Source organism: Gopherus flavomarginatus, chromosome 6 (genome assembly GCF_025201925.1).
Source record: "Gopherus flavomarginatus isolate rGopFla2 chromosome 6, rGopFla2.mat.asm, whole genome shotgun sequence".
NCBI classification, from domain to species: domain Eukaryota; kingdom Metazoa; phylum Chordata; order Testudines; family Testudinidae; genus Gopherus; species Gopherus flavomarginatus.
Window position 1 is genome coordinate 23748377 of NC_066622.1, and position 72089 is coordinate 23820465.

Sequence of the window (72089 nt, forward strand, 5' to 3'; positions counted from 1 at the left end):
CACATCTTGTATTATATATTTCATTCTTGTATGCTCAGACCAATTTCATTGACATATGGTCCAGTATATCTGTATTGACTTAGCTCTTTTATATGATAAATTCTTTTCAATCTAAGCTTGCATTAGGTACAGCTCAGGGATAAGGCAATTAACTACAAAGAAAGCTTTATTGAAAACATAGTCTATATATGCCAGCAAATTTTCCCAATTAATGTGTGTTTTTATTAGAGCTAGTCAAAAAATGCTACTTTTTCCCACCATTTTTTCCAGAAATATTTGAGTATTTTAATTTTTCAATGAAAAAAACTAAATGAAAACCAGATTTTTTTTTCAATTTTCAAAAAATTACTTTTAGTTAAAAAATGGTTTTCAAAAACTAAAATTTTAATGAAAATAGAAAATTTCTATTCATTCTGGGGGATTTTTTCTTTTGTAAAAAAAAAAGGATAAGTGAAAATTTTCTATGAAAATATTTGTTTTGCTTGAAACAAAGTTTTATTAACAAATTTCTCCCAGCTCCAGTTATGAAGTAACTGTGTGGGGTGTTGTATAATCATGGCTTACTGTGTGCTTTTTGTATCAATGACATTTGGACTCTCTCTGTGTGACATACCCAGAGTAGTAGTCAGTTACTACAAATGTTCTTTATATAAAATTGGAAAAACATTAAGTTCAATAAAGGATGGTATACTAATTCAAGCACACAAGAGGGCAAAATTAAGGTTGTATGTGTAACTTTCTCATGGTAGAAAGTTACGAGTAATTGAAAACAGGATTAGAATGGAAACTGTTATGCAACCTTTGTTGTAATAATAACATTTCTGTACACCTTTCATCCAAAGTTCTCAAGTGTGTTACAAATGTTAATGCCTCACAGATTCCCTGCGAGATATCATCATACCCCATTTTACAGATGGGGAAACTGATGCACTGAGAAATAAAAGGACTTGTGCAAGGTCACCCAGTAAGTCAGGGAAAAACTGGGCATAGAACGCAGGAGTTGTGGTTCCCAATCCTCTGTAATGAACAAAATTCCCTTTCAAAGTCAGTCCAAGAACTGAAGGGTCAGATCCATTGACTCTAAGGAGTTACTCCAGTTTACACCAGCTGAAGACCTAGCCCCAGGCGACTTGACTGCTGGTCTCTTGCTGCAGTCACTCGACATACCACTTCCTGAGGGAATGCATTTGAAAACAACACAGCTTTTAATGAGGAGTGACATTTGAGTGGAAGTAGATACCTTGCTGAAGACTGAACTTATTTGTGACACAGGCCCTAAGAACCCCAGGACCAAAGCGTGGAAACCAGTTATGAAATTTCATTTTAGCAAACAGAGCAATTCTATTGTTTAATACATTAACAAATTATTCCACCTTTAAGCAATACTGTATGTGATAGCCATTCCACCAATACGGCTCCAGGATGGAAACTTTTCCCTTAATCTCCAACTCGTGGTGCCTCCCGGGTCCAGCGTGTGCCCTTGTTGACCACAAATGAGGTCACTTTTCAGCACAATAGCTCAGAAATTCCAATTGTAATTAAAACCATTCTCGCTGAATACACTTCATAGTTTCTTCAAGATGGGGAATGCTGCTTTCTCACGTCAATGTCCTTCCCAGAGCTGCCACCTGCAAAACCGGGGACACTGTCATCTTAAAGGGTCTAGAGATCAGGGGAGCAACATAAGAGCCTGTTCCATTTTGAGCAGTGGAAACAGGAAATGTACAAGCAGAGTGAAGTCAGTATCCCTCTATATGTTTGAATTTTTCATTCTAATGGAGGGAGATCTAGAAATAAAGCATGCCAGGGCACTATTCCTGGGATTATAGAGGGGAAACTTAAAGAACACAGCAAGCTGGGGGAATTGAGGTGTGACTGACAGAAGTAGCTACTGAAAAGGTCTTGTTCTTAAGAGAGGCACTGTGGTTCAGCAGTTAGCAGAGGAGACTGCAGGGTTGGGCTAATCATCCGTTCTTACTTTAGATGTCTGCAGGCGGGCCCAAAGGATAGAGAGTGAGGAAGAGAGAGCCCTGCCAGGTTCCCATCAATGTGAACAAGCACAAGTTCTACTGTGAGCCTTGGTTAAGGCTCCATGATCGCTTCTAGCCTTGCACCCAAGGCTTATCTTTGGGTGGGCTTATGGTTCAGCATGGATGTTATCTCCAGCTCTGGTCGGGGCTGTTGGTTCTATTCCCAGCTCTGTCACTGATTCAGTGTCTGACCTTCAGTAAAGTACTTAACCCATGTGCTCCTCTCTTTTCCCATGTAAAATGGTGCTAAAAATCCTAACCCACTTCACTGGTTTAGCTCACTGAGATTTGTAAGGTGCTTCCAGGTCTTCATATGGGAGGCTCTACAGAAGTGCATAAGATTATTAATAAAATACCCTGGGCCAAATTCCATTCTGTTTCACCAGCATAAATCCACCGAGTTCACTAAAGTTACTCCAGATTTGCCCCAGTGTAATTGAGAGCACTGAGATGTAAAAGTCAGGATAGCCAATAACTCTGTTAAATAGATTTCTAAGAGGACTGAAGCAGATGTCCGTGGGAGAGGAAGGTGCTGTCTGGCTCAAGGGAGATGCAGCAGCTATAATAGCTTCCCCCCCAAGGGGGACCTGGACAGACCCAAATACTGTGTGAGCCATATTGAGAGCTTAGTTTTTAACCCTTTTTTGGTTACATGAAGTGATGGGGACATGTGCGCGCACACAATCTCTGCAGCCAAATGGCTTCAGATAGGCTGCAAGCTGCTCATGTGTTGTAGGAAAAAGCAACCCTCCTCTGAAATGTAGTTTCCATTTAAGTTTAGGATGACTCCTGGCCCCGGTCTATCCGTGTTTATCTGTACTGAGTGTGAATGGGAATTGGAAAAGAGAGAGTGGCTGCATTTTAAAAAGCTAATTTGAAAGCAGACGCTGTCTTCTGTAAAGATGATTCTGATTGTCCAGAGCTCTTTTAAAGGGACAAGGTTAAATGCATTTGTATTGAGAACATGGAATTAGACACACACACAAAATGAACATCATCTTTATTTCATACTTAAATGGCCAAGAGTGTAAGTCAGTCTGTTCCTGATTGTTTGGGAACACCGAGGGATTTTCTGCGTTGTTTTTTGATTTCACAAAGCTCTTTATCTCCCTTTTTGGTATATTAGCTACAGTATTTCTAAACTGCTGCAAACTTTCTTCTGTCCAGTATCCTAGTGTTGCCTGCAAATGGCATTGTCAAATGGAAGTTACAGGTAAAATACATCAGACTGTATTCCAAAGTTTTGATTTTATGACACAAAACTGACTTGTATGGAAGTGAACATACCAAAACATTGATATTTAAGGAATTGGTTCTTACTGTGTATAATGCCTGTCATTGTAGAATCTGAAATGTGGGTCATATAGGCATTTACGAGACACAATGGGGCAAAATCCTGGCCCCGCTGAAGTCAATGGGAGATTGGCTACTGATTTCACTGGGGCCATGGTCCCTATCCCAAGCAAGTAACATTTTAAAGTGCAGATCCTGCCTCTATTCACAGAAGGTCCAGTAAGCAGCAGCAAGGAGAGGTGGTGGTTCTGTTACATAGGTACTCAGGATATGGGGAGGCCACAGAGAGGGTCTGGACTCCCTGAGTATTGCAGAGCTGTGTTCTCTGGGGCTCTGTGTGTCTGTGTAGAGGAAAGGTTGGGGAAGGGGCATGGCTCAATGTGTCTGAGATTCTACAGATCCAATGGCTGAACACTCTCCCATCCATGAATGGGGGGCGATACAGAAGCAAGGAATCTACTACAGCCCTGAGACCTGAATTCTCTGTATCTTCTGTTCATCCTTTAGGTCCAGGATTATTCTTGCCAACTCTCCCAGTGTTATTGCCTGTCTCAAGATGTTTGGTATTCTTTGAAAAGCCCCAGCTCTTGGAGTCAAGGGACTAGGCAAGAATCTCAGCTTTCACTTTTTTAAAAGGAAGTTTCTAGCCTTCATGATTATGAAGCAAAGTTTGAAAACATGACCAGCGTGCAGCCCACAGGTGTCAAACCAGAACAAAAAAAGCCCAAACATTTATTGTTGGTTTTTTAAATAATGAATTTTAAGCTAGTCAGGTAATTTTGGTGGAGCCTAACTCATGATTTTGTAACTCTTGAGGTTGGCAGTGTTGCAAGTTCAAGTGAGAATTTGTGGTGGTCACTAAAGTTAGTTGTGGGGTTCTTCCTATTAAGGCTCATAGAGCTTAAATTTAACAAAAAAAATTTATCATCATGGTAGAATACAGTCACCAAGCCTGTTGTCTGCAGTACGCTAATGTCCCTGCATTAGCCGACCTTCCAAGTGGAGGATTCTCTTTGATCTGTGCAGCCACACTCACATCCAACAATGATAGCTTCTGTATACATTCTTCCCTTGTTATCAACAAGCCAGTTGTCTGGGTTTGTGAGGGTTCTGGATATGGACACTGCAGGTCTCCACTCTCGGTCCTTGTTTCGCAATCTTAGTTCATCCATCCTCATCCATCTTTAGAGGCACTTGCTTAAATTTTCTTTATAGGGCCCTTAGCACCAATGGTCAGAAAGGGTCCTGGAGGTCTGTATGAATTAAGGCTTTGGAGAATTCTTTAATGGTGAGTATCCCTCCACCTGAAGGTCTTCCTTCTGTAAGGCTTGGCGTCTGCTCCCAACTGTTTGGGCATGATCTCTAGTCCCTTTGTGTCCAATTCCTTCAGGAGCAGTAGGGTTGCATTCAAGATATCCTCCTTCCTTCTGCTACCAGCCATGTTCCTTGGGGAGAAAGAGGAAATTTCCTCTAACAGAAGGGGCTTCATGCCAAATTGCATTTGAATTTTGTTTATTTTCTTCAGGCTAATTTTAAAGGTTCTCCATTGTGGATTCAGTGGCACGGAGTTCAGTGGACACTGGGAAGCCATTGTTGATATTCCACTTAGCTGGCAGGGCACTGGCTGCCGCCTTCTCTACCAGGACCTCTGACCGTTGCTCTGTGAAGTCAATGTTCAAAGCCTCATCACTGACGCTATCAGTGGATTCCTTCCCTGCATTTACACTTTTCTTTTGCCTGCATTGTCTGTCGCAATGGTTGTACAAAAGGCAGACTCGGCTCTTTGGCCTAAATGCTGAACATTGTCTCAAAAGGGCTAGGGCCTAGAAAGAGAGTCATTGTTGGATTCTCAGCACAGATGGGTTCTATTTTCTACCTATCTGCAAAACCCTCAGTGTTCTACAGCATAATCAAGGAAGGGGAACACACTGTGAAATATTCTTGAGTGTTCTACAGCATTGGCCAACCCTTCAAAACTCATGAATAACCTCCACCCCCAAGTCATGAGTTTAGCTTGAAAAGCATGAGATTAAAATGCAGTAGCAATAAATAATGAGGATTCTTTTTGTCTGCCTTCTTGTTTCTGAGCCTTTAGGAGGTACTTGGTTGTCAAGCTCTTCTCCACACCCATGAGGTTTAGAAACTCACTTCAAAAAATAAATGAAATCTGAAATTCTCATCTAATCACTTTCCTTCAAGGGCCGAGGCTTTAAGAAAAATACATCATATCACGAGATTCGTGATAAAATTGCAAGAAGTGGCAACGCTGCAATATTGCCATAAAGTGTGGAGCTGCAGCAATTATAACTTGGGTATGGGGAAGGTGGCATTTGTCTGCAAATATGATTATTCAGTAGAGATGTGTAAATACTGCAAAAATCATTCCCTGAATATGTGTTTAATTTTTAAACAAATCTGCTTTAGCCACATTCTTGTTCCTTTTTGTATTTGCTTTCTGAAAACATCTGTGTCATTGTTTTTCACTGGCATTGATGGTCATAGCAAGTAAATTTTTAAATCTACAAGCATTCATCCCCAAAATCTGAGGATGAGTTCTGCCCATCTAACTGGGGAACAGAAACAATACCACGTTCTTTGTGGCCCATTCACAACTGAGCAATACAACAAGAACTGCAAGCCACAGTGTTCATGAAATTAACAAATAATATAACTAAATAAATCTCAAGCAATCACAACTTGCTCACAGATATTCCACAAACATAAAAGGTGGTCAGAATGGTTGGACACGTTATTTGTTACCTATTACTCAATCAGCTCTGGTGCTTATCCACCAAGATTAACAGTCTTGCTAGTTTCTGATTTTCATATGTTACTCCAGGCTACTAGCTTCTTTCTCTAGTAGACTTGTGTGTACAACAGATGGACCAACTCATGAAGTTTAATCTTGATTTGGACCCAGATTTGAACATCCTCACTGTATGAAGGTGGTGTTTTGGGGACTTGCATTCAGTCCACTATGAAGAAAAGCCTAGGTTATTAAGTCCTGATGCAGAGCCATTCTTCCCCCAAAGAGCAGCCAGAAGGATCTGTCACAGGACTTGAAGTACTAAACTAGGTTACATGTATATAGGGTGATCAGACAGCAAGTGTGAAGAATCAAGACGGGGGTGGAGGGGTAATAGGAGCCTATATAAGAAAAAGACCCAAAAATCAGGACAGTCCGTATAAAATCGGGACATTTGGTGACCCAACATGTATAGTATGATAGTCCTTAAGAGTTTAACTCTTCTATCTGATGCTAATTGAATGGCTCAGGGGGTGAGTAAATGCAATACCTACCTTAGAACGCTAGAGAGAGCACAGGGGAGAAGTCAGAGGACAATAACAAGGTGGGAGAGCGACTACATTTTCATGAGTGCTTGAAAGGACTCTAGTTTATTCCTGCTGCTTGCTTCAGTCACAACACTTATTGCAGGTTTGTCTGAGGCTCTGGCTAATTCAGGTGTTGTGCTTAAAGAGATTTCGAGAATGGATGTTATGAAAAAATCTATGGGCTAAGATCTGCTCATGCCCAAGTTTCAGATGAGTGGGGCCTCCTAATTATTTTTTGACTATTTTGCCCTTCCCAGAAATTAGATACCTCTCAGGGAGTGAATCCGTTTCCCTGACTCATTGCAGTTCTTGAGCACTGGAAGATTCTCTGAGGCCTTTGGTTTCATGGCCCACCAACCACATCCAAGACAGCAGCACGCTAGGTTTCCATTCTAACCATATGCCTTGCTGTGAGTCACTGATTACATGAGAACTGTTGCTTTATTATTATTATTATTATTTAATATTTATATTGCAATAGTGCCCACAGGCTAACCGGGCGAAGGCCCCATTGTGCTAGATGCTGAGCAAGCAAATAACAACTCCCTGTACCACAGATCACCTTGGAACTTGTTTGTTTCCATAGTGCAGGTCTGCGCCCTGGGAAAAGCATGAGAGGCATATTAAGATTGCCATCCTGCAAGGACTGTTCTGAGGGAACCCTCAGATGCATAGAGACCTCCAGAACCTTTGTATAAATAATTCCTTTCCTACTGGACATATTCCAGCTCTTCTAGGTTCCTCTGGAATCCCCCACTTCGGAGACTCCATCCTGGAATCCCATCTGGTTATCTATTTATCTCAGAGTGTGATGAAGAGTCACTCTCAGGAACAACTGAAGTTCTAGGATTGGACATTCTTTTGCCCTTCTGATATGGGAACTGCTTCATTACCAACCCTGCCTGTCACTCTGTGCCATATTACAGTATCTCATCTTACTGAATTTAATTCACCCATGGAACAAGACATACGATCACATTGTGTACCATGCATCAAAATCCAGTCAGGGATTGCCTGTATCCATTTTCCACTCTGATACGAGCGTTCCTCAGAGCGGTAAGAGATGAGTCCCTACAAGTGAGTAAAGAATCATTTCACACTTTAGGTGCCAGATGCACAGGGCAGCCCGGTGCACTGCATTCCTAGTCCATGCTGTGCCCTGCTTTTTGCTTGAACACAGGCAACAGTCTAACCCCACTTTATGCCAATATGGTTTAGCTAATCTATCCTCTTGTTTCAAAGAAATGCTGTCCAGGTAAAAATCATGTGTGAATCAGGGAGCATGGTTGAGTGAATAGGGAATTAGCAAACCTGGAATCTATTCTCATCACTACCACTGCCACCAGACCCACGCACCCCTGAATCTTGAGAAACTTTAGATCTTTCTCCAAACTTCTTCCTGATGCCACTTTTATTTGAGGGGAGTCTTTTTCCCCTTCAAACTATAAAATTAAGGTCTAAATTCACTTTCACAGTGTCACTTGTTAATTATTTACATGGTGGTGGCACCCAAAGGCTCCATTGTGCTGGATGCTGTCCAAACACAAAGGAAGACATGACCTTTATCCCCGGAGCTTCTAAGGCTCCATCCTGTAAAGACTGACACATGCTTAACTTTAAGCACCTGTCTGAGTCTTTGCAGAATCAGGGTCTAGATTAGTGCCCCCAGGATGATGATTGTCTTCTGGATTCTAAAGTAAAGGATGGGAGAAAATATCATTGTTTGTCCTGAGTACGGATAAAAACATAATGAATGATTTAGTCAATGAGTTATATCTTGTTTTGTGTATAGTCACAGAATGTGCATGAGTAGATTGGGATTTCCTCTGGTTTATTTATTCAAATGCACTCAGTTAATGTTTTGGTTTTTTAAAACTCCATAGCTTGATCTTGGACAGTTCATTGTGAGTGTTCAGTACACACTAGTCAACATTCAACCTTTGCTGGTTTGTTGTTGTTAATACTAATGTTGTTAACTCATTATCAGATAAGTCACATGATATTGTTTGTGTTTCCTAATTGGATGAGTGGAACTCTTCTAGTCAGGAGGAGAGTTTGAAGAAGCCATGGGGCTTTGAAGCTCTTCGAGAGAGGAAGCAGATATGCAGGATTATGAAATTTAGGAAGTGTTAGATCTTTTCCTGTCCAAGCCTCACTGGCTTCTCTGAAACATCCTTCTTAAAAAATCAGGCTATGTAAGATGTATTGTCTAGGACAGAGTTGGGCAAACTTTTTAGCCTGAGAGACACATCTGGGTATGGAAATGGTATGGCAGGCCATGAATGCTCACAAAATTGGGGGTTGGGACATGGGAGGGAGTGAGGGCTCTGGCTGGGGGTGCAGTCTCTGGGGTGGAGCTGGAGATGAGGTTTTTGGGGTGCAGGAGGGTGCTCCAGGCTGGGACCAATGGGTTTGGAGGTTGGAAGGGAGATCAGGGCTGGGGCAGGGGGTTGGGGCTTGGGAGGAGGTCACAGGTGCAGGCTCAAGGCAGCACTTACCTCAAGCAGCTACCAGAAGCAGCAGCATGTCTCCCCTCTGGTCAAGGTGTGTCTAGGCAGCTCTGCACACCACCCCATCTGCAGGTACCACCCCTGCAGTTCCCATTAGCAGCAGTTCCCAGCTAATGGGAGCTGCGGGGGTGGCGCTTGGGGTGGGGGCAGCATGCGGAGCCCTCTGGCTGCCCCTACATAGAAGCCAGAGTGGGGACATGCTGCTGCTTCCAGGAACTGCGTGGTGCCACAACATGTTTGGATGGGGCAAGCTGGAGCACTGGAGCAGGGCAAGCCCCGACCCTGTTCCCCTGCGAGAGCTTGATGGCCAGATGCGGCCCCATGGGCCTTTGTTTTCCTACCCCTGGTCTAGGCACAGAGTTCACACTGAGTTTTCTCCCAGCACATTCAGGTACAAGCCAAATCTGACTCCTCCATGTGCCTGGCCTGTGCTGAGCGGTTTAAGGACCCCTGTTTTGCTGCTGTGCCAAGCAGTGTCATATCCTGCATATAATATACCAGCTCCACTGTGAATACTAGAGCGTGTAAGCTTACATGTGATACAGCTTATGAGTGATCACAGAAGGGATGCAGGAACCAATGAAGCAAGTTCATTTCCAGCTTGAAAGCCATGAGCCAGGTCAAGAAGGGGAGAGCATTGACTAACACTGGGGAGTCAGGAAAGTGGAGTTCTGTCCTCAGCTCTGCTTCTGACTTACAATAATATCTGACCTTGGACAAGTCACTCTTCTTGGCAGGTACTGTCATTTTCTTCATCTGTAATATGGGGATAATTCATGTGCATAATCCTAAGGAGGAGGAATGGATTCTGACTCTTGATTCTGTTGCATTCTGAACGTTGGAGGGCTCACTAGAGGGCCTGACCAGAACTGGGGGAAGCCTATTTCTGCCCTCTTGGGCTTACGTTTCCCAGCGGAGAGAGAACAGCCCACATTGGCACTGACCAACAGCGTTTAAGGGATTTGAAAGGGAAGACTTTGCATGCTAGTTTTGGTGAGGAACTTGTGTTCAGGGCTCCCACACTTCTCACTGTGTGAAAAGAAGAAAGTGGGGAGACAGCATGGATTCAAAGATAAGGGGACCCATGTGACACCAGGAAGGAGGGAGTCTTAGTGCAGTGGGATCCCTGATGCTGTGAATAGCTGGGCATGGCTGCCGTGACCCCCCCCATCCATGTGCCCACCCACACCCCCTCTTTGCTTTGAAGCGACATTTTATGCGGAGCCTTTTCTATGGTGCTTGTTTGTAGAAGATCCCTAAATTAAGAAATGCAAATTTAGTCATAACCTATTCCTTTCCAAAGGCAACTTGCCTCACTTGCTAATTCCCCACGTGGCTCCATAAAGACCCCCTTGCAAACACCTGCAGCTCCCCTCCCCCCTCTTTAGGGGTTTATTGAAAATCTTTTTTTCCCCGGTGGGATGAAACTCGCTTTGCTCTTTTACCTCCTTTTCTTTCCCCTTTTCACAGAATAAATACAGCTGATCCATCTCCAGGCCCTGCACACGTGCCAGAAGAATAAATCGCACGCCTCATCCCCCCCTTTAATTCTTTCCCCTGCTACTGTGTTTGCTTATTCTCACTACAGCTGGAGTGCTGGTAGCAGGAGAGAGTTGACCTATTGCTGCCTTGTTTAGCAGTGGCTCTGCAGAGCCATTCCTCACCTTCCTCCCCTCCATCACCTCCCCACCCCCCCAAAAAAGAGACTTTGAAATCAACTGTTGTAGCCCTTGCTGGCTTTTTTTTTTTTTTTTTTTTTTTTTTGTTAAAGCGTTTGCCTTTGTTGCCAGTGCAAACAAACACACACACACACAGAGGAAACAGGAGGGGAGCACAGCCCCTGAAATATTGCACTGTCCAAAGCCCACGGGTTAAAACAAACATCAACACTGCGTCAAATAGTTTGCCCGTAAGAGTCTTTTGTTATGAAGATAAGCTTGTTATCTCTTTCATTCAGATTTTAATCTGACAGGTCATTTGCATACTGCCAGCTGACTTCAGGGTGTGCATTAGATCCACTTTGCATTTAAATCCTCTGTCACTCAGCAAAATTAAAACAAAAAACCAAAAAAACCGAGGGGGTATGTTAAGGGAAAAAAATAAAGAACCACTTTCTGTTCCTGCATATTATGACCACTACTTTTTTGTTGTAACTGATGAAAAATGTCTTTCCAACTCTTGGGTGTCTGTTGACTGTCCTTATAACATGAAGACTCACATGGAGTTAGCTGCATGTCCAAGTTGAAACTCAATTTGATTAGAGAGTATGCTGGCCCTCTATGCCTGAAACGTCCTCCTGGATCCTGTTTCTCATTCAAATCCCTCTTCAAGACCCACTCATTTAGTGTCTTCTCCCCCAAACCAGCCCTCCGACTCCAAATCCCACGCCCACTTAAGGCTTGATCATGACGTACTGCAGTTCAAAGCTCCCATTGTTATGAATGGTGCAAGATCAAGCCTTCAGCAACATGAAATAAGAAACAACAGATGGGTGATGTGATGGGTGCACTGCAAAAACATGTAGCCTCATTACCTGCTACTGTGTAAACATACCCTACTCTCTCCCTTGTCTGATATGGCCTTTCCACATGTTCCATCATGTCTTGTCTAGCTAGAGCCTGATCTTGCAATCCTTTCTTTCATGAGTCACCTTAGGCTTTAACTATTTGTGTTTTTCCATTGAGGTCAATAGGACGGGACTAGATATTAGAGTAAAGGTTGAGGGTTTCTAAACTATAAGCTCCCCAAGGGCAGGGGCTGTGGGCCAACTCTTGTTCTCAATTAGACCAGTGTAACTCCAGAGTAGCTGCATGGACTTACACTTCTATAACTGAGAGCAGAAGGTGGCTCACATGTCTTTTATGCCCATATAGCACCGTGCAAACCTATGGCACTGTATAAATAACAGCAATGAAATAGTTATTAAAATCAGCAGCTACTGTGGTTCATGGATCCTGTTGGTGTTACTGGACTTCAGTCTGAAACCTGCTCTTTCCCACAGGGAGTACAATGCATGGTAAATGCTGATGACCCATGCATAGTTGATGGCACAGTAGGGTCCCATATCAATGCAGCTGATGTATCAGTACAGGAGCACTGTTAATTGTCTCACTGTGATTCTCTGTGTCCCATCCCAGGTAAGTCCTTAAGGGACCGTTCTGTGTCCCCCTACTCTGGGTAAAGAACAGAACTGTAAGATGTTTGTTTCCTTCATCTCAAAAGGGGTTATGGGGTGGAGCTAGCGGAATGGGGTCTCCTAGAGGATAGCACTGAATAGAGCTGAATGAAGACTAAAGAGCAAATAATTGGACAGGTTTCATTTCTTCTTTTGTTCACAGCCTGTGATTTTCACAAATATATCCATTATTGAAGTTGTTTACCAAATGTCTCTAAATAATCCTGGCTATTTAGCGTGATTATGAAATCTAAGTTGTGCTGGTGACTTTGGCTTCGGTGCATTCCCAGGGCAGGTAAATACTTGCATTGGGTCTGCTTGAGCTAGCATGCTAAAAAACAGCAGTCTGGATATTGCAGCCTGGGCGGTAGTTAAACATCCTGAGTCCGAGCTCAGGTGGCTCCCCAAGCCACTACAACATCCATGCTGCTTGTTTTTAGCACGCTCGCTCACCTGGTGCTAGTGCAAGTCTGTCTATCTACACATCCCAGCTGCACTGTAGACATACCCACTGTTGCGAATGCTCACAAGTAGTTGCTGAAGTATTCATTATAATACATCTATTACGAATGTATTTATTGTAGGGTTACTGAACATTCCATCAGAAATCACAGTACATAGGATAAATAATATAATGTGATATCAGCAAGTTTGCCTCCCAGTGGACATTGGCATCATGTGTTCTGTAATAGTGAACAGGGACAGGTCTATTGAGATGTCCAGTATGTTTTAGTGTTCTGCTGCTCAGAGTAGCACTTCAGTGCACTTTCAGCTACTTACTATCCATTGCTAGTGTTATCACAAGGGCAGAATAATGTGGCACGGCACAGAACAGAGTCCAGTGTTAGTTGGCAGAGTGAGAGAAGCAAGCATGTGACTTCATGATGTTCACTTACAAAGAGGGAGTGAAATAATTGCCAAAAGCAGTAATCAGTGGCCAATCACTGCGGGTATAACTGAACTCCCAATTCGGAGCCAGATGAGTAGAGTCTAGTGGGATTGTATTTCCTGCACAAACCAGCTAGACTCATCTTTTTAGGGGTGAAGAGATCTGGCTTTTTGGGAAGGACTTATCTCCAACTTCTGGTTTTTTTGGACTGGGATGAACTGAAAGGAAAGTTTAGTGAGGCTTAGATGCAAGTAGGGAAATTCAGATTGGTTTTTATTTTTCGCCCCCCTACCCCCTCCAGTTTTTCACTCATGCCCGAAGACAGACAACATTTAATGCTGGATTAAGTAAGGGCAATGAATGCAAAATGAGAGCTTTTCAAAATCCTTTTTGGTTTCAGGCCAGTTCTTTCTCTGTATCCCTGTTCTCTAGCATCATTCTTTCAGCCAAGTGAGCAAATCAATGGCTAGCTTTATTGCCAAAACTTCTCCTAGTTATTTCCTGCATCATTAATAGGGATACACATATACTGGTTATCCATGCTTCTTTACCACCTTTGCTAGCTTCTCACTGTATAAGGTACTTATATTGCCCCCATTACCTTATTATCTGAGCACCTCACAATCTTTAACGTATTTATCCCCATTTTACAGATGGGGAAGTCAGAGGCTAAGCAATTTGCCCAAGATCACTCAGGAAAGTAGATCCAAAACAGGGACTTGAACCTGTGTCTCAGGCTAGTGCCCTCATTATTGGACCATCGTTTCTCTCGCTTGCCTTGTAGGACTATGAGCTGGTCAGTTGACCATCTTGTTGCCTCAGTTAGACTCCACTGGGAAACGAGGCCAGAAGCAGGACTTTCTCTATAACACAGATGCCACATTGAACTTAAGTATTCTCTTGAAAATAGATTTCAAATACCTTCCACTCAACATTGCTCGTGACATTGAGCGAAATGATACAGCCTGGGTTAATGGAAGGTCTCTCTGCACAGCAATACACTATGCTATTCCACTCTTGATCTGTGGCACCACCATTGCTCTTCCAAAAAACCCTCTGCCCACATTTGCAGAACCCAGTGGCAGCAGTCCAGGACCCTTCCACAGCTGTGCAAGAGTAAACAACTGTTCTGCCCTTCATTGTGCCCTGATATTGCAGTCCTGAGGCTTTCTTGATCAAAATATACAGTGACAGCCCTGGTTGAGCCCCCAGCCCCTCACCTGCCCCACCCAGTCCCCAGCAGATGTCACCAGACTGTTGTTATCAGACCCAATCTTTGGATCCCATTTGGTTTCCAGCCAGCTAGGTCTATGTGGAGTCCAGTCACTATCTCTAATCTGGGTTTTTAGGGCACACATCCAGGGTACAGACTTCCTATCTGGCCTCCTTCTTTGGGATGTGAGACCCCACAGTTCAACTGCCCTGGGCCCTGAGATCAGAGCTGAACCTCGCCAGCCTTTTCAGTAGCTTATGCATCCTCTCCTAGAGTTCACCACCACCATGGGGACTCTGGATTGTAGTTTAACTCTTCAAAGCAAGGATCATTCACAGACTTTGCAAAGGAACTTCTTAAACACACATGCACACTTTACTTATAGACAGCACAAGAGTTACAGGTCTAGCAAAACAACAAACTCCTAAATGCAATTCTCCTTTGTCTGCTTTTGCCTTCTGTTGTAAGTCTGGTTCAGGCCATTAAAGGACCTGAACCTAGGGTGACCAGACAGAAAATGTGAAAAATCGAGATGGGGTTGGGGGAAATAGGAGCCTACATAAGAAAAAGCCCCCAAAATCAGGACTGTCCCTATAAAATCGGGACATCTGGTCACCCTACCTGAACCTCCTGCCTTCACTTCTCCTGCTGAGTCTTCTGGGTCTGGCAATGAAATGGCTGCCTGTGCTTAGCATGTCATGTTTATAAGCAGTCTGCAACACCTTTTCTTTGTTCCTATCCTTCCGCTGGAATTTTCCATGCTGCAGCCCCAGAGTTGCTGCCAGAGTCATTAAAAGTCAGTGACTTTGCCTATAGCTACCCCATTGTTCTAGCGGGGTAGAGCTATTCAGTACTGATGACTCTTTGATGGCCCTGTTTCAGTTCCCCAGACACAGCCTGTTTTCTGCTACAAAACGGAAGCTCTAATCCATACTGAAGGTTACAATCATAAACGCTATTCATAAAACAAAGAGGAATTAATAACTGGGCATAGACATATTCCCCGAATTGTCATATGCAACAGCAGCACCAGACTTTGCAATGGTTTTATGCCATGGACTAGGGAGGCTGTGACTCACTGTTCTCATTTTTTTTTTTTGCTTGTTAACCCAAAGCAGTGATGCTGGAGTAAGCTAACGGGTCACTGGTTTGAAAGAGACGGTTGACATTAAATTCAAAGTGGAAAGCAAGGAACTGTAGTGAACATGCTTTTGGAGGAGCCATTTACAGGAAAATACAGTGTATAATTCATGGGAATAAAAAGTGTTAGCCTACATCTTTGAAAAGTAATGTGGTCATCTAAGCTGCTTTCCAATCATTAATGACCCCCAGGCCTTGGGAACGTGTTGCAGTGACCAGACATTAATAGACACTGGGTGGCATCAGGCCTCTCTTTGAATGCATAGGTGATGTCCATACTGATGTGAGCACAGCTCTGGGCATCATTCATTAGTTGACCACAAAGGTTTCAGGTCCTTTAACTGTAACATCAAGTTGATGGTATTCTCTGTGTTCTCGCTGTGAATCCTGCCAAACTTTGTGCGTGTGTTGGAGGGATAGAGGGAAAGGGAAGGGTGAGGTGCACCCATTCTGTTATGGCTCATTACAGCCATAACGTTATTGCATGATGCACAGCAGTGTTCCATGAGGTGGTTTTGCTTTGGCACAACTGCAAGCACAAGCCATGTGTGGATGCGAGTGAGATTAAGTGCTTGGTATAGTCTTCTGCACTGAACACTCTCAAGCCTCCTGCATGTTGGTGTCCTTATTCACTGTGGGCATGGCAGAAAGGGGAGAGGGTTGGCGGAGAATGGGCATGTCTGAGAAGATGTGGCCCTAAGCGTGATCCTCCTCAGGTCAATGAGGCACTCAGCTATGCGTTCTTCCTTCCTCCATCTCCCCAGGCCTCATTCTTGCTACTAGGCAGGAGGAGTTTGGTGACTAGCCAGCAGCAATATTAGGGTCTTCTGCACCTCCTGCCGTGCTCGTTTCTTTATACCTTATGTTATACCTTTAACACTCTGCACCTATGCTGGGTGGGCGTGAACCTTTCCTGCTAATAACAACAACATTGGATACTTCCACTTTATAGGAGCTAGACTCTACTATATGAACCTATGATCCTAGGGATAGAGTCCCTGGAGAGAAAGTGGACTGGTTCCAGTTTTGTATGGCAGCAATACAATCTTATTGGTGATTTCAAGATTGGTTATTGTTTAATTGAGCAATTCAATAAGTTTTCCTATCCCTTAAATGATAAGTTTTCTGCTGCAATACAAAGACAGGCAGCAGGTAAATTCCAAAATGCTTGATTCATGACCCACAGAATGTTGTTTCAGATTAAGAAAATGTCAGAATGTTAAATCCTATAATTACAATGTGCCTGATACAATACAGAAAATAGGAGCTATGGAAAAGTTCGCAGCTCTGCTTTGAGAGTCCCAAGACCATGCTAATGTGAATTGAGCATTAGCCAGTTAGTAACTTCCAACATTTGAGAAACAAAGACAAATAATTGTGACTCCAAGACAAAACTCCACTATCCTATATCTGGAAAGTTTTCACACTCATCTGCGTACTGAATATGCCTAAAAAAGCAGCAAAGAATCCTGTGGCACCTTATAGACTAACAGACGTTTTGGAGCATGAGCTTTCGTGGGTGAATACCCACTTCCTCAGATGCATGTGAGGAAGTGAGTATTCACCCACGAAAGCTCATGCTCCAAAACGTCTGTTAGTCTATAAGGTGCCACAGGATTCTTTGCTGCTTTTACAGATCCAGACTAACACGGCTACCCTCTGATACTTGAATATGCCTAGTTATACAAGTATAAACATTTTAGATCAAATATTCTCCTAGGCATAAAGACTCCACCAATTACTTGTGCACCTCTGTGTATAACGATATGGTACCAAATACTTTTGTGTAACAATGCTGTCCCAATGGCATGTATAGTCTTACTGAACTGTACACAGAACAATGCTATGTGAAAGTAGCTGTATATAATATGGCATACTTGCTTGCCTCCCTTTATGTTTTACATGCATCCTAACCTGTAAATATGCCTGTAAGCCACAAACGGTATATAGAAAATTGAGGCAACAGCAATGCAGAATCACATGACATCATGGACCCTGTGTTGATGTGCTGGCCATCTTGCGCCAAATCGATGTCTGTTTTGTAGCACGAGGTAAGTGACGGGGCAAATTTAGAGATTAAGTGTAAATTGGTATTAATTAAGCTTTGGCTGGTCTGGGGTTCTGGTCACCAGTGTAACTACAGTGGTGCAAAGCCCTACTGTAGACATAGTGTTCCAGGATAGGCTCTAACTTGCATGCTCTGAGGTCAGGAAGTCAGAGTTTATGCTAGTGCATTGCCTCTACACTAATTGGCATTAGGTCAGCATTGCTACAATGCTGTAACTATACTGGGGACTTAAACCAACTATAAGGGGTGAAATCCTGGTCCCACTGATGTCATTGGCAAAATCCCATTGACTTCAGTGGAGTGAGGATTTCACCCAAGGTCTTAGATTCCCTTTAGTCTGGTTGATACACAAAGTTGTGCTGTTTGACTAAAGGCAGGATTTTTAAATCGATCTAGCTAAATTGATACAAGTTTATGTATGAATGTTTCAAAACTGATTTTAAATTGACATATCCATTTATTTTGTAACTGTAAACTTACAGACTAAACCAATAGTACCAGTTTTAAATTGATATAAGTGTGTCCACCCAGCGGGGTTTAAATAAATCTGTTTTAAAATCAGTTCAAGTTAACCAGTACAGCTCCTGCTTGTAGAAAAGCCTTTACTCTCCAGTTCCTTTAGATCTGCTTATACACACTTAGGGCTTGGCTACACTTACAAGTTAGAACACGTTAAACCAGCCCCGGTGCCCTAACTCCTGAGGTGTCCACACTGGCAAGGCACATAGAGCACCTGGACTCTGCAGCTGGAGCGCTCCTGGTAATCCACCTCCATGAAAAGCATAAAGCTTGCTGTGCCCTGGCTGAAATGACCAGGTGTCAGTGTGGACGATGTGTTGCATTACTGCTCTGTGATTGGCCAGAAATGTCCCATAATCCCTGAAATCAAGTGGCCACTCTTCTCATTGTTTTGAGCTTGGCTGCAGAGCTCCATTTCTGACAGCCAGCATGCTTATCTACTCTGGGACAAAGCAAACCATTATTGTGGAATGCTGCTGGTGTGTGTGTGTGTGTGTGTGTGTGAGAGAGAGAGAGAGGTGGGGGGAAGGGGGTCTGCTGCTGTCTGAACTTACAAGACAGCATGCTGACACTCCCAGCTCCCCAAAACACACTTTATCTCCCCCCACATACACACAAAACACCCCCTGTCACATTCCACCCCACTCTTTGAAAAGCACGCTGCAGCTACTTGCACATTGGGTTAGCTACCACAATGCACTGCTTTTTGTGGCATTGGAAGAGCTGCTAATGTGGCCATGCCAGTGCACTTGCAGCTGACAGTATAAACACATGGCAGCATTTTCTCTGTTGTGGTCTCCGATGGCTGGTTTAACTCCCAGTGCTCTACATCTGCAAGTCTAGCCATGCCCTTAGTGAAGTACAGGGGAATCGATGTTGGTGTAATTTACACACTCAGGAGTCAGACGAAGATGTAAATTACAACGCAGTGTGGCTTAGTTTAGTTTATATTTTCTTACAAGCCCTGTCAGACACTTTTCTGGCGATGCTCCTCCCTTGTGGCCCTTAAGTGCATGAGTGAGTTATGCCACCTTAAACTCCTTTACACATCAACAGAGCAGCTTTAAGGCAAACGGCAGTTCTAAATTTACACCACCTTATGCATCACTGGCATTATAAGCCTGGCCAGTCTTGAAACTGGTTTTCAAAGCTTCTCTCATGCGCACCACACCCTCCTGTACTCTGCTAACCACCCTGGTGTCTGGCTGCATATAATCAATGGCCAGAAGATTTGACTCAACCTCCCACCCCGCCATCAACATCTCCCCCTTACTCTCACAGATATTGTGGAGTGCACAGCAAGCGGTAATAACAATGGGAATATTGGTTTCGCTGAGATCTATCCAAGTCAGTAAACTGCGCCAGCTCACTTTTAAACATCCAAATGCACATTCTGCACTTGCTCAGCCTATAGTTGAACAGCTCCTGACTACTGTCCAGGCTGCCTGTGTATGGCTTCATAAGCCATAGCATTAAGGGGTAGGCTGGGTCCCCAAGGATAACTATAGGCATTTCAACATTCCCAATGGTTATTTTCTGGTCTGGGAAGAAAGTCCCTTGCTGCAGATTTTGAAACAGACCAGAGTTCCTGAAGATGTGAGCATCATGTACATTTCCCGGCTATCCCACGTTGATGTTAGTGAAATGTCCCTTGTGATCCAGCAGTGCTTGCAGCACCATTGAAAAGTACCACTTTCAGTTTATGTACTCACTGGCTTGGTGCTCTGGTGCCAAGATAGGGATATGGGTTCCGTCTATCGCTCCATCACAGTTAGGGAATCCCATTGCAGCAAAGCCATTCACTCTGACCTGCACATTTCCCAGAGTCACTACCCTTGATAGCAGCAGCTCTTTGATTGTGTTGGCTACTGGATCACAGCAGCCCCACAGTAGATTTGCCCACTCCAAACTGATGCCTGACTGACAGGTAGCTGCCTGGTGTTGCAAGCTTCCACGGGGCTATTGCCACTCACTTCTCAGCTGTGAGGGCTGCTCTCATCTTGGCATTCTTGTGCTTCAGGGCAGGGGAAAGCAAGTCACAATATTCCATGAAAGTGCCCTTACGCATGTGACAGTTTTGCAGTCATTGGGAATCATCCCAGACCTGCAACACTATGCGGTCCCACCAGTCTGTGCTTGTTTTCCAGGCCCAGAATCAGCATTCCATGGCATGAACCTGCCCATTAACACCATGATGTCCACATTGCTGGGGCCTGTACTTTGTGAGAAGTCTGTGTCCATGTCCTCAAAACTCTCATCACTGCACTGTCGTTGCCTCCTTACCTGGTCTTGCTTTTGCAGGTTCTGGTTCTGCATATACTGCAGGATAATGCGTGTGGTGTTTACATGCTCATAATTGTGGCAGTGACCTGAGAGGGCTCCATGCTTGCCGTGCTATGGCATCTGTGCTGAAAAAAAGTACAGAACGATTGTCTGCTGTTGCTCTGGCGGAGGGAGGGGTGACTGACGACATGGCTTACAGGGTTGTCACATAGAATGGCCCCCTCAAGGATTGAGCGCAAAACCTTGGGTTTAGCAGGCCAATGCTCAAACCACTGAGCTATCCCTCCCCCTCACTATTCATGAAGGGAAGGAGGGTGGGGTGGGTGCAAATGAATACAAAACAAATCTGGTGTCTTTATTGTTTTGATCCACTCCATCTTTCTTATACATCTTAGGCTGGCAGTAGACAGTGCAGTACGACTGCTGGCTATCATCGTCTCCTGGCTGCTCGCCAGAAGACAGTGTAGTATGACTGCTGGCCATCATCATCTCCCGTTATGTCCAGGTGCCCCCGACCGACCTCACCAAGGCCAGTCAGGAGCACACATGTCTGCCCAGGTGCCCCCAACCAATCTCACCCAGGAGACAATGACGACGGCTACCAGTCGTAATGCACCATCTGCTGCCAAAAGGCATTGCGCTGCTGCTATGTAGCAATGCAGTACCATGTCTACCAGCACCCAGGAGATGTACGGTGACAGTGAGCTGAGTGGGCTCCATGCTTGCCATGGTATGACGTCTGCTCAGTAACCCAGGAAAAAAGATGAGAAACGATTGATTGCCGTTGCTTTCACGGAGGGCCTGACAACATTTACCCAGAACCACCCACAACAATCAGGCATTGGGAGCTCAGCCCAGAATTCCAATGGGCAGCGGAGACTGTGGGTACTGTGGGATAGCTACCCACAGTGCAATGCTCCAAAAATCGACGCTACCCTCGATACTGCGGACGCACTCTGCTGACTTAATGGTCTTAAGTGGGGACACACACAATCGATTATATAAAATCAATTTCTAAAAAATCGACATATAAATTCGGCCTAATTTCATAGTATAGACATACCCATAGTCTTGGAGTCACAAATAGCATAGTTCTCATCTGGTTTATCTCTTTGATAGCCCATTACCAAAATTTACTGTCCATATCACAGTAGATTTTGTTTCCCATCTATAGCATTTAATCCTATGTCTTTTCTTTCCTATTCTGACAAAATAGATCAGGGGAATACAAACATGTCCATCCATTTAGTTGTTGTCAGAAGTCCCCCTTTACCAGTTGTATCTTGTTTTGCCTGCTGATCGTCTTGCTGCAATATTTCAGGTTGGTTGATTTATGATGGTTTGAAAATAGTGATTAGTGTCCAACTCTAGCTTCTAATGTTGGGAATTTTGTGCTGGATATCATTATACAGTGTGTGTGGAAACACAATGAGCTCCCCAGTATGGAGGCTGTGGTTTCAATGGGCAAAAGATCTTACATCACAAATAGAATATCCAAACTGACAAATATAATTATTTTTTTCAATTGTTATTTTGGCACAAAGCATGTAATGAGCACTAAAGTTTGCTGAGCAGAATGTGGGTGTTGCCATTGCACAAGTAAATTCAGTGGTATGGTTAAGCAAATGTAGTAGCAATATAGGAGACAAATACAGTCCTGTAGTATACACGGTATATACCCACCAACATAAGGTTTGTGCCCCTACACAGAACTACCCCGAGAGGAGTGAAGTTTGCTTGCTTTGTTTGGTTTCCTCCAGATTCTTCAGTGAAGGGACTCAGATATGCCCTCTCCCTTGCAAAAGAAGTAGCAGGTGTTTGTTCCTCACATCCCATGCATCCCTTGAGATCCACATGGACCTTGGGAGTTCTGCTTGGAATCAGAGCCATTGGTGCACAGATCCTTGGCGTTCACTCTGTCACTGGGGGTATGTCAGAAACAGAAGCAAAAACCTGTGGCAGTGAGTCTCAAAGCCTAGATCTACATGACCGGGCTCATGGGCTCATGCTAGGGTGCTAAAAGTAGCGGTGTATACATTTGGGCTCAGGGAGGAGCTTGGGCTTTGAAGCCCACCCTCATTTCCTAGGCTTCACAGCCTTTCCAGCCTGAGCCCAAATGTCCACATGGCTATTTTTAGTGCCATAGTGTGAGCCTGAGTCTGCAGACCCAGACTAACTGCCGTGGGCTGCTGCTTGCTATGTAGCCATACCCTAAGTGACTCTGCCGTCTCCCTCTGGCTCATGGCTTTGCAGCTGCATTTGGGCTGCATTGCTACTGACTCTTTTCTTGGCCACTGGCCACAGTGGTGGGGTTGTACAGCACAAAGCGGATCAGAAGGAAAGTTAAACCAGCTTTAGGCTTCCCATAGAGGGATTTTAAACGATGGTGCCCAGTCCTGCTCCCCTATCTCATACAAGCAGGCCATACTAAAGCTATGCACCCGCATTAATTTGACTAAAACCAGTGAGTTCACCTGAGGACACATGACCCTTTCAGTTTGCTTCCTGTGATCATTCGTCCCAGTGAGTTTTCATGTGTAAGAATATTAGTGGAAATGTAAGTCTCAAGCATAGGTCCATCCATGTGAAGTTGGAAATGGATGTGGTTTGCTCAAGCCATTCTCCTGCGCTGTGAACAGTTCGATCACCCAGGCAAGGAACAGAAACTGCACCATGAGGCTGATATTCAGAGCAACCAACACATCAGTTGCCTTCTGTAGAAGCTAAGAGTGCTCAGTATCTCTGAAAATCAGGCCAGCCACCTGTGGCTAAAGTAACAATCTCACAGCAAGAGTAAAAAGTATTTGAATGGATCACCTCAGCAAACAATTTGTGAGCTATATAGAAGTCAAAGTTCACATAAAACATTCATTAATTTAGCCCCATTGACTTCACTACAGTAAAGAATATTGGTGTGTCTGAAGGCTGCAGGATCAAACCCATGGAAGGCAAGTTTCCACTGGACCCTGAATCAACCAGGGAATTGGTGGAGTTGTGTGAAGAAGCAGGGGAGGTATGGTGGTCATACTTTGCACTTGTGAGGGAATGGGCCTTCTGGATGTGCTGGTGTGAGGAGAGCTGGGACTTGAGGAATTCCCATAGAGGAGAGAACTGCAATAGAAGAGACTAGAAGCAGAATGGCAGAAGCAGCCTCTGAAGCACTCAGTGCCCTGGAACTCCACAAGGTTTTAGCTGAGTGGAAGAAAAAGGCCAGCTGAGCTCCCAACAAGGAGGTTAAAGTTTGTTTTAGCCGCCTTATCTAATCTCTCTCCTAACTTTCGCTGGGGGAAAGCGTTTATTGCTTGTATCATGTTACTTCATGAGCACTTGTTGGCTGTGGTTGTTTGCGTGTGTATGTAGATGTGAAGTTAGATAACTACAGGCCTTGCATTTTTATGGATCATTCAATCCAAACTTCTCCCACTGGCAGATGTGGTGATGTGCTGTGTTCGTTACCTGTGGGCCTTCTGTTATCAGGGTGTAAATCAGCAGAGCAGGACTCTGTTTATATACATAAATTGCCCCAATCTGACAGTTTAATACCCTCTTGACTTTTTACCCTCTGCGGGGGAGAGCCTGAAATTTCTTACAGTGCTAGTCACCCAAGCAATGACGGCAGTGCTGGGTGACTATAAAAGGACCAAGCATTCTTTTGTCCTCTACTTATGAAGTGATCTGACTCTTCTTCAGGGTTGGCCGCCTACCCATTTGTACCCTGGAGGAGAAAGGCCGTTGAAATATACCAGTCAAACAGGAAATTATCTGCTCTCTCCTTGCTAAAATTACTACCTGGAGAGTCAGTCACTAAGCCCCAAACAAGAGAATTCCATCCGTTCCCCAACAGACATGATTCCTAAGCACGCAAGACTCTGCACTGATGATTTGGTCAAGACAAGGACAGATCCACCAGCTGCTTCTCCACTGCAGGGAATTGTGCAATTTTGTATTTCATCATTTTCAGGGAGTGTCTAAACTTTGCCTGGCTGAAGACAAAGGCTGGTGACTTTTCCTGAACAGCCACAGAGTAAAATTCTCCAGGCATCCCTTTGGCCTCCTTTGAGGTATTTCGCCACTAGTGCTCCTTCAGGAAATATGAGAAAAATGAACAATCTCATCAGATAAACCCAACAGACTAGAGGTGTTGCCCATGAGATGGGGTCACCAAGGAGGGTCAGTGCTGGCAGCAGGGAATGATTATAGGGCCTGTGACTGTCCCAGAGATGGGGATGGGCTGCCTTTGTGGAGCCTGAGTTTTTGTGAACCTCACAAACCACAATGTGTGTTATGCACACACTTGGGTTTTTTGTTGGGGGGTGGGGGAGGTGGGAGAGAGAGATTCCTGGGTTTATGGGATCCCCTTTTGAAAATATCCTAAATCCTTCCTAGCCTTCCCCCTCTATTGCTGGTCCCTCTTGGTGAGAGAACGCGTCACTCTGCTTTTTCATCCCCAAGCCCCTTGCTCAATTTCCTTTTCTTTTTTATTTATACTAGAGGATTCACATACCTCATCACACATCCATCTGTAGTCTGTCAGAAAGAGAGATTCTCCTGCAGAAAGATCTCTACCAGGAAGTTCTCTTCATGCTGGGTACGCTCATGAGGTGACAACTTACCACCACCAAACTGCTGCCCTCGTGGCCCTGACTGTGTGCCCTGCAACTGGAGCTTGTGGTAATGTGGGGAAAGCTAGCCTCAGGGCTTTGATCTCTGATAGGAGACAGTTTCTCTACTTTCTTGCTCTGAAGGTAGCTTTAACCTGGGAGCGTCCACGTTGCCACCAGCCCCAGTTTCAGAGCACACAATTCTTACTACAACATGCCTTTCAGGTTTGCTTTTAAAATGCAATTCTAGGTTGAAAATTGACTCTGTAAGAAATTGACCTTGTGGAATACTTCTGTCTCGCTGATCCCAGGTCAAATGTTCTCAGTTTACAAGTCAAAAGATGCTGGTGCCACAGACTTCCCCTGCAGCTGGGTTCTTTCTGTCTCCGATATCATCACCCTCATGGTAATAAAGATTCTGCAGTTGGAACTTTGCTGTGACTCTGTCAATGATGCACCAGAGAGTAGAATTTAGCTCACCCTCCTGCTGTTGCCTGCTCCTGTAGGGTTATCCTGGGTAAATATTTGCTAGGCAGCAGAGTATAGTGGGGAGTAGGGTGCTAGACTGGGAAGCAGGAGACTAGTTAGAGAGAAAGTGATTAAGCTACATGAAGGTGCCATGAAAGTGCTAGAAAAACTTTCACCTGCAATGGTTAGACACACACAAGGTAAACGAGCCCCATTCTAGGGTTCACAGGCTAGCACAGGGAGCTCTCCACAAAAATATTGCTGCAGTATTTTTCAGTAATGGTCCAAAGCATTAGAGCTTCCACTAGTAACCGTGCAGCGATGATGGCCAATACTGTAGAATAATAGGCTAATTTCATAAGGTTATGGAGTGGGGCCCAATTTAGGCCTGTTGCTGTGTCCTTTCTCTCTGCCCCAGGAGATGATCATGCTTGTTTTTTTAGAATGAAGTTTACCCTATCCTTGCTTTGTGTGAGGAACTAGGCTGGAGAGTTGGGTGGAGGGAGAAGTGGAATTCCAATTAAACTTTATGGAGACAGGCTGCAGGGTTTTGACACAGCCTGTCCATGCCTGCTTTTCCAGTCAAGGGCTGGAATAACAGCCACTGCCTCTGTGTGAGAGTGTTTAGACACTCATTCCATATAAGAGTGAATCCTATGCTGTCTTCCCTAGTGAGCTCCCAACAGCTCCTTCTGTGCTACTGTTGAGCATAGAGATGCAGAAGTCCCCCTTGTGGCTACCCTGCCTGGTTCTCTCCCCTACACCCTGGTAGAGACTTACCATGGGGTACAAATGGTGCGGGGGTCACTGCACGGACCCATTCCTCACTGTGGGTTCAATTTCACAAGGGACCTTCAAACATTTGCTTTTTAAACTCTCAAGGGTGACAGGCTCCTTAGCCCCTTTTGTTTTGGTTACATTTTAATCTTATTAATGTTGATATTAAAACAGAACTCCACATGACACCATGCCGGCCACAGGAGCAGCTTCCCCCATATAATAGTGTGGGAGTAGCCTGAAAGCCAGATGAAGTCTGAGAAAAGGTCCAGGCTGCCCTCCTGCCATAGCAACAGGGCCAAAACTGATCCATTGTGGGGTTTCTGTCAGTTGCCGGAAGCTTCCAGTAACAGGCAATTTCTCTTCATCTAGATGACCTAGTGTAACACACAGCTGAGAGGATACCGTCGCGGGCTGTCACAAAGTCTGGGCATCTCCTCCTAGGAGCAAAGGAAACACAACCACCCGCTGACTTTGATGGGACTGGTGGGTGTCCACCACCCCTGAGGATTGGAGCCTTTAAAATTATTTCTCTGTTTTAGATCAGAGGTTCCTCATAGCACAGACAGAAGCCTGGGGACCAAATTCAGCCCATGGTATAAATGGGCAGAACCTCTGTTGAAAGCACCTGCTTACATCAAGGCTGAATTTGCCCCCTCATTTCTACCTGTTTGTACTGATTTCACAAGTACACAATGGATGCATTGGTAGCTGGGAGTGGAGGCCTTTTTATTTGGAATAACAGAAACCTAAACTTGCCTAATTTTCCACTGTTTTGTGTCTGTGTGGCACATGTGTGTGGTGTGTACATGTGTGTGTCTCCATTTCACATATTCCTCACTCCAGGAAATCAGGCCAGTTTAAATAAAACCCACGTCAGAACACAAAGTGGGTAGATGGAAAATATTTCTTAAAAAAATATTAAAGATCATTCTAATTAGAATTGAAAAATCTACAGCAGGGTTGACAGGGCTGCTGACAGGGCTCCCTTTCCTGAAATGCCCTGCCTGGGCTTTTTCATCTTGTGAGCAGAATATTTTGACGTTTGTGCTTGCTTGGCTCTGTTTTTGGAGCTCAGTGGAACCTGCAAGCTAATTAAATGTAACAATTCCTGAAAATGAGGGTTATTTTTTTCCTAAGCACAATAATAGAGTTTAAAAAAGCAAAAGACAGAATTAATCTATTTACTCTAGGCTGCCTGCTTCCTGACCTGGCCTCAGCACCTGAGGGGACAGGAGCAGAACAAATTAGACAGGGATTTAGTCACTGGAAAACATGAGGGGGTCGGAGTGGGGGTGCACATGCACCCCCACTCTCCACTTAAAGAACCTAATGATGCAAGGTTAGGTGGCCATAATTTTTCCTTGCAATTGAATTTTTTGTAGCTCAGCGCTATGAGTTTTAAGCTGGTGTCACACACAGCTGGTTTTAAAGAGGCCTGAAAGCAATGCTGCAGGGCTACATGGTCCATTCTCTGGCTTTCCCACCTCAATTCACCAGTCCTTCCATTGGACCATGGCTTTTTGAATCCTGGGGCTTGCAAGCTGATCAGTAATTATAAGACCATTGTAACAGGAGTTATATCAAACAAGGAAGCAGAGAAGAAATAAAATGCAGGTCAGAATTACAGAATATTAGATAAGCCCAACTGTTCATTAATAATCCTGAACACTTACTGCATAGAGTTCTTTTCCTTCCAGAGCTTTTACTAGTATTTTATTTTCACACTGATGCAGCACACAGTCCCCAAGATGAGCTCCTTCCTTTCTGTAACATGTGAAGAAACACAGCCAAAGTTTACTGGAGAATATACTCACCTGTATGTGTAAGGCCAACAGAACCTGATCGTCAGCAGGCACGATCAAACTGGGGACCTTTGGGGCTTAGTGCATGAGCCTCTACCGCAGTGGTCCCCAACGCGGTGCCCGCAGGAGCAGTGGCACCCTTGGGGGCATCTTAATGTGCCTGCTTCCTGGCCCCCAGGAGAGCATCCGCCGAAATGCTGCCGAATTTAAGCGGCATTTCGGCGGGGACGCCTCTTGATGATGATGCTTGTCGCTGACAAGTGATGTCATCGAGAGGCATCGCCCCCGAATTTCAGCGGGGGCACTTCTTGATGACGCCGCTTGCTGTCGACAAGTGACGTCATCGAGAGGCGTCACTCCCGAATTTCCACCATCACAGTGGTCCTTCGTCTGGCGCCTGCCAGACAAAAAGGTTGGGGACCACTGCTCTACCGCATGAGCTAGGAGTCAGCTTGCTGTTAGCTAAGGTTGTAGAGCAGACTCATTAATCTCTTCCTCTCTCTCGCTCTCTCAGTGCCACTAGATGGGACAGAGCACCACACCCAGAAGATGTGTGGGTTACATATGGAGTCTGTATTTCCTGCACTTGCCTTTCACGCCAGGTCACTGATTCCAGTGCGGGTCAGAGGGCTAGATAACCCAGGAGACTGGGGATAGGCTAGAGACTTTTCACACTGAGTTCACCAGCTCCAATTTGGGATGGGTCAACATTGGTGACTGGAAATTGTGTCTGTTCGATAGCCCATTTGAGATCAATGACCAGAGTCTACTCTCCAGTGGGTGGGTGTAGACATTAAAAAACCCACCATCCATCACAACTGGCAGCGGAGCAGTCAGCTGTTGCTTGGACCAGGGAGACTGAGCTCTTCTCTCACCCTTCCAGAAGCGTCGTCTCCTTGGGTCTGGGTTGATGCACATTGTGTGTGTGTATGTGTGTGAGAGAGAGAGAGAGAGAGACTTGCACAGCTGCTGCCTGTGGTATATCCAGTCTATGGGCAGAAGATGGTGTCCCTGGGACTATCAGCTCTGGTATGACTGATCAAAATCCTCTCAAAACCTTGAAGCCATCTGATATTGCCCATTACTCAACTGAAGTAACTGTGGGATTGATCCGAAGAAGACTTTCTGGGTGCGCGAAACTTCTGCTGAGTTTAGCTTGGCCACAGACACTCTCTCCCTGCCTTGTTTCTCCTGCCAGTTTCCCATTTCTGTGGCCCTATTCTCCCACATGACTTCAGTGGGCGTTATGCATATGCTGCAGTGGGAGAATTGGGTTTTGCAAGCTTCACATGCCCGGACCCTCCCACCCTAAGTAACAGAGCTCAGCCTGAGATCCCAAAAGTTTAGGTCCCCTTTTGGCATGCTGGTCTTGTTTGCCCTCATCCAACTATGACTGTGCCTGCAAATGGGTGCCTGATATCTTTTCAAAACGGCAGCCTGATGGCAGCAATGAACCAGCAGCCAGTGGACTTGTCAAAGGCATTCCTTCACTTTAATCCTATTGACAGGGGCTGCTGCTTGGAACAGGAACTGCGGGGTGAGCCATGTCAACAGCAGATTCTTATTACAGATAATATTGATGGGGCCTTTACTTGAATAATGAAGGGAAGAGCCCTCTGCTTTGACGTTTGTCTCCAAAACCTAGAATTACTAAGAGTTTAAACATCGGAGGGGAGCTTAAGATAGTTACATCTTAAAGGATCTGCTTTCTTGTCGCCTTCAAAGCTAGGGAAAGGAGTTTAGCCCGTATGCCAGGAGCTCTGCACTGACCTTTTCACTCCTCTTAATAAATGTTACAGTTAAATAAAGTCGGATGGATTTTTCTATCTACTGTAATATGTTATCCAGAAAAAAAAGGGAGGGGGAAAAGCTCAAATCCCTGTTTAATATCAGTGTTACTCATTATCTTTGCTAGCTGCAGGGCGAAAGGCAAGCAAGAAGGGCAGGGACAGGACAATTCAGTCTGTATTATCAGGGTAATTCCTATCACTGCACATGACTATGTGTGTGTCTCTGTATATACTAGCAAAGGGTGAACCAGGTTTCCATGAATTAAACCCCATTCATTGTGGACTTCCGGCTAAAACACAGATCAGAACCCAAACCTTTGGAAATGTTTAACTTTTCACCCATTCTTTTTCATTTTTCTACTGTATCTGTATTGCCTGGTTCTGGCTGGGAACAGAGATGCCAAAATTCCAGGGGAGAGGCTGTTTGGTTTGCTATTTGGGATCCAGATGAAGGTAGTAAGTATCAGAACTGTCACAAAAGAGCCTGTCCTTGCAAGGTTTGCAAGCCCATTGTGTTTGGGCTTAGATATCCCAGTTACAGGTACCATACTCAAAACATCATTGAAACAGAGCTGGGGCTGGTTAGTGTGATAGCATGTCTCTACTGGGGATTCCAAATGCGATTGGGAGTTCAGAAATACCACGAAGAGTTCTCTCTGAGAGTGCTGGAGCACTAGGTAAATGGGTTGGATCTTCCTGCTCATGCCTAGCGCAGCTGAGAAGGGCAGGAGGCAAAATTAGCCCTAAGCCATCTTTCTGCCACCCTGGTCTTGAGGCTGGCTATGGCCCAAACCAGCACCCAGTGTCTGTTACAGCAGCCAGAGGGCTGCTCTGACTTAAGCTAGTTAGGGACTTTTCTGACTTCTAGGGACTGGAGGATTGCTGGAGTATAGCATGACCCCATAGTGCCTCCAGCCCACCTTAGAACAACCCAAAGACAGAGGGCAGGGAACAGATGTGTTGGGGGAATTCCTAGTTGCCCCTTTAGGGCAGCTTTAACTCTCATTTACTGTGCTGGGAGTCAATTTGACCAGAGCTTAGGATCTAGCCCAAGAAGTCTGTGATGTCTTACAAGGGAATCTGTTCTCATGAAGTTCCCAGTCAGATTTTTGCAGTCAAGAGTTTTGGATTGTTCCCAAGCATCTGAGTTTTGGGTTCTTTTTCTGCAATGACCTGTTAGATATTTTCCATACACAAAGAGCAGCCAGAGACTGTTGGTATGAATTACTTCTGTTATAGATGAAGGGAAATGACAATACAAAAGTAAAGTTTCCAAGTGTGCTCTTGCATTCTGTTTGTATTTCCCCTCTGCAACACGCTACTGCCCCATGGAGAACAAAATGGCTGCTTTCTCTATAAACAGGCAGAGTTCTTAAGGTAAAGGTGTGATACACATGAAAACAAAGGGCTCGATCCAGTACCCATTGCAGTTAATGGAAAAAGTCCCATTGACTTCAGTTGGCATTGGATCGGGCCCAAAGGGCATCAGAGTTTTGTTAGCTGAGTACACCCTGTGAACGTCTGAATCTTTTGGGCTTGGTTCGGTGTCGGCATCTCCCGACTGGGGTTTAGTCTCCACAAATCTCTGTCCATTTAATACATCAAACTGTGTGGCTCAACTGGGCACTAATTTTTATAGGCTAAATAAGTGAAAGCTCTTGAGGGCTGTCTCCTGGAGCAGTTTTACAAACCTATTGAACTGCAGACTGCTTTCCCTTCCAGCAGAGATTTATGCAGTCTAACTTCCTGAAAGCTGAGGTGTGGCATATAAACTCAGCCCTTCTCATAATAATGGGGGACAATTGAACTGGGCCTGCTCTGACGTCACCAAGTCTAGCTACACGAGGAGCCTTTCCCAGGAGGAACAGACGTGTGGCGCATGCAGCTAGGGAGCGTTCCTGAAAACACCAGACTGCTCTGTGCCAGCCAGTGCCAGGCAGGAAGCAAACCAGACGTCTCTCTGCTGCTATGGCTCTTTTTTTGAGGGGGAAAGTAGTTGGCATCCAAAGAGCAGCATGGTAGGGAGAGGACGCTGGCCACAAAAAAAGTCAGCTGATGAATACACAAGGAGCCAAAAATGAAGGCAAAAATATCACTGTATATGTGACACACTTGTGTCTGCAGTGTGGAGGTCCTGTGTTAATACAGTGAGAATACAGGCCTGGTGGTGAAAATGGCAGGTACAGGGTTGGAGCAGGAAAGGGCCAAAGTGGAATGAATCCCCAAAAGATGGATCTGAGTTTCCCGCCCCCAAAGCATTGCATTGTGTAGGCACTACTATAGCAAGGCTTGAAATTTAGCTGTTTAAGATAGTTCCAGCCTGTGGTGGGCTCTTCTCTCTGTTGGTTTGTTCCAAACGATTGCAATCTTTGAGGAGGTGGGATTTCACCCAGGAATTGCTCCAGTGCACAGATCTATCCCAGTACTTTTACTAGAATGTAAATGCCATTGAAAAAAATAGTCAGTCAATGGAAATACAACATAAAATCCCACATGTCTAAAAGGATTTCTGCCTCCCTCAGTCTTGACTGCCCTCCAGCCTCAGTTCTGGATTAAGACAACTTCCCTTTGGGCAGTTCTTCCATGCACTGCAGGGTCTAATTTGGGCAGCTCTGTGGGCCTGTACCCCAGCCCTGTGCTCAGGTTCCATTTGGGCCTGCTGTGTCCCTGCAGTCTGCCCAATTCCTTCTCCAACAGGAGCCTAATCCCCCAGAGGAGAGCTAGCAGTAGAGGCAGGATCTCCTGATAGCTCTCTAGCCAGCCAGGGTTGGGGAAGGTGGTGGAAAGTAGGGCTGGCCTAGCTAGGAATCCAGAGCTGGCTGAAAATTGGAATTTCCAGCCCATGAGAAATTCCAAAGTTTCTAAATTTGTTTTTGTCTTAAACTGGGAGGAGAAAAAAAGTCAAAATCTTGAAATTTTTCATGGAACTGAAAGATCTGAACATTTTTTATTTGGAAATATTGACCCAAAATGTTTTTATTTGAGTCAACATGGCTTAAAAAGAAATATCCATTTAGATTTTTCCAATGGAAAATAATAATAAAAAAATCATCAAAAATGAAATTTTCCAATAGAAAATTCAAATTTTGTGACTAGTGCATTTTTCATTGAAAAAATATTTTGATGGAAAATTTCTGACTAGCGTTACTTTTTAGAGTTATACAATTGTGGATGCAAAACCCACTCTTCCTATATGTACTCTATAAAACTTTTGTTTTTGCAAGCTCCAATTACAGCTAAACTAGACTCTTCATTGCTGAGGACAGAAAAACAATTCAGTTTTTAAAGGAAATCACTTTGGCAGTCTTAAAGCTGTGGAAGTTTAAAATGGGTATCTTTGCAAACACATATTACATTCTCAACTTTTCTTTTTCCCTGCTTATTTCTAAGGATGCTATATTTAAGGACATATTTGTTATGCATAGTCCAGTTAAAGCCAAATGGTTAAGGATGTCTCTGGTAAGGAGGTAATTGTTGCAAGCATCTAAGTCAAGGATTGCTTGAATAAAGAGGAATCTGTTTAGGACTGCTGAGGTAAAAGGTACCTGGTGGAATTTAGGGTTCCTCAATTAAAGATGCGTGAATTAAAGTGATTTCAGTTTAGAATTATCATTTGCATTTGTAAACTGTGGTTTAATGACACTTTTCCCTTTTGTTTTTAAACTTTATTTTTGTATTTACTTACATCTCGTTTTTATTAAGAAAACTAAGGAAATTAAATTCAAAATCTAGTGTTAGTGCAATATCAAGGCTAAGTAATCAAGTGTTGAAAAGTGAAAAAATTCCAGAAGCTAAGATTCCTAGCACAACTTCATTGCACACATGTAGCATTTTCTCCTTCTGTTTTCGTTGCTAAGTGCATCCCCAATTCTGCAAATAACTCTATAATTGTTTTAATAAGATATTTGCAAATATTTTTAGTGACGCTGTCCTGCAAATGTAAACATTGTAAATTCCAATTCAGTCCATCCCTACACATGCACACACGCACACACAAATAAAGCTGTAGTCCATGTACCGAACATGTACCAAATAAAGTTAATTGAAAGTACAATGTATTCAGAATTTCTCATTTGCATAATGCCCAGAATGCAATTCAGTAGAGGACTTGATTTGAAGCATTAAAATAGATTATAAGAAAGTCATGCTATAGAATCATTTATATATATTTCAAAAAACCACCACTTTAAAAAAAAACCAAAACTTTAATTAGCACAACAGATAAGAGCAACCGTGACACTCTCCATAAATTAGATGTGTTTGATTTTGAAGTGTGGGGTAAGATTGTGTAGATGTGTTCAAAAGAACATGTGGTAAGTGTTTAACATGGGGAAATACTATAGATCTTAAAAAAAAATGAGTCAAAACCCCCACAGAACTACGCCACTCCTAATTGACTCCAAAATAGAATCTTGTAGAAAATGGGACATATAATAATTAAAAGAATGCTGACAAAAGGGAATCTTGATAGGAAAGTTTTATCTAGACCATGTTAACTGTATGTGTCTGATTCCATACTAGTAATAATACAGGGGAGATGTGTCCTAAGATAAAATAACTTCAAAAACTCTCTGAAGTAATACTGTCTCCTTACATTTTTAGAAATAGGGTGTAAGGATATAGAAGACACTGGAATTAAATGTAATAAATTCAAAAGTAATTATTTAGACTGTTGGACAAAAATGGAGACCTGGTGACCTGTGCAATTCTAAGACTTAGTTACCTGGCTTATGATGTGTAATTCCAGGTCTTGGTTTAGACCAAGCTTTCATGGAGCGGGAAATGCTACAAATCTTGGCCTTCTCAGAGACGTCCTGTAACGGGACTAGAAACAGACAATACTGCTGTATAAGGGGAAAGGGAAACTTCCAGACAGTGGGAGATTCCTTTCTGTGGTGACCAGTGATGGAGAGTTTTAATGAATGAAAAATTAGTACCAAATAATAAAACTTGGCCAACTCCTAGGGTGCTTTGTTATGTCCTCCTTGTTATTCAGGCAAAACTCTCATTAATTCAGTAAGTGTTTGAGGACTGATAGATTTTTGGCCTCTTATATTTCTGATTTCTTTCTTCCTAAAAGATTCCAGAGTATTTCACAGAAAGCAAATATAAAAGTGACTCACCTACCGCTGAAGAGCATCAGCCTCTGGAGTGGAATGTAGCTGCTGTTTAACAGTGCATAGCAACACATCGCAACAGGTTTGGACAGGTGGTGAAGAAACTTCAAGAGGAATATAGGTTGGTAGAATGTAATAAACCAGGGTATGATTTGGATAGGACACCCTTAGGCTTTGGTACAGAACTAACTCAGTGCACCTACTGAAATACCACATTGCTTCCTACAGCACATTGGGATTTTCCTTGGAGGTCTCCCATCTGACCCAGTTCTACTCATGAGATTTGACAAGATAACAGCCTGAAGTAGCTGGATAATCACTATAAAAAGTTTAATTTAAATGAATGGAAATAATCTTTGTAAATGCCCAGACGCTCAAAGAGTCAGACATACTCTGGTCATGTAACCAGAGTATAAACACGACACTGTCTTAGAATATTATTGACCATATTCATTCCCTCATGCATATAAGGATGAACATAAACTCAAACAACTATCATTTATTTCCTCCCTAGCCTCTGGGTCATCCCCCTCCTCTGATTGGAGTTGGGTAAAAAATTCAATCATGGTGCAAATATCTACAATGTGTCTTTTTGTGTGTGTGTGTATGTATATATATATATGTATTTTCAAGCCTCAAACTTTCCAGGAAGATGAAAGGCAGGTGGAAGTTTTTCTTTATAAAGCTTTGCAAAATAATAAGAGTAATTATATTCAAGGACATTAGAATGTAATAATAGGTGGTGGGGGAGGAGTTTCCAGCCAAGTTGGTTATACATGGTGGCAATGAAAAAAAAAAATAGCCAAAATCTCCCGCTGAGTCACACAGGCCCCTGAGGTGGTTACATTTATTTCAGTGTTGGAGCACTCATCAATCCTTTTCATCCTTGGTTCCCCCTTCTTCCTTACGTCCCTCCGTTTCTGCTTTCTCATCACTGTGCTCACAAACTTTTCTCTGTTCCCTAAAAGACTCTCTTTTATTGTATCTCTCCATTCCCCTCACCTCCTCACTGAACCCTCTCTCTATCCTTGGCTCTTTGTCCTCAGGCCTCTATCTCTCTTCTTCTCTCTTTGGCTACATCAACACTAGCAAACTTTTTATCCCCACTAGGATGATGAAGGTAGAAGCTGTAGAGTAGACAAAGTTCACATGTTTTTAGCACACACGCCAACTACTTTTACTTAAGGACCTGTTTCATGATCACTTAGGATTCAACAACATGGTAAAAATTTGCCTGTCCATGACACAACCTCCACCACTGCTGTGGAGCAGCCTCAGAGTTGGATTTTGGCTACAAAGTTGGCTAGTGTAGAAAAGGCTCCTCTCGCTGTCAGCCTCCCACCTCGTCTGCCAGATGCTTCCTTTTGCACTTTTTCTGCCTTGGCCCTGCTGCCTTCTCATGTTGACTTTGCTCACCTGATTTGCAGCAAAGAACAGAGATGGGTCTGTCCGGTCATTTTTTTGCTGGAAGGTTTTTTTGTCTCATTTATTCACTAAAATTCAGCTCAGATCTAATATCTCATTTCCTTTTTCTTTATTACATTTTCAGGGTGGTGTTGGAGATTGGCATGCTCCATCCTGAGTCAGCACTGAAGCAATCCACCATCATTGGCTTGTGTCAAGAAAGGCACTGTGATTCACATGATACTCTCTTCAGGGTGTGACCACTTGTAGACATTAAAGACCTCATGGCATTCATTTTTTCCCATCATTAGAGCAGTTAATCCCAGCATTCTGTCTGAAATACAGTGCGGGTGTTTGCATTCTGTCACCCTCCATGCAGTTTCAATGCAGTATCCTTGTTCGCTTCTTGTTCTAAACTGCATTGTTAAACACGCTGCTACCTACTACCCCAGCAACATTGCATTTCAGTGGTGGGTGAAGTGATTCCTGGACATAGTTTACAGTGCACTGGGAGCTTTGGGGATGAAAGGAGGTACAGAAATATTATATCAAGATGGTGAAAGGTGCTGGTCTAACAGAGCTAGACTAAAATTTTCTGTTTATCTCCAGGACAGTTACCCTGTGATATTCCCCTGCATTCCACTCTCCAAAACCTCTGCTAGTGCATCAGTTTTTAGTGGTGTTTCTGCTTTCTATCCAATTTTCCAGCTGGGCTGAATGGCAAACTGTGAGGAGCAGGTTACCTTCCATTGACTCAGCTGGGATGAAGGACCCAAGAAGCTGTTGGCTCCTGGCCTTTTTGTTCCCACTTCTCCATCCTGCCCCCTACCCCTGTGTGCCCTCTCGACTCTTCTGCTGGTCAGATCTGGTGGCTTGTTCTTCATTCCCAGGCCGATAAGTGGGTTCCAGTTGTACAGTTCTCTGTCTGCAATTTTTCCTGTGGTAAATCAGAGCCCCCTGGGATCTGTTATTGTGCTTTCTTTTTTTCCAGGTATTTTTGTCTGTGAACCACAGAGAACTGAATAGCAGGAAATGAAGTGCAGATTGAGAGCATGGTTCAGTGCACTTGCTAAAATAAAACATGGGGGAAAGGGATTCTTTTATAAATAGAAAATGAAGAGTGTTTATTTTTTTATTGATGAAGTATTTAATTGCACTGAGAACTTGAGGGCTGTTGATAGAGGCAATTCAGGCGGCGCAATCACTAGAAATGCCAATAGGTCTCTTATGCAAATGTCTTGCTAACTCTAAATCAACAGACTCAGCAGCTGTCTGTCTGTTTTATGACTGAGGGGTGTGACAGGATTTTTATGGTGATCCGTGACATTCCAGGCCCTCACCAACTAGGGGAAGAGAAATCTACTGGAATCATTTAAAACTGGACTAGAAAAAGTAGAAGAAGAACACACTGCTGGGAATAAGCTTTGATCTGGCTCAGGGAGGAATGAATTAGATGAGACCTCAGATGTGTCTTTCAGCTCTAAAGGTGTGTCTACATTGCTGCTGGGAAGTGTGATTTCCAGTGCAAGTAGACAGACTCACACTGGCTCAGAATGAGCTAGCGAACTGAAAATAGCTCAGGCTAGCTGCCAAGCCTGCCTGATACTCTGGGTCTGAGCTCGGGAGGCTCTCCTGAGCCACCACCATCCACACTGCTATACTTGGTGTGCTAGCTTGAGCGAGTCTGTCTACCTGGGCTGGGAATTGCATCTCCCAGCTGCAATGTGAACATACCTTAATTTCCTTGTGCGTAGGTGTAAGAATTCAATGCTGGTGAGAGGTGCCAGACTGACAGCCCTGGAGACCGCAGTTCTGTTGAACCATCTGCCTTTGGCTATAGAGGTGCCTACCTTCCTACGTTGCCCCTGGCCAATGTGCTTAAGCCTAGCCAGGACTGGTCACTGTTGGGAGTAAGAGGTGACTTTGGTTTCAATGGCCCATTCAGCTTTTGGCTTCTCTGCTGAGACTGCCACCAGAGCAAGCCGATGATTACAGACTCTTTGGGTATGTACACTGCGATAAATAGCTTGTGGCACTGACTCTCAGAGCCCGGGCCAGCTCATTTGGGCTCATGGGGCTCAGCTGCAGGGCTAAAAATAGGAGTCTAGAGGCTTGGGCTCAGATTGGAGCCCCCTTATGGGGTTTCAGAACCCTGGATCTCTGTCAGAGTCGAGGCTCCAGACACAACCTGAACATCTACACTGCAATTTTATAGCCTCACAGCCTGAGCTCAGGTCAGCTGACCTGGGCCAGCTCAGCTGTGCCCCATGTCTTTTATTGCAGCATATACATACCCTTTGGGCAGTCAGCCTCCCAGCCCTGGTAGACAGAGTAGCACTATCTCAGCTCGAGTAGCCTGCTAAAAATAAGTGTGGACATTACAGCTCAGGCAGCAACTTGGGTTCTCATGCCCACCTAACTCCCTGGGTCTGAGCTTGGGTGGCTAACCCGAGTCTTTGCCACAGCCACAATGCCCACCTGGCTATTTTTAGCATGTTAGCTCAAGCCCAGATGCTGTCAGTCTATCTACACAGGCTGGCTCGGAGGCTTGCTCCCAGTGTAGACTTCCCCTTTGAAGTGCAGTTCTGTTCTGTTACACCTATGTAACTCGATTAAAGTCGAGTTTGTAAGGCGATGACTTTTAGGTCGTCCAGCCCATCTCCAAACAAACGCAGGATTGTTCCAGTTAGGGTGGTGGTTTTCAGGAAATAGACACATGTCCACTGGGGACGGGAGCAACTTATATCACAGCCATCAAACGGGGGTAGCTTCCAGTCACTGCCATCCTGGGCTGCCTGGTGACCTACGAGTGAGTGTCTATGTCTCACATTCAGGCTCCTGGCCATTCTCTTCTCCTCCCATGGGTGTAGTTTGGGAGGCAAGGGAGGGCTATGCCTCCACCCAGCACATGTACACACATTGCTATCTGTCTTGGAGAGTCCTCTCACTCCTCCCAAACTATAAGGCAGCTTTATTTAATCCAGTGAATGTGAGGCTGCCCTGTACACAGGCAGGGAAACCCAGAATGTGTGGAGCCAATTGTCCCCTGCAGGAAACAGTGCATGGAACAGAGATGTATACAGCAAATGATCGTACTTACTTCTTTCATTATATAAAAAGTCCCTGATTCAGGAAGGCACTTAAGCATGGGGTCAGTTAAAAGCACATGCTTAAGTCTTATTGAAGTCAATAGTAATTAGCCATATGCTTAAGTGATTTCCTGAATTTGATCCTAAATGCACGTACAATAATACAGCATATAAATTACATCACAAAAGACAAATCCTGATAGACCCAGACACTGTTAATCAAAGGTCCCAAGCAAAATGATAATTAAGGAACTTTGTACAAATTTCCCTTTCTCCAAAGGACTTCTCCTTTCCACTCGCTCTCTAGGTAAAATATTAATTCCCTCCATTCACGTAGGAATCCCTAGACCCCTGGCTGCAGGGCCATGCATTTCAGCTGCTGCCATTTTATGTCCTCCCGGAGCACTGGGCAGACTATGGTTGTAAAAGCTGCAAAGAACGGCTTCCCAGTCAGATGGAAGCTGTAGAGAAAATGTTCAGGGAGACCTTTGTCAAAAGGGTAAAGACTGAAAGGTGCAGGTTGGTCTTTATTTGATCTGAACCAGTCCTGTCCCTATCCGTTACTCCTGGTCCTGAAGACTGGTGGTTGAGTGATATAGTATGTCCATGGGGCTGGACTTGTCTGTATCATCTGTCTAATCTAAACTATTATTTCTAGTGTGTGTGTCACCATACAATTTAGGTGGGGTATTATCTATAGCTGTTAGGGTTTGAATTTTCGGCTAATATAGTAAGCAGGCCGCCACACAGACACTCTTATTACCCAACCTTTTAACCATTCCTCCCATTCTTGCAGGGCTGTGAAGACGGGTATAGAACCCTGGAGCAGAACTGCATCTTGTGCTGAGCTCCCAAGCGAGAAGTTGAATGCTCTCAGATGGGAGAGGGGGCTGCCACGTCTGCACGTACCCCAGCAGCCAGTGACAAGTTTAAGAGGGGAGCTCGGACAGCGGAGAAACAGAAGAAAGAATGGTCGATGCAAGAAATTCCCTGGAATGTTTCAGAAATCAAACTCTTCCCTCTCAGCCAACCCACCTAAACAATGCCCTTTGTGGGCTATTTTGGAAAGGAGTCCATGCCTGGGGAATTTTTGGCTGATGCTTATGACTTCTGGAGGTTTCTGGGAGATCAGACAAATGGAAACAGGAACCAGATGGGAGTCCTAGTGACTGGAAAGAAAGAGAGAAAGAAAATCCATCCCTTGTTGAAAATATGAAGGACACTTGTTCACCGAGGGGATTTTTTCCCCTTTGGTTTGTCACTTTTAAGCCTTTTGCCCCATTTGGAAAGAGAGAACTTTCCTGACAATGCCACATGCAAACAAGAAATTCCTGTGCAGTTCCACCAAAGTCACAAACTGGGTTTATTTTAGATTTTTGTTATTTATTTGTTTTTGTTTACATTACAACCCCTCCTTATTCACCCCTCCCCCCAAAAAAAACCCTGATGACAGTGATTGGCTATGCTGTTCTGCAGCAGCCTCTGCCTACACTGGCCTCTCAGCCACTGAGTTTATCTCACCTCCTGTGCTCTGGAGATTCAGTGGGGGAAAGAACACAGGGATGGGTGAATGTAGGGAAAAATCAGGGATGGTTTGAGTCTGGATCCCATTTTATCCAAACTCCCGAAGTCTGGGAGTGGAGGAGAGCTATGGATAATTGGTTTCAGCATTGGCCCATCTCTTTTTCAAGAATGCACTGATGGAATTGGGCACAGAGTTGGATTTGTGACATCCTGATGGTTGAGTTTTTGCTTTGTAGATCCCCAAAATGAGTGGTTTAAATCCAAGTGCCATTTTAACTGACCCCCAGCCCCCTAACAAAAAAAGTTTGGGGGAGGGGATGCAGATAAATACTTTTGGATCTGGCCCATCTCTAAGAGAGATCTCATGGAATTAGTGTCATTCCTCACCTGCAAGTAAGAAGACAGAGCAGACACCACCAGAGAGGTGGGGTAACTGAGTATTAACATATATCCATGTTGTGGCATCACTTTCCCTCTATGGAGTTCAACCATCACACTTTTATATTGGCAAGCTGTGACTGTGATTCCCTTTACGCATGTTTGCATTTCTCTCTTCCTAGATATAAGCCAAACCCTCTGATCTTCTAATAATTTTCACTGCTTCTCTCTGAATCTCCTTCAGTCTATCTATATCTTTCTGGTAACACGATGCTCAGATCTGAATGCAGTAGTGCAAGTATCAAGTATCAGAAGGGTAGCCATGTTAGTCTGGATCTGTAAAAGCAGCAAAGAGTCCTGTGGCACTTTATAGACTAAGGGACGTATTGGAGCATGAGCTTTTTTGGGTGAATACCCACTTCGTCGGATGCACGTGACATGCATATGACATGCATCCGACGAATTGAGTATTCACCCACAAACGCTCATGCTCCAATACGTCCCTTAGTCTATAAGGTGCCACAGGACTCTTTGCTGCTAGTACAAGTATGATTGCCCTCGAACAGTGGGTCTCAACCTTTCCAGACTACTGTACCTATTTCAGGAGTCTGATTTATCTTGCGTACCCCCAAGTTACATCTTACTTAAAACCTGTTTAAAAATACAAAAGTGTCACAGCACACTATTACTGAAACATTGCTTATGCTCTCATTTTTAGCATATAATTATAAAATAAATCAGTTGGAATACAAATATTGTACTTACATTTCAGTGTATAGTATATAGAGCAGTCTAAACAAGTCAGTGTCTGTATGACATTGTAGTTTGTACTGACTTCACTAATGCTTTTTATGTTGTCCGTTGTAAAACTAGGCAAATATCCAGATGAGTTGATGTACCCCCTAGAAGACCTCTGAGTAGCCCAGGGGTACGGGTACCCCTGGTTGAGAACCACTGCCCTAGAGGTATACAGAGAAGGACTATTCCCCTCCTTGCCTCCTGACATCATGCCGTAATGCATGCAAAATTTCACTGGCATTTTTTCCCAGGCATATCCCACTGCAAACTCATATCTTGTCTAATAAACTATTTGCTATCCCTCTTTGCTCCCATCAGCCATGACTACTTCCAGGTTGCTCCTTCTCACTGGATTTTTTTTTTTCTGGATTATTTTTTCTCCAGAAATATTAGCTGTACATTTTTCCAAGTCATACTTCATTTTGTTGTTTTATGCCATGCCCCGTGTTTCTTACATTACGAGGATCCTTTGTACTATTTCGCTCTGGTATTCATAACTCTTCCCAATTTACTATCATCTGGATCAACTAGCGATCCTTGACTAACTTCCTGCCCAGTTTCAATATGGTCACCACAGTGAAGATCTATTGGTGAAATCTATTAGGCTGTGAAACAGTCTATGAAGGATAGGTGTAGCTGTGTACACCCCAGGATATTAGAAAGACAAGGTGGGTGAGGTCAGAGATGACCCTTGGGTAGGACAAATAGAGGTGACCGCCCCAGGCCCTATGCTTTGATAAAATTGGGACTGTCCCAATTTAGCCCTTTGCCCCGCAGCCTGACTGATATACTATTGGGATGTCATTTGTCCAGATATTCAGGTGAGGAGGCGGGCAGGGAAGTGAGGCGGGAGGGTAAGCGGGGTGAGGAGGCGAACAGAGAGGTGAGAAGGCAGGCAGGCAGATGGTGAGGAGGAGAGCAGCAGACAGGCGGATGTGGGGGGCACACTGGATGGACGGCGAGGAGACCAGTGGAGAGGCAAGCAGTGGGCAGGAGGGTGAGGAGGCAAGAGGCAGGCCGGGAGGCAGGTGAGTGGGCAGACGGCGAGGAGGAAAGCAGCGGTCAGGTGGATGGGGGAGGAGGGGCCACCGAACAGAGGGCGAGGAGACTAGCAGTGGGGTGAGTGGCAGGCAGACAGGTGGACGGGGAGGAGGAGAGCGGCAGATGGGCGGGCAAGCCTGGTGGACGGCAAGGAGACTAGCAGAGAGGCTGATTTGTCCCAGGCCCTGCACACCTCTTTTACTGGGCCAAGCTTAAATTCATTACTCTGCTAGACACCCAAAATCATGGACTGAACAGAGACACTGGATTTATGGTTTATTACAACATTCTGTAACCCACTAACCCACTCTTTTTGTCCTAGGCCTGCAGAGGCATTAACGGGCCACTCTACCTTGAATGGTCCCTTACAATATGTGCTAGCTACTTATGCTAAACAATCTGCTGTAGCTTGCATTTTGCTGTGAGGCTGAGTTCCTTTCCCAGACCAGAAGAAGAGCTCTATGTGGCTGGAAAGTTTGTCTCTCTCACCCATCAAAGTTGATCCAATAAAAGACATATCCTCACCCACCTTGTCTCAGTGAAACAGTATGTCAGATGAAGTGACTGGATTTGGAAGCATCATTTTGAGGTAATTTAAGACTGGAGAAAGCACTGTGGAATATATAGGCTTCAATACTATATTGGGCTGGGGCAGGAGAGAAATTGATGGACAACATCATTTAATTAGAGATGTTTTTGAGATGCAATATTTGGATCAGGATTTGAATTTCAAACCCTCAAAGTTCATGATTGTTTGGACCAGGGTATTGGCTACAGCACATGGCCTTATTATATTGGAGGCCTGTATTATATTGACTGGCTGATTAGATTAGGTGCAGATTTTGAATGCCCTAAAATACAGGTTTATTTGGAACCAGGATTTTGGTTTAAACTCCTAATTCCCACTCTGATTGTTATGGTTCTATGCTCCTGTATGATGTATTGTAGTAGATTGGGTGCTAATAATTATTTTTTGATCTGTACCCAGAGCACGGTATGGGTGACAATAGGTATATTTTAGAAATATGAAGACAGAAGAAAGCAATTCAGTGGGTTTGGCTCACAGTGTTTGCACAAGTGTTTTTAGTTTTGTTTTTGTTTGTTTTGGGATTTTTTTTTTTTCTGTAGTGTGAGTCTCATGCACACAGTTCTGGCAAGAGTAACAAACTTTATTTCCTGGCCCCAGTAACATGACCTGCGGTAAGGCTCCAAAGCCAAGTACCCTGTCCTGTGACCCCATTGGCTACTGTCATAATGAGGTTTGTGTCATCCTTAGAGTTTCACTTGAATTAGGTTCAGACAAAAGTTAGACAAATGAGGCAAGTTTCATCTGATTTTGCTTTGGCTTCCCATGTCATTTTGAGTCAACCCAAGTTTGCTTCAAAAAGCTCCAGTTCTCCAGAAATTTGGTTCTCAGTTTGCTGAAATATTCATTAGCCCTAGTTACAGATGCTGGATTTTTTTATTACAGAATTTTTAAACAGATCTATTATAGACTGAAGTAGAGGCACTGACTTTCTGAGTTCCTGGGGGGTGCTTGACCCCCATTCCACCCCAGGTCCTGCCTCCACTCTGCCCTTTCCCCAAAACTCCTATCCCTGCCTTGCCTCTTCCCATCCCCACTCCACGTCTTCCCATCCCATTTCGCCCCTACACCTCTTCCTGCTCCCACTTCTCCGTCTCCCCCTCAGCATCTCCAAAATGCTGCTGAATAGCTGATTGTAGGCAGGTGGTGTTGTGGGGGAGGGGAGAAGCTGGTGGGTGGGAGGTGCCAGAAAGGACAGAGAGAGGCTGATTGGTGGGGGCCGTAAGGGGGTGGGAGGCACTGGGAGGGAGGGAGAGAAGCTGATCAGCAGGACCCATTGCTGAGTGGGAGACACTACGGGGAGGAGGAGAAGCTGATCAATGTGGCTGCTGGTGGGTGCTCAGCACCCACTATTTTTTTCCATGGATGCTTCAGCCCCAGAACATTCATAGAGTCAGTAACTATGGACTGAAGGGCCCATTTATTCGGGAGAAGTAAATGCTTTGGTTGCTGCCCTTGTGTTACAGGTTATAAGTTATTGCATCTACAGTGAGCTACACCAAGCAAGGGACATAAAAGGCAGTAAGAAGAGGTTCTATAACTGCATTAGGAAAAAGAGAAAGACAAAGGAATGTGTAGGTCCAGGACTTAGTGGGGAAAGGAAAGCTAAAAACAGATGACATCAAGAAAGCTGAGGTGTTTAATGCCTGTTTTGCTTAAATCTTCATTAAACAGGTTAATTGTGACCAGATACTTAACACAATTAATATTAACAAGAGGAAGGAACAGAAGCCAGAACAGAGAAACAAAAGACTAAATAATATTTAGATAAATTAGATGTATTCAAATTGCCAGTGACTGATAAAATTCATTCAAGGGAATTTAAGGAACTAGCTGAAGCAATCTCAGAACTGTTAGCAATTATCTTTGAGTATTCATAGAGGATGGGTCAGGTCCCAGAAGACTGGAGAAGGGCAAACAAAAGGGAACAAAAAGGAGATGAGGAATTATAGACCAGTCAGCCTAATTTTGTTATCTGGAAAGATACTGGAAGAAATGATTAAATAATCCAGCATAAATCATGCCAAGCCAACCTATTTTTCCTTCTTTGACAGGGTTACTTGCCTAGTGAATGGGGGAAGCTGTAGACATGATATATCTTGAATTTAGTAAGGCTTTTGAGATGATCCCATGTAACAGTCTCATTAGCAAACTAGGGAAATATGGTCTAGATAAAATTACTGTTGGGTGGGTACATAGCTGGTTGAAAGAACATATTCAAAGGCTATGTCTACCCTTAGAGCTGGGAGTGTGATTGCCAGCTCATGTAGACAGACCCACACTAGCTCTGCTCAAGATAGCACACTAAAAATAGTAGTGTAGCAGGGCAGCAAGAAGTGGTGTCAAAGGCTAGTCACCTCAAGTATATACCCCCGGGATCCAGGAAGGTTTGTACTTGGCAGGGGGGGGAGGGCTAGCCCATACCACCACATGCTGCTGCATGTTACTGCAGCTATGCTACTATTTTTAGCATGACAACTCGAGCAGAGCTAGCACAGGTACACCTATGAAAGTTGGGAAACTCACCTCCAGCTCCAAGTGTAGATGTACCCAAAGCATGGTTGTAAATGGTTTGTGATCAGACTGGGAGGATGTATGTAATGAAATTCCACAGGAGTCTATCCTGGGATAGTACTCTTCAATATTTTCAGTAATGACTTGGATAATGCAATGGAGAGTATGTTTATAAAATTTACAGATGACACCAAGTTGGAAGGGGTTGCGAGAACTTTGGAGGACAGGATTAGAATTCAAAATAACTGTAACATATTGGAGAATCGGTCTGAAATCAACATGATTAAATTAAATAAAAACAAGTGCAAAGTACGTCACTTAGAAAGGAAGAATCAAGTGCATCATTACAAAATGGGGGATAATTGGCTAGGGCAGTAGTACTTCTGAAAAGGATATGGGGTTGTAGTGTATCATAAGTTGAATATGAGCCAACAATATGATTCAGTTGCGAAAAAGGCTAATATGTTGAGGTGTAATAAAAGAAGCATCATACATAAAACGTGAGATAATTGTCCCACTCTATTCAGCACTAGTGAGGCCACAGCTGGAGTACTGTGTCCAGTTCTGAGTGTCACACTTTGGGAAGGATATGGACAAATTGGGGACAGTCCAGAAGAGAGTTGCAAAAACGATAGTAGTTTTAGAAAGCTGACTGATGAGAAAAGGTTAAGAAAACTGGGCATATTTAGTCTTGAGAAAAGAAGACTGAGAGGGGACTTGATAACAGTCTCCAGATATGTTAATGGCTGTTATAAAGAGGACTGTGATCAATTGTTCTCCATGTCCACTAAAGGTAGGACAAGAAATAATCAGATTAATCTGCAGCAAGAGAGATTTAGGTAGGATATTAGGTAACATTTTCCAACTGTAAGCATAGCTAAGCGTTGGAATAGGCTTCCAATGGAAGTTGTGGAATCCTCATCATTGGAAGTTTTTAAGGGCAGGTTAGACGACCATTTGTTGGATAGTCTAGTTATACTTGATTCTGCTCAGCAGAGGAGGCTGGAGTAGATGACCTGTTGAGGTCCCATCCAGTCCGATATTTTATGCTCAGATGTGTGATGTGCAAATGAACAATACTTCCCTCTGTTTCATAAATTTTTTTCTTTATTTTCTGTTAGATCACTCTTTTGTTTCTCTTTTTAAAAAATTCCATGTGCCACACATTGAGGACCAAAATGTCAAAAGGCTGAGGGACAGACTTTTTACTCAAATAATAGATATTGGATGCTGAACTGCATATCAGAAAATGCAGTGTCTTCAAAAGAAGTTAAATAGGTGGAAGCAGGCAGTGAAAATTCATCAGATTTGCATGACCGATTAGCTTATCTACTAGTTAGTATCTGTGTGTTTATTTGTAATGAGAATCTTCAAAGAGCGCTCTATATTAAACATCTGGCTAATTTTTGTTTATATAATTCTGTTCCCAAATACGACAGTGAGGAGTGCCATACCTAGACAGATAGAGTTATTATTCTATACAGGACCACACACTAATAGTTCTTCTTTAGGCAATCATTCTGAATTGGTAAGAATGAATTTGATGACCTATGGACTAGACAAACAAAAGATCTTTTCCACCTCCACCTTCAAGGATTGGGGCTAATTTTCAGATATGGTAGGCAGCCACAACTTCAGCTGAATTTAATGGGAGCTTCAGGTTCTCAGCATGTCTGACAGCCAGGCTCTAGATTTAAAGTGGGAAGTTTGAGTTTTGCGTTCTCTCAGCCTTTAGGGCATGTCTACACTTACCGTGAATCGACACTGCTGCGATTGATCCACCGGGGTGTGTGTGTGTGTCAATTTGGCAGATCTAGTGACTCTGATACTCCACCAGAATGAGAAGCATAAGGTAAGGAGCCAGCTTGGTGTAGACACTGCAATAAGCTGACCTAAGCTACCTCTAGCCCATAGTGTAGACCTGCCTTTAAACACACACATGTTCTTTCCCTAGAGGTCATTAACATATGTAAGAATTTTTGTATATAGTTATAGTTTCTTCACTGTAATATGGGGCTTTATAAGGTAAATAACCCCAGTCATAATTTTTTAAAACTTTCAGGTCTGCCTTACACATCTTAAAGAATCTGAAAAGGGCACATGCCCAATTTAAAACAAAAAGTTCTTTGAAGGTCACCTTTAATAGTACCACTATATTGCATGTCACATAAATATTTACAATAATCCAGTTTTTTGTGACTGATGGACAGGGGGCTTAAAACTCATATGCCCAAAGCAGCATATCCAAAAGTGCATCATCTTCTTGTCCTGAAAGGGACATGACTGGCTTAAAAATGAGACATTTTTAAAGTCTTTATTACTGTTATTCCCTTAGATTAAGAAGACAGAGAGACTGTTTCGGTCTGGTCCATTTTTGACTAATTATGCTGTTTGTTTACTTTTTGGTATTTTACTCTGCCTAGATAGTGGAACCAGATAGGTCAGTTTCACTTCCTGTTTAGTTTTCTAGTTCTAGTATTCTGACATTTTCATAGTATATGAACATGAGTTCACATAATGGTAGGCAAAAGTTTAAATTTAGGGGTGAAAAAAAGTCACTAATTTTTTTTTAAATAAATCATGAAAACTTTTTTAACCTTGTGAGATTTTTCTCTTTAAAATACATAAATAAAATCTACAGCTGAGGCCTAAATTACTGGCAGTGTCCCTCTATTCAAGCCTGACATCATTGTTAGGCTGAGCCTGTTGGTTCAATTCAATGATATTTCATTGGTATGACGAGTGTTGTCAAAGTTTGAGAGGCAGAACCCTCTGGGTATGTGTCAGAGATAGGTACATTCTGCCTAGAATCAGGTTTCCCAATATATTAGTGATTTTATCTATTGTGTCACATTGTCATTGTTGTCCATTTCTTATTTGGGGCAAGCTATATATGGTGTGGTAACTGCTGTATCTTTTCGTTTCTCTAAGGATACGTTTATACTACCCACTGGATTGGCGGGCAGCGATCGATCCAGAGAGGGTCAATTTATCGTGTCTAATCTAGATGTGATAAATCGACCCCCAAACACTCTCCTGTCAACTCTGTACTCAACCACCGCGAGAGGCACAGGCAGAGTCGACGGGGGAGCAGCAGCAGTCGACTCACCACGGTGAAGACACCACGGTAAGCTGATCTAAGTATGTCGACTTCACCTACATTATTCACGGAGCTGAAGTTGCGTAACTTAGATTGATCCCCCTCCCCCATCCCCAGTGTAGACCAGGCCTAAGTGTCTGTCTGTCCTTTGCATGAGTTTGCTGTATGGTTTATAGAACTGATAGAATATTATTCAGGTGTCTGAAATATATGCAAGGCTTTCTGTTATAGCTGTCTGTTGAATGGACAGCAAAGCCTGTGACAGAATCTCCCTGAAATAGTGTTCAAATTTATGCTGCATTCAATATATGGCTTGCCTCAAAGGTTTCCCAGAGCTGGAAATGAGGAAATTTTGGTGGGTGGGTCTAGGTGATCTTTAATAAGTCAGAGTCAAGAGAACTTGAGTGACCGTGTCATAATTCCCAAGGAAATAGAGAGGAGATAGATTCTAGTCCTACTGTACACGTACAGAGAGATTGGGGGCAGGGAAAGGAAGGAGAGAGAGAGAGGAATAATAAGAGGAGGCCAGGTTTCAGCTCTGCTCTGACAAGTTCGCAAGGGCCCTGATTCAGCAAAACACATAGGCACATGCTTCACTCTAAGCAGAAGAGTCGCCCCGCTGACTTCACTGGAACTATGCTGAAAGCGGCATCTGTGCTTATGGGTTTGGGTGAATTAGGACTGAGGCCCTGAGCCCAGCCACAGGGACGTGCTCCCTTCGACTCGCTCTTTTTAGCACCACACTGTACAATTGGCTCTTCTCTCCACAGTGGAGGACATTACGAAATCCTGACCCTGACAGAGTGCAGATGCATTATTGGGATGCCCTCGGGTCAGGGGAGGGCTAATAGTCACATTCCTGGCTGTGATGGCGAAAGATTTACGCTGGGTGCTCGCTCGCCTCGCCCTGCACCAGGCTGGCTCCCTGTCTCACCGGCCCCCTCGGCTTTAATTGTTGTGTTAATGGCCCTTTTATTTGAAGCAGATCCCCTGGCTTACAGAGGAGAATGTCATTATGTCGTATTTTAGATGTATTTACATTCTCCTTGCCACAGGGATAACATTCTAATTATTTTCTATAGCTGACAGCACTAGCGTCTGCTGGTATTATGGACCCCCTTAGACCTGATTACATGGTCTGTTTTTCTTCAAGTCACCCACAAATGACACTGTGGAGCAGGTTTATTATCAATTGGCGTACCTTTGCTTAGCGCAACCCGCTCCTGAAACAAATGTACTGAAAAGATAATACATGTTTAGAGCTTGCGTCTTTGCCTGCACGAAGGCAGATGGGCTTAGAAAGGTTAAGCCAACAGTTAACCTCCTCTGACTCTTAAACCTTCACCACACACCCCTACGGAGACAGGCACACACAGGCAGTAGAGGACCATTCTGCCTAACATTTCTCATGCAAAGAGTATTCCAGTTGATGGGGCTGCTGTAAATCAGATGGGTACAGAGTTAAGGAATAAATAACAGCGGAGGGATGAAACAAGTTAAGATGTTTAAGGGAAGGGGGAAAGAGCATGATTTCAGTCCTGTTTTTCAGTGAGATGGAGGGATGTATGGGGCAAGTCTTAGATTGCAGGAGCTTCAAGGTGGGAAGGATCTTCCATCTAATGGGCAAGTCATGTGGAAGGGCAGAAGGAAGTGGGAATGGAGTACTGAGAAGAGATCGAATAAGTCCCTGGACAGTTAGAAGTGTAATTTTGTACCAAATTCTGAAATGAATGGGGAGCTAGTTTAGTTATTAGAGGACAAACATGATGATTTCACTTCTGTGTCCATGGGAGAAGGTGAATAGTGGCATTGTGCATGGCTGGTAGCTGGAAAGCAGGGACTCCACAGAGAAAAGAGTTACAACTATTGAAGTGATGAGAGCAGGGGCCTGGCTACACAGATCAACAGAGGGGGTGGTGCTGAGACTGTGGAAGGGTATAGGAGTAGGTAGATTTCTGAACATCGGGGAGAAGATTGCTTCAGAGTCAAGGACAATGCCTAAGTTATGGTCAGTGGGGGCAAATGGACAATCTGGTTGAGGAGGGTAATCGAAAAGAATGATTTATTCAGCAAATTTCACTTTTTTCTGCTTATGGAATGTTCCTGACCAGATTGAGACAGGCTCAGAATTGATCAACAAAATGTTTGTTGCTGCTGCAGTGTCTTTCGTTTTTACTCTGTGACCTGGTTTACCAAATTGGAGTTTTGTTGCTGAGTTGTGATGGGTCAAGTAAGTCAGTGCTTCTGTTCTGTGACTGGATTATTACAATTCTTAGGCTATACGTCTACATTGCAGTTTATGTCAGCAGAATTTATGTCACTGGGGGTGGGGAGGGGAATAAGCCACCCCCTGAGTGACATAAGTTATACCTACCTAAGCACCAGTGTGGACAGCACTATGTTGGCAGGAGAGCTTCTCCTGCCGACATAGCTTTTGCCACTATAGCTTTTGCCACTCATGGGGGCTGGAGTAGTTAAAATGTCGGGAGAGTTCTCTCCCATCTACTTAGTGTGGCTACATTAGAGAGTTTATAGCAGCACAGCTGCACCAGTGAAGCTACACCACTGTGAACTCTCTACTGTAGCCGTGTCCTTACAAACAGGTTTCTGATGTGAATGTTTCCCCAAGGTCAGTCTTAAATTTGTTTTCCATGTGTATTCAAAGTGCAAAGTGCACATTCCATGAGCATTCATGCTAGTAAAACCCAATCACGTAAATTCTTGCGCACACTGAACACTTGGGGCCCAAACATTGCTGAGGCAAATTCATTCAAGAATTCAACTGTATATTTATGAGAATTTTTTCTCATAGCTCTAGAGATTGAGTATTTTATATTTATGGCATAATAGGCATGCATGGCATTTTACAGTCAATTAAAAAGGCAAGGTCACTAGCCCAAGGAAAATCTAAATTAGACCAAAGCGCAATGAAAGTGATGGCAGACCATGGGTGTGAGGAGAGAAGAAGTAACCTTAAACAACAGGAGGGTCGCTACACTCTCTGAGAAGCCTGGTTTCCTAGGGGGTTGGATCAGATAAATTCTTTTTTCACATGTTTTTTGTGTCAATTGTTCATGTATAATTTAACTGCATGTCTTTGGGAGCCTTGGGTTTGGGGATGCTGCTCTTGCCCCAAAGAGGCATGTGTAGGTACACAGATACATAGCATCTCCCAGCTTGTGCAGGTAATGCACTTTTTTGAGGGGGGGGCGGGGGGAAGCCATCATCTCACTCAGGCTGTTGATGTGATGAACAGAGGAGCAAGGCAATATTTCAGTGGGAGAGGAAGAGAAAGGGTGTAGAATCACCTTAATAATAACTTTTTGTATTTAGACTGGGTAAGAAGCTCAGGATTAGGAATATCTGCTACCCAAACTAGCCTTGATTAAGTCAGACAAGCCGGGTGAGGTAATATCTTTTATTGGACCAAGCTTTCAAGCTACACAGGGGTGCATACCCATGATCTCTCAGGATTGAAGGAGGCCTACTACTTTCAAGCTACACAGGGCCTGAAGAAAAGCTCTGGGTCCCTTGAAAACTTTTCTCTGTCACCCACAGTTGGTCCAATGAAAGATATTACCTCACCCACTTGTCTCTCTAATATCCTGGGACCGACAATGCAAGCAACAGTTGATTAAATCAGTCAGTCCCAATGTTGCAGACAGTGCTGAGTTGAGTGGAAAGAATTTTCAACCAATTTTCATTTGCCTCTGAAAATGACATTCCATTTTACCATATTCATGACCCTTCCCCATCCACTGGTGGGGCTGTGATACTGAGATGCAAACATTATTATCTTGTGTCACTGGCCTAGAATGCTTGATCCCTAGAGCTTTATTAGAGTGTACACTAGGGAAAAGTGAATATTTGACTCCAACACTTGAATATTGGCCTAAAGTGAATTTCAAATTGTATATTCAGTGAGTAATTGAAAATTCATGCTACCTTTGCTAGTTACAGAAGTCATGTGATTGTGTTTCTATTCTCTGATTGGATGACTTACAGTGTCTAACCAACAGAGAACACATTGCAAATAATTGCAAGGCACTGTTCACAAACCCTCTGCAAAGGTCAACTTATTCAAGGAAGAAATTTGTGAATCATTTTGAATAATAAATAAACTCCAGGATGTTGTGATCTGTTTATAGACAATCAGCAAACAGATGATTTAAAAAAGAAAAATCCATTCACTTGTTTGCTAAAAACTATTTGCTCACCTCTAATTGCAAATTGTGTGTGACAGACAGTGTTATTGCCAGTGATAAGAGAATCTCAAAAAAATTCTAGGGTCGGTTCATTTTAAAAACTCGGACATTTACATGCCGATCAGATCAGCAGATAGATTGATAATAAGAATAATACTATACATTTCTGTAGTGCTTTTCACTGAGGAGTGATTCACAAGCCATGTATACACAGCACCATTAAGCTGCAGCCAGCTCTGGAACAACAGTGTGGGGAGGGAAATTTTTGCCAAAGAGAATGGCAGCAAAGAGCTCCATGGGATCCTTAATGTGTGCACAGAGCAGTCAGTCTCATCTGAAAGACCCCCCACCCAATAAGGTTTTTTCTACTCTAGGAAAATTAGGGTCCATAAATCACCACAGCTGCAGCTCCATTAGTGACACAGTAGAGGCTGTAGCATAGACAGCACTCAGGGGGACTTTACCAGCCTGTCATCTAGCTGAATTCAGTCTCTACTACAGTGTCCACCATTGGTGCCTCCAAGGGGTGAAGGCGTGCACTGTTGGAGAATTACATGTGACCATATTCCTAATGTAGATGCAGCTTAAGTTGCATTGAGCTCACTTTATCTATGTTGAAAGGCTGAGTCAACCCTGCTGGGATTTGAACCTGTGGTTCCAGGGAGTCTGGGTATTTCAAACCTAAGGCTGAGTCCACTAATCATCCCCTTATCTAAACTGCCTAACAGCTGAGTCTGCCAAATTGGGCTGGAAAACTCACACAAACATGCTTCCCCTATTCCCAGCATTTGTACTCCAGGTGCCAAGAGAGCCCAGAAGTGCAGAGGGGCTCAAAGATTAAACAGTCATAGTTTTGAAAAGTTGTTATAATGGTTTGGAACCAATCTGAGTTTTGGTTGAAAGTTTAGCCATTTGATCCAGACTGGTTCTCCCGGTCCTAATTGACATCTTTTAGAAGTGTGTGTGGTGGGGCTGTGATACTGAGATGCAAACATTATTATCTTGTGTCACTGGCCTAGAAAAGCCCAGTCCCCAGAAGTCCATTGCTGGATCACATGGAGCAGAAAGGGTCTGCTTGGATCCCTGCCACTTATCAAGAAATTCTTTCTCATCCCATATGCCCATCCCCTGAGCATGGGCAGAAGAAGAATTTCAGGTTCAAGTTTGCCAAACATTGTGATCAATCACAGAAGACAAAGACAAACCACTCCAGATTCCCCCTTGCATACAGTCATTGAAAGCATCTTATGAAAGTCTCAAATGCATCCAGACTATGTACAAACAACTCTGTTTTTTTATCATGTTTTCATTGGCTTCCCTTATCTGTATGTAAGTTGCCATTTCAATGCCAAAAACAAACAAACAAAAACCACCACCACAATTTTGGGATATTCCATGGCTTAGTGCCACAGTCAGATATTGTGGTGAAAAACAGAGGATGCAGTTTCAAATTCTCCACCCTTGCATGGAAAGAAGATTGGCATACGTAATTCATAAGAAATAATATAATCTCTCTGGTTTCTTTTAGAATATCCATGAGCAGATGCATGATAAATTCCCTACTTGAAATGATTCAGTAAATTCCTGTCAGAGCCCCTTTGATCATCCAAGGCAAACACTTCGATGACTCCTTCCAATAGTACTCCCCCAGCTTTACTGGCAGATGGGAGCCTCAGGAGATCTCTGTCACTGGGACCATCTTCTTTGAGTCTAAAGACATCAGATCAATCACGGTCTCAGAAACATAAGTTGGCATCGGGCTCCTCAAAGACAAGAATGTGGCATTCCTACACAGGAGTTCGTTCCAATACTGTCAGTAGAGTGCATCCTGTCCTTCAGCTGTCTGCGCCCCAGAACTGGCGCATGCTAATAGACCTGCGCCCTCCCAGGAGCCACTGAAACTAGTTACTTCATCAACTTTGACTGATCAGACATCTCTGATCCCGGCAGGGTGCCCAACAATATATCAGTACCCAGAATGCCAGAGGCCTATGCAGAAACTCAAGACTTCTTATGCCTGTCAGTACCACCATTGCCATTAATTCAGGGTGAAGACCCTCATCCAGCACCAGGGTCCGAGAACTTCAGCTCTGGAACCACTCTGTGGTGGATTCATTGACTATCACTTCAGCCTTATCCAGTCTGGTACCAGCTCCGCCCTGCCACAGGGCGTCAGCAGCTAGGAAGCCTTCTGTGCTTCTTCTGGTACCACATTCCCACATAGATCCCAGTTACAGTCACCAAGGACTTTCCTTGGTACTGTACCTCCTTGGCTCTCCAAATACTCCTATTCTTCATCAGACTCCAAGGTAGGCTCTCAAGTCCCACACTACCAGGAGTCCAGGGCTTCCTCCAGGTCTCATTCACATATTTATAGATGCAAATCTGACAGGAGTATAGTCAGGGTTTGGGAATCTTGGGTCAGATACAAATAGTACGTAGTACCATACCAACCTCCTCAATGGCAGTATTGGATATCCTGGGGGATACTCCCAGCATCCAGATCAACATTACCTCTACCTCATGGGAGCAAATCCCCTAGGAGACAGCCTTTTCCAGTCTATACCAAGAGGCTTGTCACAGTTGGTACTAAGCAACCTATGGACTTATAATCACAGAACTTACCTCAACCCACTTGGGAACTGCAGCCTATGCTGGCACGACAGGACGAACCCTGGGAGCGTTCTCTCTTGCCTTCCCTTCATGGATCCTCCTCATCACATGATGAGGCCCTGGGCCAGAGGCATCCTCCCCAGTACCGGATGACTTTAAGAGCTCCTACCAAGTACCAAGAGCTTCTCAGGAGAATGGCTGCTTCTCTTGGTATACAAGTGGAGATAGAGGAGAAGAATACCCACAAACTGACGGTTGTATGCAGTGTTGTTGTAGCCATGTTGGTCCCAACATATCAGAGAGACAAGGTGTGTGAGGTAATATCTTTTACTGGACCATCTTCTGTTGGTGAGAGAGACAAGCTTTCAAGCTTCTCAGAGCTGAAGAAGAACTTGTCTCTCTTGGTCCAGTGAAAGATATTATCTCACCCACCTTGTTTCACAAACTGACTGACGCTTTACATCCAGCAACAGCAGGCAAGGTAGGCCTGCCTATAAATGATGCCATTGTGCAACCTTTTAAAATAGTGAGTGTAAGCCCATTCTCAATTCCACCAGTGGCCAAATGAATGGAACACAAATGCTAAGCTCTATCCCAGGGATTTGAGCAGTTTTATTCACATCCTATGCCAGGCTCACTAGTAGTGGTCATGGTGAACAAAAGGAGTTGTCAGGGCTGGGATAAAGCTACTCTCAAACAAAAAGATGCCAAGAGGCTTGATCTCTCTAGGAGAAATATTTTAGTCTATGTCAAGTTTACGGCTCCTCATTGCCAATCTCCAGGCCCTGTTGTCCTGTTAAGATTATTCTAACTGGGAGGCAATCTCTCAGTTTGCAAATAAACTGCTGGAAAACTCTAGAGAAAAGTTTCAGTTTCTTGTTGCAGAAGGCTGCCTGGTCTCTCAATCAGCTCTGCAGGCTTCCTTGGAAACTACGGATTCTGCTGCCAGGGCTATGACTACAGCAGTGACTATGCTCTGTCCCTCCTGGCTGCCCTCCTCAGAGATTTTTGCAGCAGTGTATTACGTAATTGGAGACCTTCACTTTGAAGGCTGTGCTTCATTCTCATACAAAATTGATGTAGTATTACACACACTAAAGGTATGTCTACCCTGCAGCTAGGAGTCAGTCTCCCAGGCTAGGTGGGCAGACTAGCACTAGCTTGCTTCAAGTTAGGGTGTTAAAAATAACAATCTGGATGTTATGGATCTAGTGGAGACTCGGGCTAGCCACCCAAGCTCAGACCCAGGTCAGGTGGGTCAGCGTGTGGGTGGCTACTGCAAGCGTCTGCCGGTGTAGCAGCATTCACACAGCTATTTTTAGCATATTAGCTCAAGTCCCACTAGCACAAGTTTGTTTATCCCATCTGGAAGGCTTTTTCCTGGCTGCAGTGTAGACATACCCTAAAAGACTCTAGAGCAGTTCAAAGTTTTCTGGCCTCTACACACCAGCTACAAAGAGGACAAAATATCATCCTCAATACTAGTCTAGGCAGCAATATTTCCCCTTCTGTCAAGCTGACCAGTCCAGGAGAAAGCATAGGTCTGAGATAAGAAGGGCTCTCTCTTCTACTTTCTTGATCTCATATAGATATCCTCAGGCCTTGAAGCAGTCAGTTTGAGTCTCATGTCAAAGACAGCATAGTATCCAGCCTTCAGCATGCTGGCCCTTTTCCTGCTTTCAAAAACAGGTTACCACATTTCCTACATGCATGGCAGTCCTCCAACAAATGGTGCTAAGAGCACAGTGGAATTTGGGGTATACCCTGCATTTTCTTTCTATCCTCCCACACCCCCAGCTTCCCTATACCACTTCAGCAACCCCTTTCACAAGCCTGTACTAGGACAAGAAGTGCAGACTTTTACTCCTTTGGGAGCTAGAAAAGAAGTTTCACCTCTTCGTGAGAGCAGATGGTTTTATTCCTGATACTTCCTAATACCGAAAGCCAGAGGAGATCTCAGACCCATTCCAGACCTTCAGAACCTGAAAAAGAAGATAAAGTCCTATAGGGTGTCCCTGGCTATGATTATCCCTTTCCTAATTCTGGTATGCTGCCCTGGACTTCCAGGATGCCTACTTTCATGTGGCAATCCACCCTGGCCACAGGATGTTACCGAAGTTTATCATAGAAGATTATCATTACCAAGTCACCTTTCTGCTCTCTGGCCTTTCATCGGCACCAAGAGCTTTTACAAAATACATGGAGGTGGCAGCGGCCTGCCTCTGCCAGAGAGATGTCCATATGTATCCTTACCTGGATAACTGGTTGTTTCAGGGTCTCTCCAGACCCCAGGCATCCTGGGCCTGAAAATAAACAAAGAAAAGTCAACATTATCACCTGCACAAAGAATAGAGTTCATTGGAGTGGTCCTATATTCAACTGCTGCCAGGATTGTTCTGCCTATTTCCAGATGGCAAACAATATGGAATCTCTATGTGTCCCTCAAGGACCAACCATGCCATTCCAGTGAGAAATTGCCTCAAGCTTCTGGGTCATGTGACTGCATGCACATTAGTGACCCCTCATGTCACAGTATGGTTCATCAGCAGTTAAATGCAGAAGAGGCGTACTGTTTACTGGCAGTCCAGAAAGTCTTTCTTAATAGTGGAAAATCTACAAAAGCTGTTTACATGAGTAAGAGAAAGCATTTCTCCATCTGAGCCCCCTCCCATAATGTTTCCCTGACTGTCTAAGAGCCAAACAATTATGGACTATTTCTTACATCTTAAAGAATTGGATGCAGCCCTCATCTCCACTAGGGTGCATCTGGCTGCTATTTCAATGTTTCACCCTCAGATTGATGTTAGAACTGTATTTACTTATCATGACCATGTTCCTGAAAGGTCTGGATAGATTGTTCTCACCTATCCAGGATCCAGCATGAATTTGGCATTTGAATTAAGTGTTGTCTGCTGTTAGAGACCCTCAGGCTTCCTGCTTGCTTCTACAACTTCTGGGGAAGATAGCCTTCTTAGTGCCTATCACTTCCACTACGAAAGTGGGAGAGCTAAATGCACTTGTCATTGATCATCCATACACCATCTTCTACAAAGACAAGGTACAGCTTAGGCTGCACTCTAAGTTTCTCTCAAAGGTGGTGTCATGGTATAATTCTCCACTCTGAACCTTAGCATCCAAAAGATGGGGTACCAGCATGAATTCCTCTAAGCTCAATTACCAGCTTTGTACTTGTAGCGCTGCCACCAACCAGGAATTCCAGTGCCTGGTGCACTCTGGTCCCCCCCAAACCTTGCCCGGGGACCCCCAAGACCCAGACCCTCTGGATCTTAACACAAGGAAAGTAAATCCTTTCCCTCACCGTTGCCTCTCCCTGGGTTACCCTGGGAGATCACTGTGATTCAAACTCCTTGAATCTTAAAACAGAGAGGAAAATCCACCTTCCCCCCTCCTTTTCTCTCCCCCTCCCAGACTCTTCCTGAGAGAGAAAGTAATCCTAACACAGAGAGAAAATTAACCTTTCTCTCCCCCTTCCCTCCTTTCCCCCACCAATTCCCTGGTGGATCCAGCCCCAGCCCCCTGGGGTCTCACCAGAATTAAAAAAAAAACCAATCAGGTTCTTAAACAAGAAAAGCTTTTAATTAAAGAAAGAAAAAACAGTAAAAATTATCTTTGTAAATTTAAAATGGAATAGGTACAGGGTCTTTCAACTATAGACGCTGGGAATACCCTCCCAGCCTAAGTATACAAGTATAAATTAAAATCCTTTCTGCAAAATACAAATTTGAACTCCTCCCAGCCAAATACACATTTGCAAATAAAGAAAACAAACATAAGCCTAACTCGCCTTATCACCTAGTACTTACTATTTTGAATCTATAAGAACCTGTGTCAGGGAGATGGGAGAGGAACCTGGTTGCACGTCTGGTCACTCTCAGAACCCAGAGAGAACAACCACCAAACACTAACAGCACACACAAAAACTTCCCTCCCTCAAGATTTGAAAGTATCCTGTCCCCTGATTGATCCTCTGGTCAGGTGACAGCCAGGCTCACTGTTCTTGTTAACCCTTTCCAGGCAAAAGAGATATGAAGTACTTCTGTTCTATTAACTCTTAACTATCCGTTTATGATAGGTGGTATCTGATTTTATCTGAAGCAGCCCATACACTTACTAGTTTTCTTTCCAAAGCCACATGCTCACAAAGATGAACAAAATTGGAATACTCTGGATGTGAGTCATTGAGCTTTGGCTTACCAACTTACGACAACGCCCTTTCAGGTTTCTTCCCAGCTCTTTATTTCAAATGCAGAGTTTATGAGAGGTTAACCGAGTACAGCACAACGACTCTCAAAATGGACCACCTGCTGCATCACTGTGTGTTATGCTGCCAAGGATGTAACAGCACCACCTGAGAAACTGACAGCCCACTCAACCAGAGCACTTTCAGCCTCTGCAGCATTTGTGGCCATCTGCCGGGCAGCAACGTGATCGCTACATGCATGCACCAGACGTTATGTACTGGCTGCTGCATCAAGAGAAGGAAAAGCAGTCCTACAGTCCCTCTTCCCATAAGACTCCAAGCTCCATAACTTTGGATAACAACTTGGGAGCCACCTACAGTGTAATGGACATACGCACGCACTGGATGAAGAAAAAATGGTTACTTGCTGTCTCCTACCTGTTGTTCTTCAAGATATGTTGTCTATGTCCATTAAGCAGTCCACCCTCTTTCCTAAACACATTGGAATCTACCAGCTTTCCAGAATGAGGGGCAGGGCAGCTACGCCCTTTATACCCTCCACTCAGAGCATGAGGATCTGGGGTGTGGGTGGGGTCACCTTTTCCAGGTACCCTTAGAGAAAACTCTGTGACACTGATGCACAGCACATGCATGCACCTACATTGTAATGGACATATGCAACATGTTACAGTTACAAGGAGGTGAGTACATGTTTTTTTGGTCAGATAGGCTGCATATCCCTCATCAGGAAGACACTTGCAAACATAAACTTTCAGTTTCAACAAATTCTTGTGCAAGCAGCTCTGAAATTCACTTTCCATAAACTTTAATCCTTGGAAAGGCCCAGCCACTGGGATGCTTGTGAAAGATAAATATGCAAATGACACAAAGTAGGCAAAACTGAATCCATGTGAAAAAGTGGAGTGAATATTTGTGGGAATTTCCCCCCCACCATTCTCCCAGCTCTTCTGGAAACTCCAGAAGCATCTTGCATTGCAAATGACTTTCCTCTCTTCTAACTGCCCTCTCTCCTAAGCATTTTTCCTTCTAAAGAATGAGTGTTGCCCTGGGCATGTTGTCTTCCAATCAGATAGAAACTACTGGTTTTACAGCATCTGCCTGCATTATATGAACTTCTGCGCCATAGTTATTGGCCTGCTGTAAAACACTTTTCCTTTCCTTGATAAATTAAATTCTAAAATGATATTGTCTGTTTCACCATCCTTCCTTGAGGCATACTTCTTCTGTGAGGCCTTCCAACAAAAGTTCCGGTGCAGAAGTTAAAATCATAAATATAATTAATTAATTCCAAACATTAATTAAAAGTCTGAGCAACCAGCAAGAAACATGTGAATCTAATCAACTCAAAGATCTTCTCTCTGTGGGAATAAATCCCCTTCCCCAAGAGCAGTTCTTTCCTCCTTTTGTTTACTGATGTGTTTCCTCCCACTCTTCCCTGTCCCTATCCACCATGGTCTGTTGTAGTTTTTGTGTTGTGTTTTTGATCTAATTTAGATTGTAAGCTCCAAGGGGCAGGGATCTTGTCTGCACATTTGCCTGTGAAATGCAATGCACACCTATTGTGCTATAGAAATGGTAATCATTTATAGAGTTGATTGCATGGCATGCTCTAGATTTGGACTTCCCCAGAGCTTTAGAGGTAATGGGTGGTTGGGTCTGAGGTTTAAGTTTGTTTCCATTTTTAGTAATTCTATATAATGCCTATTGCTAACGTCATCTAAGGCCTGTACCTGCAAAATTCAGAGTGCTCGCAACTCCTATTAACTTCAGTGGGAGACAAGGCACTCAGCACCTTGCAGAATCGACTCTCCCATAATGTGGAAATGTACCAGTGTCCCCCAGCAATGAGGCTTTCCAACTGAAAATGGGTAACACTGCAAATATATGATCCAGATTATGCATTTCATAGAATTTTAACAAGTCAGTTATCAATTTCAAATAAATATCAAATTATGAATTAGAAATACATGCGTGGGGGTGAGGAGGTGCTAGTTCTATAGGATAGTTTACTACATGGTAAATATATATATATATATATATATATATATATATATATATATATATATAGCTGCTGATTAACACCCAATAACTGTCTGAGGTGGAAAGGGAGAATGGAAGCCCTGGGCTGATTTCTTGATCTGCTGGGCCCTTAGGAATAACTACATTTTACCACTGCTCTTGGCAAATGCAGCACCATTCGCAAATGGTCTGCTCTTGGGCCACTGCCGTGATCTGCACCCCGCAGTCATTTAGGCAGCAAAGGCAGTGGCGTGATTTACCCAGTGGTGGCGTCTGTCGCCATACTCTGCTCTCAGGCCTCTCCCATCCTTTGAAGATTCCCTGTTGTTTGGGCTATTAACATACTTTCTGGGTGGATGTTTATCTTCTTTGAAACTTTTACAGCAGGCTCACTGTGAAAGAAAACCCCGAGAAGCTCTTTCTAACCAAGCAGCGGCAGAATCCTTCAGTAAGCATAATGCAACCCAGCCAGTGCTCTCTCCTTTATTTCATCAGCCTCTAATACCTAACAGTTCTGTAAGTAAACATTTATAGATCAAATCAAAAGCCTGCAAAAGGAAGCACTCTGGATAGATTAGACGCTAAACTGATCTAAATTAGAAGAGATGCAGAGATAACCTTGCCAGTCTAAAAAGCATATACTATCAGTTGCAAGCAGATAATTAAATGAATGAGCCCTTTTCTATTGAACAACTGATGTGCGATTGATAAACTTAATTAATAATTAACTTTTTAATTAAATATCAATTTAAAACAAGTGTGGTAATATGCCACTTGCATTGAATTTTGCTGGTTTTTCTCTGTTAAAGGGCCATCATTAGGGTTACAGGTATCTGTTTAAGATGCTGCTGTGTGCCACAGAGGGAATAAATGTGTCCGCTGAGTGCTTGCCAATGACGACAGGGTGATAAACAAGAGCAACCAAAGACAAAGCCAGCATCCAACTTCAGAGATGCAATGGAAGTTGCGATTAAAGAGAATGTTCTGGGCCACTAACTTTTCTCACAGTGAAGGTCTCAACGCACATGTGTGTGACCTCATTTGGTATTTAAGAGGGGTTGCAATGCACACAGAAGGGCTGACACCCTGAAGCTTTCACTCTTATAGAAATTCTAATCACAGCTTCATGAATGAAGAATGAGTCAGCCTGACTTTGTTCACATTCTAGCTACAGAACTTGGCCTAGGTGAGGAGTGAAAGAGCTGTGAGTTACTGTCTTGTCTGAGCATAAGATTTACTAAGAAAATAAAGAAAATCATCTTTATATTTGAGGTTGTCTTTTCCCCACAATGCATCAGTGTTACTCTTGTTAATGCTAATAGGAGTAGTTGGCTTCCCTCAGTTGGAGCACCCATTAATAGGGGCTCCTCTCAATGCATCCATAACTTGCTTTGTGAATGTAAATCGCATTAATCTTAACAGGGATATTTTCTGCCCTCAATTTACACATTCAAGTCCTATGAACAGATCTCATCTCCTTTTCAAAATCACAGATAATCAATTGACTTCTTTAAAATGGTGTTTGCAGACATTCATGTTGCACTGCCATTCTAATGACCATGTTTGTGTCTTCAAGCTAGTCAGTATCTTCACAAAAAAGTGTACTTCTTATTCACTATTCTCCTGTTTAAAAAGTTACTTGGGGAGCTGTGCCCTGTGACTTAAGTGACCAATCATACACCACAAGTAATGAAAAATGAATAGAAAAAGTCTGACTCGAACAGCTCACAAGTTGAAAGTTGTTTCTTCAAATGGTCCAACCAGCAGTTACAAAAAATAAATATGGCTGAAGAAATCAGGGGAAATGTGTGAATGACTTGCAAACAAGGAAAAGAAAAGTTGCAAGAAATAATTCAACCAGCTCTACATATAACTTCTGTTAAACTTCCCTACCCTGATGCGCCACTGTAAGTCTTTTTAGCACTAGTGGAGAATTTGAGTGAAGATTCAGGGTAGTATTGTTTTGTCCCCACTCACATCCACCTGGAGTAGGTAGTGCGTATAGTCTGTGGTATACTCTCCAATCTTCTTTTGCCACAGGATATTTACTGGCAGATGGAAAATATGGCTCCTGAGATGGCGCCATCTTGGACTGAGCTTCAGACTCAACTATCCAGTGGGAATTACTCTGTTGGTGAGAGGATTATTTCTTTTCCTGATTTGTCTCATTAGAGAACATTCTCACATCTCTGCATGTGAAGGGAAGATGAGTTCCTCCCATAGGGAATGTTAGCCCTGGCCATGGCTTCCTTTCTGAAAACCTCATTTGAAAAAGAGGAAATAGTTGGAGGAGGAAGTTCCTGAAAAGGAATCTTTTCAGATCCTTATTTTTGTCAGCTTTTTGGGGACACCCAAAGGATGGAAATAAGTGGCCATGGCTGCCTTGAGTTATGGAAAAATTACAGTAAACTGTAAAGGGTGTGACAACAAGAAAACCAGCTTATTCTCCATTTATTCTACAATATTTATCATCAACCCATTTTGTATATTTTGCTTTCTTTTGTGTAATCTTATCACTGGGGCTAAAAACGATGTGATTTTTTGCTCCTTTGAGTAGCTGCCAAAAAAGCACTTACGTTGGAGTTATGTGTATCATTTGGCTAGCACATCACATAATGGTTTTTTTACAGCGAGTATTTAACCATGTTTTCATCCTGTGGGAAAGAGTGATGAGTCTGTTTTGTAAAAATAAGACCTTGTGGCAATGTGGACATGCAAGAGATAGAAACATAATGCAACAAATTGGTTTCAACACAGAAATGAAGTAGTCCAGGCCACATACATGCTGCAATATTGGGTTTTGGTGCATGCTCTGTCTCTCTTTCTCCCTCCTGTCTTTCTCTTATTTTGAACTGTTCTAATTTGTGGGCAAAAGTATGCAGGGACAATTAATTTTGGGCACAAATGACTGAATTTAGCCAGCTATCGGCTTAATTTTGGGGTGCAAAAGATTGTATGTATATGTCAGTGTTTGTGTGTATGTATATTCGGTATAGAAGGTATAGTACCAGGTATATGGGATCAGATTCATCAGTGATGTAACACTATGCAAGCCCATGGAGTTACATCAAGAATGAAGTTAACGCTACAGTACGTCTGGTAACGGAAACGATAAGATATAGAAGAATAAATCTGGCCATTCAAATATGATCAATGAAAATGGAGCAGTTGGAAAAACTGGTTTTATTTCAAGGTACCCATGAAATACTCTAGCAATTAAGTGATTACAATTTGAAGCGGTCTTGAGCACCTTTTCCCATCAAATCTATTCCAAATGGTGGCTAGGAGATGCTTTGTTTTACTCCCATGCCAAGCACCATTAACTTGCAATACATTAATACTCTAATCCCCACCCCTCAACTTTCACATTTTATAATTTACACAAAATAATCGTCAATCTCTCCTTCCTCCCTCAGCAAGATGTATTAGTAGATGCTGTAGAGAAGTCTCTTGTTACTAAAACTGCAGTATTTTGAACTCTGCCTTCTGTTTATTTTTATCTCAAACTTTATAGTGCTGTATGCTAGCCTTCGCTGAGTAACCAAATAATCTTGTTGCTGTCCCTCACCCTTCTTTTCACACACCCTTGCCCTGCTGCTCTGTTAAGCACACATTCCTGTTGTACCAGGTCTGAATTTAGGCCTTGATCTGAACTGCTTAAGTATGTGCTTAACTTTATTCACGGGAGCTATGAGTAGTCCACAGAGGTGAGTAAAATTAGGCACGTGCCCAAGTGTTAGTTTGTAGGCTCACTGGGGCAAGGATCAAGTCACCTTAACTTTATTGTAAAGCACCTAGTATGCTCCTGATCACTATAAAATAAAAAACCCCAAAATCGTGAACTTATAAAAGTGTGCTGTACACCTTGTGATGCATTATCTTTGCTCTTTTGTGTGTGCTGCGTCACCACATTCAGTAATGCTAGCTCTCCCGGGGCTTTGATCCTGAGAGGTGTTTGACATCCATACCACCCACTGACTTTAAAGGGAGACTAAGGTGCTCAACACCTGTTGGTCTCCAACCCCTAAATCATTAGTGTGAATTAGCAAGGTTTTATTGTATCACAGCAGAGTTAGACAGGATCTTCTCAAACTGTGAGAGCACCTTGGGGCAGGAATTATTACTTCTTGAAAGTCTGGAAAGCACCCACTACAAAATGGGTATTGCCATAAACAAAGAATAATAATAATAATTAGGTGATGGGGAAAACTCCTAAATTCTTTCTACAGCTTTCTCTATTGCTACCACAGATAGAACTGCACTAGTGATGGTTTATGGCTTTAAAGTTGCTAACATAGACAAACCTTGTTGGAAATCAAACTTTTCCCCATCAACTTGCTTAACTGGTTGGGTGAGCAGAGATTATCCACTTCCAAGTATGAATAGAGCTTCACCCCTATATGTATCACAAGAAGTGAGATTAAAGGAGCAAACAATGTGAAGAAGGCCAGTCTGAGTTGGAAGAGCGGTCATTAGAGAGAGACCGACTTCATTTTGGCTGACAAACACTGTTTCTTCCAAAACACACCATCTCCATGTTACAGCATTTAATCTTTCTATCATATAGCAGGAGAGAAGAGGAAAGAGACCCCACATAATGGGATCATAATGGGATAGGGTCTGGGAAGTTGGTAGGTCTTCATGTCTGCTCCCTGAGCATTGACAGTCATGGTAATAACAAGACATGTTAGAGAAAAGATTGACTGCTTTCAGCAGAGATACAAATTTGATGGGGAAGCTGAGATACTGTCTTAGCAATGCCAAGAACTGGGCAATGCAAGTGATACCCATGAAAAAGTTACAGTGGGGAAAAGTGCTAGAGACAGGATCCTGCCTTCAGGATGTAATCAGGCAATGAGAGTCGGCAATGCCTCTGGCATTTTAAAAAATGGATTATGTCATGCTTGATGGATATCCTGTTGGAAATTTGGACATGGTGGTTCTGCGAGATGATACAAAGGTTTTTCTCTACCATGTGCACACATCTAGTTCAAGTTAGCTCTTGCTAAACTCTTTCGTTATTTTTGTATCAAGTTTCCAAACCATCAGTTGCTATTGCTCCAAACACAACACTTTTTGAGATTTTATTTTTCCTAAGCAAGATTTATTCCACCTACATCAAGACTGGTCATTCAGGATCTATGTGAATGGAGTGCAGGGAGATTGGATAGGTGAAACTCATCCCCTCCAACCCAAACCCAGGGCATGGGACTGCCACACAGACCCTGTGGCTGTTACTCTAGCCTAGAGGCAGGACTATCAATCCCAGTCTTCTTGCACAGAGCTGATTCTCAAAAAAATGTGAATCCATGGTTAATCTTCTGGACTGATCCCAGCCAACCCTGCAAGGGGCCATCTGTGAATGGGTCGGGGGAGGAGAAGGAGGTACGCAGGCACCTCTGCACATGCATTCAATTGTGTGACCCCCTACGTGAGGCTGATTCTCTGCACTAGAGGTGAATTTTACCCTTTGATTGTGTACATACTTCTAACGCTACATACAATAATCATTTAAAAGGTGGCCATGCATGGAGAAATTTATGCTTTAAAAATCAGGTATTTTTTCAATCATCTCACTTTTTTTAAAGGAATAAAAATGCCCAGTAAATTAAAACTAATTTTCAATAAATGTGTTTTTTTCAGGAATTTCAAGATAACTAGACTATTGGGGATATGTAATGCCCCATCACAAATTCAGAATGCCCATGGCTGGTTTAATAAACCCTCAGATGTGGCTGAGTTTTCCTGTTTAATTTGATCATTTAAATGGCTAGCTCATTTAGACTCATAGACTTTAGGGTCAGATGGGACCAATATGATCATCTAGTCTGACCTCCTGCACAAAGCAGGCCACAGAACCCTACCCATCCACTTCTATAACAAACCCCTAACCTATGTCCGAGTTATTGAAGTCTTCAGACATTTCTCACATAGACATTTTTCTAGATATTATATTTTGTCTCCATATGCTGGAACTTTTTTCCTAAATCACTTTTTTTATTGCATAACATTTTGGATAAATTGTTGTTTCTGATTTTTCATCTATAATTCCATAAATGGAAAGAAAATACGTAATTTTTAATAAATTAATCTTAAATGCAATTATGTTAAAAACAAAAAAAAAGTTTGCTTTGCCTGAACTTATACTCCTTTTGTGTTGCCTTTTCATAAATATGCCACTGGAATACCAGGTTACTATCAGAGAATATAAATGAGTCAATTTTGAACTCTTGTAAATCTGAGTATTTGCCAAGGAAATCTTGTCCTAAAAGTTTTAGTCATCCAGTAAGGAGACAGAAATAAGACCTTGTGACCTAGGTGTCCAGTCAAAGTTAGCCAAAACAATTTATATTTTGATTTTCACATACCAGCTATTCCAATGAACAATGTACATATCAAGAATTAGCTGAAGACATAACAAATTCAAGAGAATTGCAGCCTGCATCCCTGAAAATTGCAGCTAGATAAAGGCAAAATTAATTGAGTAATTTATTTGTTACAACTTTTTTGAACAGTAGTAAATGAAGCCAATAGAGTCTGAGGGGGTGTGCAGCTCAGGGAAATTTACACACATGCAAATGTCCCTAAACTAGATAAGCCTTCAATGGCATTAGATCAACAATGAATTTGGCCCAAGGTCTGATAACCACTAGAGCCTCATTTGTTCTGTTGGAGATATGGTTGCAAGAAGCACAATGCAGCAAGATTTTCTACAAGCCTGATTTTTGCTCAGCTGAAAGCACGAAGTACTAGAAATCTCATTAGACATTATTCTATTCTTTTAAGATTTCCAATCCAATGCTGCAGAAACTTTTAGGGAATATCTTCAAGTCGGCAGAGTTAACTTGGGTGTTGGGCACCTAGGTCGGAGCACCTGGGTTAGCTGAGGAATGGCTTTAGAGTGTGGCTGCTCAGACTTGAGTTACTGTGTGCTCACTGGTGCTGTGCTCCCCCACATGTGTCGCTAGCACTTGTGGGGGCCTGTCCCATGGTTCTTTGTGCTGCAGTAAGCTGAGCCGCTCTATTATTCTTTCCCAGTGAATTGTGGGACAACCTGCCTGTCCTCCTGGGCACAGAGGGGAAACTGTGGGAAGGCATTGGAGGACGATCAGCACTTAAGTGATTTAGCCTGCAACATCACTGCAAAGTGGGTGGGCTATCAGCCCGAGTAGAAGCAAGGCCCAAGCTCTAGATCAGGGGCAGGCAGCCTATGGCACATGCACTAAAGGTGCACGCAAGCTGATTTTCAGTGGCACTCACACTGCTTGGGCCTGGCCACCAGTCTGGGGGGCTCTGCATTTTACTTTAATTTTAAATGAAGCTTCTTAAACATTTAAAAACCCTTATTTACTTTACATACAACAATAGTTTTGTTATATATTATAGACTTATAGAAAGAGACCTTCTAAAAACGTCAAAATGTATTACAGGCACGCGAAACCTTAAATTAGAGTGAATAAATGAAGACTCGGCACACCACTTCTGAAAGGTTGCTAACCCCTGCTCTAGATTCTACTCCAGCTAGGCCAGTTAGTCTAAATTGAAAACTGTAGTGAGTGGGGTTGTGTAGGGTTGGGAGAGGTATTAGCAGCAATACATAAGTAAGAGCCAAAGATAACTGTGCAGTGAAGACACACCCTTATATTCTTATGTGAATCTGAATCTCTTCTGAACATTTTTTTGTGAAACCGTCATTGTCCTTGTGTCTATTATAATCAGTGTATTCCAGATTTAACCTCCTGCAATAGCAACAAATAGCTCTTGAAACATTAAAATAATCAGACATTGTTTGGAATCTGCTTATAGCAGCATACGAGATGTATTCTTTGACATTGATCTAAAGGGCACCAGTAACCTCTCTATAACGAATGCTGTCTTGGTTCTGCAGTTCTATATTAATCTCACCCTCCTCTCAGATGGATGAACCAATCTGGTTTGTAAGGTTAGGGACAGGCCCATTCCTGAACTTGCTCAGGTACATTATAGGCATTTGACACTGTGAATTAACCAGAGACAAATAATTCCCAGCCCATTATCTTCTTTTAACTGCTCTGCCACTGTTCTGCATCAGGCTACTTAAACCCATTTGTCTGGCAACAAGCGAAACTTGACACTGATGGACATGAGCAAAGTGAAGGGAGAGACCTGTAATTTCCAAGGAGGAATCTTAATTGGAAGGATTGATGCTCACTATTGAACCCTTTGGGAAAACTTTGCTAGATGTCTTGGGATGTTAGAGTTGGGAATGGGCACAAGCTGCAAAATTCATATCTGGATCAGAATTTCCCCTGGTTGTTGAAGATATTCAGATCTGGGTGTTTGGTTTGGCCCATTACAGATTTGAGGGCCAGTTTTACGAGTTAGTGCTCCCCCACACCCAGGGCCGGATTTAGGTCTATTCCACCAATTCCCCCGAATTGGGCCCCATGTCTAAGAGGGCCCCGCACCCAGTGAGAATCCCTTCCCTGGCTAGAGGTGCCTTTTTAATTTTTACTCACTTGGCTGCGTTCCGGGTCTTTGGCAGCACTTCGGTGGCGGGTCCTTCACTCGCTCTGGGTTTTTGGTGGCGGGTCCTTCAGTGCTGCTGAAGACCTGGAGCTAGTGAAGGACCTGCCGCCAAAGTGCCACTGAAGACTTGGAGCACTGCCCGGTGAGTGTAAGCCCCATGTGTTTTTTTTACATGTGTGTGTTGTTCTTTTTTAGTCATCTCTGCCGGGGCCCTGTCGAAACTGTTCGAATTGTGCCCCGCACTTCCCGACCCTGCCCACATGCATGATCATGACAAAGCAGAGTCTTCTTTTACCTCTCCCCTGATGTGGTCACTAAGAACTAGAAGAATAGACTTCTTGGTAGAGTGTATATTCCTTCATCTTTACCCTGATAGCTCTCTCTGGGGCTAGAGAGATGGGTCAAGGACATCATGTTTTGGTTTTGATCTGTGCTTCAATTCAACCAAATCACCAAAGCAATAGTGCACAAATCAGAATAGAATCATGCATGGGTTGAGGGTTAAAGGGCAATTCAGAGACATTATTCCCATTTAATCCCATTTCTAAAATATGTAAACAAGGGTGGTTTTGGTTTTGCAAGCTGAAAACCAGATGCAATTTGGGTCCTGGTTCTATTTCATGCAAATCACTAAAGTTTGGAAAGATTCAAATAAAAGGTTTTGGTATGTGCAGAGTAAGAAGAGTCCCAATCAATGCAGTCAAACACAGCAAATTTCAGTGTCCTACATAAAATTCAGGACTATCTCACAAACTAAGGGACCCCTTTGGCAATAAGTTTTGTGTGTCACAGAAGCTGCTTCTGATGGTCACCTTTAGAGTTGTCATCTGTCAGCATTTCTTTCAGAGGCCACCATTTAGAATAGCTTGTATCCAGACCATGCACAAATCCCACTGGACTGAAACTTGGCCCCGCACTAGGTTGGCCTGGATGCAATTAACAAACAAAAGAAGTATACAATTTAGTTTGGCCAAAAATATAACATTCTTTTGTTTGCAGATGTAGAAGTTCAGTTGCCTTTCCAGACTTATCAGGGATGAGTGAACTAGTTTGGGGAAAACAACAACTGACCTCAAT